A 70,366-nucleotide genomic window follows, 5' to 3' on the forward strand; every position below is an offset into this window, starting at 1 on the left:
AAAGAAAGAAAAGGAAGAAGAAGAAGAGGATGAGGTTGGAAGTAAATAGGACAGGAGACGAGGCGGGCCTATAATTTTTAGTCCCCCGCTCCTAGCCTCCGTTTGGCGACAGAAAAGGCCAACTGACAGAAAAGACGAAAACACGCCTCGCTTTTATGGGGGCCATAGTGCGGGCTGTCGCGGCTCCTCCCCCATTCGTTCGCGATTTGCATATTCGCGGTCCGGCCCCCTAAATGTCTCTGGTGCCAACGCGAATCGGGTGTTAGTCGATTCAAAAAAAAAAGAGGCGGAGAGAGGAAAGGTAGAGAGAAAAAGGAACAGAAAAAAAAAACGAACAAAGATGGTGTTATTGGGGGCAGGTAACTTCTCAAATGTGTCTGTTCAAAAAAATCGTACAGCTACAGTATCCTTCGGTTTGTCAGGATAGGTACATGTGGGTGGAGGAGGAATTCTCCTTTTCTTGGAGAATGGGGTGATTCGAAATGGACTGTTGCCGAGAAGGTGATACGGTAAGTTTACTTTTTTTGTTAGCATCATGAAAAAACTGGTTTCTTCTGAAAATAGGGCTGTCAAGATGGACACGGAAAGTTTGAGGAATTCGAAAAGAAAATTTGAAGTGAAGGAAAAAGAAGGTATACGGTAGTGAAGATTTGATGATAGGGAACGAAAGAAGTCATCACTTTTTTTCCTTTTTCTGATGAAAATTATTAGTTTTTCTATTGATTTTTCTGGTACACGTTCCACTCACATTCGATATCAGAGTTCTTTTTGAAAGCACATTGATATGCTCACTGTTATCAATTAATCTTGCCTAGACTATTTGGAAAGTTTTGAAAAAAACTCTGAAAAAAAACATGCATGAGAAATTTAACACTCTCACAAGTAATTAAGTCAAGTGCGCCTTTTGATTTTTGGTTCTTTGGTCAAATTGATCAGCCATCCTGGAAAAAATTTCGATTCGATACCCCTGCCGGAAAAAAAAAACCAATTCCCTCACAAAGAACATTAGTTCGATTCCAATTTTAGTCAACTAGTTTTTTTTTGTTGATGGACTCGTTTTTTCTCTCGTCGCCCTTCTCATTTTCCATTGTCGGGAGGTCTTTTCATCTTCTCTCCTTTTCCGGGTATTGAACACCCTTTGTGGAGAGTGCGGTGGTTTCGAAAGTTTTAGTTATACATCCACGAATTGTTCTTCTTCCCTTTTGCAATAGCTATAAAACACGGAAAAGGGCTTCGGCCGCAGCAGCGTTGTCTTCCGTACGGGGTGGTGGAGAGGAACCGAGAAAAAGCACTTGAAGGAATAATTCATGGGTTTTATATAAGAAAATGGGAGAGAAATGGAGTGAAAAAAGAATGTTCGCCATTCCAAGCTTCTTCTTCTTCACGTTTTTTTCTCCACAATTGGTGTCATTTTAAAATGAGGAAAGATGGGTGGTGACGAATGAATTGCTCAGAAACAAACGGTTCACATAGTCAAGATCCGATGTTCCATGTCTACAGTATCCACCACTCTTCTTGATTCTTTTCGTGAACTATGTTCCCTTTGTATCTAACCGAAGCATTCAAATTCAAAATTCCGTGCGCTCCTGTTCCAGTCACAAGGTTACACCGGATTATACAAAGTGCAATTTTTTATACTAAAAATCGTGAAGTCAAAGGGTGCGGCACGCGTCGCTCAAGATACCAGGCACCAAATACAAAATGTTCGAAAAAACCTCAAAAGATCACAGATTGGAAAAGAGCAAAATCGCTGAAAAATCAGAAAACACTAATGCTCAACAAGATTGTCGCAATTTTCAAAAATTCGAAAAATCATACTTTCGAAATTCGAAAGACCATCAAAAAACACTTGGTGCGTGTCGGAGTGCATTTCAAACATTTTGAAAATTGGAAACCCATCTGTCTCCCACACATCAGGAAAATTTGGGTGCCCACCCCGGAAAAATTTGAATGTGCGTCCCCTTCCGATGTTTTTTGATTCTTCTCTTTTTTTGCGACAGACAGATTTGGCCACCTGGTGTGCCCATGGGGGTCTTTTCCCGATTTTTCCACAGAACTGTCATTTTGCCCTTCTAGGGGAAAATATATCTATACCCCATTCGCACGTTACGCCATACACCTCGTTCCGTCCCCGGTCCGTCCGGCCTTTCACAGGTTGACAAGGCTAATGTTCTTTGTGTGCGGCCCCCGGAGAGAAACGGTGTCTGGCGCGAGGCACATGGAGGTCTTTTTGAAGGGTACTACACTTCAGTCGGTTCATCGCAGAAAAAGGAGAAACGCATCACACACTAATTTGGTCGTTCGCTTTTTTGTTCTTCTCTTTTTCTCTGTTGTCCATTCATCTCTAGGTTTAATTGCTCGCCAAGGTAACAGATCCCCATTATTTTTTTTGAAAGCATCTTCGGTCGTCTGGCCTTTAAAATGGACTAAGGAAGAAAAATAGTGCAGCAAATGTCAGAAAACGTTGAAGGATCGATACTGGATGAAATTTCAAAGCGGATTCACAAAATTCTGAATCTTTCTTTTCATCCTGGAACGCCGTAACCAGCATGAAACTTGATGTTGTGTATTAGATAACTCATCACTTTTGGCAAATTTCTCAAATTTTTCATTATTTGAAATCAACATTCTTCCAATATTCTAGAAATATTGAATTTAGAAAATCCATACGCAGGAAAACGAAAATTGCTCACACCCACAAAAATTATTGAAATCAACGTTTATTTGATAATCAGAAAAATTTGAAATTCTCGATGTCATGCATAATTGAATTTGGGGTAACTGAAAAATATCGAAACTGAAAAATACAAAAACTATTTCATGCTTCTGAGGATATATATTTAACAATTCTAACAATGCTAGAATTCGAAATTAACAATTTTAAAATAATAGGACCTGAAAAACTATCAACCAAAAACGTGAAATATATAAGTATCTAAGACTGTCAAACTAGACTACCACAAATGTTCCAGCAGAAGCCCACCGTACTACTTTGAAATCAATAATGTTGACTCATTCAACAGACACCAAAAATTTACCAACTAATAAATTATTCATCCCAATATTACCAATATTTCATCACTTGGCAAATTTTTTATCTTTCATAGGAACTGACAAGGGAACCACAACACCTCGTCAATTCAGATTTTGATGAAAACTTCAGGATAGGTTAAGAATAGCCTATTTAGACACCCCTTAAATTTTTAGAACACGCTCGCCAGTTTCAGCCGAGTTATTTCAGTTCAAAGTTTTAGTACCGAATTCGTTGATTTGCGTGCTTTACCACACGTTCCCTCTCCAAATTCCCTACGAAGTTAGTCCAGATATCGCCTAACATCTAAACGCATTTTAAACATAGTGAAAATGTCGGCGGGGTGGTGTCGGGGATGTGTGCTGGCGCCAGTGGGCACGGTGCGCAAGTTCGTTCCCTCTTGTGGTTTTTTCTTTTGTTTTTCTTTTTTCCTGATTTTGCGACGTTATTGGATCCTTTTGGTGCAAGTTCTAAGTTTTTATTGATTCTAGAGAGTAGTGAAAGAATTTAGAAAATGTTTCTTGTAAAGTTTCGAAAAATTTTTTTAAGTCCTCAATCACTGGAATTCAGCAGTTTTGAAGCGTTGTTTTGGGGTCTATACGGACCATGATCGCTAAATGGAAAGTATGCAATCAAGAGAAAGGTTATATATTTGTTGTATCATGAAAAAAAGTTTGTAAAAATATCCCACCCAAAAATGAGAAAAAATATCAAATTTTTTCAAAATTTTTTTTTGAAAAATTGCCTGAAATATGGAATTTCATTGAATTCTAAGTTTTACACAGCAAACTTCATATTCTGAAACCTCCTGGGAACAGAGAAAATTGACTTTGAAAATTGCTATTTTTGCACTGGAAATGCGATTTTTGGTACTGAAACTGGTGTAACTCAACTGAAACTGGCGAGCGTTTTAAAAAAATTTCAGAGGTGTCTAGATAGGCTATCCTTTACCTATCCTGAATTTTTCATCAAAATCTGAATTTGCGAGGTGTTGTGGTTCCCTTGTGAGATAAATGAGCTCGAAGTGCACATATAGAGCGAGATTTTATTAAGGAGATTTTGGACATCTTCACTGAAACGAGGCGAAGTGGGTATATGTTGACAGTCGTTAGTTTCTTCAGATTACGGGATTTGCGGTTTTCGAATATTTTGAAATAATCCTAAAAGCTGAACCACGTGGAACAGTTTTGGAAGTGTAGTAGATAAAGATTATATTCAACTTTCAGAAACTTCTGGATAAATTTTAAGCACACCGAGATGAATATTGCCATATTTGTATCATCGGGAAAGTAGAATAAATCAAAAAACCAAAGTTTGGGCTGATATTCAGATTTCCGAACATGGAAAAAACTTAACTTTCCCAGAAAGGCTTCTCTAGGTACCGTAATAAAAATTGCTCCGAAATTCCAATAGAAACCATCGCCGTATGATCAAAAACCAATTCTCGACTAGCCGACAATTACACCCATAATTTCTTACTGTAAATTTTATCAAGTTCATACATCTAACCCATTCTGCTGTGACCGTCGGTTTGGAATTGAAAAAAAACCAAACTGGTCCAAGTTTTATCGCATCATCTAACGGCAAAAACTAATTACTTTTTGGTATATGTCACAAGAAACAGCCCGAAATTTTTCTCTCTTCCTTCTCTCTCCAAATAAAAAGTATATATTCGATTTGTGATTTATTAGTTCACATAAAAAGCTGTAATTTATAGTCCTTCATGACTTTTCTGACGTGCTGGGTGTGTTTCCATACAAACACTACACAAACGAATCAGCAAGATGAAAAACGGGCAAGCGGCTAAGATGATGCCCTTTTCGCTTTATCAACTTCTCGGAAAACAATGGATTATATTCATAGAATGATGGTCACAGAGGGAATACTTGATGGCGGCGGGAAAACGAAAGGCAGCGGGTCTTGAAATGATATGAAGGGATTTAGGAAGAGAGTGGCGCGTATGGATCCCGCTTTCACTCATTCTCCTGGACGAGAAAAGCAACTTTCGTTTTGCCTCTTCCCGGTTTTTCACATTCATTTAGGTCACCTTATCTCTCGAATTAGTCGTCTATTTCATTAGCCGATAGGTGATTATTCGGTGTCCCCCCATTGGTCCATGCTGCTTAATAAAACGAATTTCATATTGGCACTAGCCATTCTTGGCAGCAGCTATGCCAAGGAAGAAGAGAAAACACCCGGAGAAGAGAGTAAGTTTTATAATCCACATTTCGAATTTCATCCCCACCATTTGCCAATCAAGCACATCTGCTCATCCAATTTCAGTGATTGATCGTTTAGCAGTGAACATGGCAGGTGCATTCGTCAAGAGTATGTTCCCGGAGATGGATCGTAAACCGACCGAAGCCCCAACGCCAGCTCCAGCTGCGCCGTCTCCATCTTCGGAAATTCGAAGGGCTCCTATCAATCCATTGATCTCTTCACTCGAAGGCTATTCACGTACGTTCTTCTCCACATTTTCAAGGACGCACTTGTTCTTCAGAACGGCCCGAAAAAAACTAAGAAGATGAATGAGACCACCCCTAAGAAAACCACCTAGTCGGGCAACTAGTCGGGGGAGTGAATGATTCAAAAAATAGATAGTAGTAATTGATGGTGTAATTTTGAACAAAAAGTCTATAACGAATTGTATTCTTTTAGGAATTTTTGGGGGTCTGAAAAATGTGAATCAAAAAAAATTCCAGCTCAATTCGCTGCATCTGAATACAATGCCATGCCACAACTTTCCCAAGCATCTGATACTCCAAGAAACCCATTCAGCTATCAAGCCAACCAACCATCAACCTACTCGGTTATGCCAGAGATGTCTCAAAATAAAATCGGTCAATCCACGGCTTCAGGCATGGAGAGTTTGGGAGCTCTTGCATTAAGCGGAATGAGAAATCCAGATATCTCTGGAATGCTGTCCGGAGGTGGTGGCACACCAGAAGCTATTAATGCAGTTAGAAACCAAGCGTATCTAGCAGAACTTTCCAAACATCAATCTGAACTTAATGCCTATAGTGCTAAGCAAATGGAATACCTGGACCAACAAAGAAGATACCAACAGGCTATGATTGACCATCAAGCTGGAGCAGCGGTATCTAAGAATTATTCGAAAATTTGGGTATTTTACATTTTTCCAGCTTCTTATGCAAAAACAACAACAGGAAATTATTGCCAAGCAAATGCAGAACATGAAGCAATCCTATGGAGTTGGAGAAAACGCTCCAGGAGAATCCAAGGATTTTGAGGAAAATGATAATACTGTAGGAGGCAGGGTAAACATCTCATCCTCTTATTTCTCCCGATTTACGATTATTACAGTATCTCACCGCGCGGGCCAGAGGAGCGAAAACGATGAAAGTGCCGACAAACAGAAGTTTGTCTTAGGCTTACGACCAGTAGCATAAAACTGACCATTTGCAGAGTTGGAGGACGACGATGTGATTGCCAATGACGAATATTTGAAGGAATATTTCAAGCAAAAGTACAATATTGATATTCCAGATGATGTCAGTCAACTTACAGCAGATGAGAAAGCCACGCTGAGGTTTTGTAGTACTTAATCTTATGATGATGATTCATTAAAAAAATTATAGAGCTTTGAAACGCGAATTGTCCCGTCAACAGGACAAAGTGAAAGAGAATGGAGTTTTCAAAACTATGGATAGTTTGAAGGGGTAAGCTAAACTTTCAACAATTACTCTGAAAAATTTCGGATTCGTTTTTTTTTTCAGAAAAATGATCAATGAGAGAGCATCTCCATCAAAAAGCACAACTCCATCTGAGGCTTGCGATCAGTGCATGCCAATGAACCTGAAAATGGTCAGAGGCGCTTGGACCCAGGTATGAAGACATGCTGGACCTCCATGTAAACATTGATTCTAGATCTATGGAAATCCAAAAGTCGTCAACAAAGTCTTTGGAACAGTCATGAGCCTGGAAAACATGAAATCGTCAACTGGCAGTATCAAAATGACCAACAAGAAAACCGCATGCGTTGGAATGGAAGTGGGAGCAGCCAGTAGTCATCGAAAATCGTCTAAGATGAACTTGTTCTTCCGCGATTCTGACGAAGGAAACGAGCTTCATGAGGTACAGGTGTAGCTTAGACATGTATAAAAACTCGATATTCTAGATGCGAGGAACAGTCACTGTCAAGGATAATATCATGAGTGTGGAAACCAATCTCTACCGTACCCATAGTAAGTTGGTCAGGTGGAAAATGTGTATCTCTATGAAAAACTACATTTTTCTTAATCTGAGCTACTTACAGTGTGTCTTGTCAAAGCCGGTCCATCGGAATCTGATAAGTTTGAATATGTGATTCTATCGGAAACAACTGGCAAATACGCTTGCAAGTGAGTATTTTCGGATCATGCAAAAAAGTTTATGTGTCCTTTCAGATCGTATCATGTATTCGTCAGGAATACGGACGAGTTCAATCGTCGACATTTTGACGATGTGTCCGAGTTTATGAGATCGGTAAGAAGACACACATAGATCAACATCAAAAATAAATTTTTTAGCAAGCTGACGCCATGCCTTTGGGTGCTCTCCCAAAATCATCTCTCTGTGAATTGGACAGCCCATAAATCAAATACTTCCCCTTAAAAAGCAAATCTCATGGACCAATAGAAAAGTGTTGAAGTCATTTATATGTATCAAATAATAATTGCTGTTTAATAAAATAAATGTGAAGAAAATATATAGAAACAAATAAATTATGAAGTTGGTATTTTTAATGATACACACGTCGTAACATACACGTCAAAATGTGACCTACTGGTAAGTCAGTTTCAGGAATTCAGAAGTCTTGTGAATAAATTTTGGTTTTGGTTAGTCACAATGAAGAGAATTGATCCTCGATGGGTGGAGGTGCGAGTCGCATATCACTATTCCGTCTAGCAATTACTCGATCCGTTGAGAGGTGTCCATCATCTATTGTTACCTGAAATGAATATTTTTGAGTGTGCATTCGCAGAAAATTAATTTTTAAAGTCAAGTGTAACAGTTAATACTGAACATGTGCGAAGATTCTTTTCCATGTCACTTGCTACAATGAACAAATTTAAATTTTTCGTTTATCTAATCAATTTTTGTATTGCCAAAAATGTGTTTGAACACATTTAGTTTTTTCATCAAAGTTTTTGTTCAAAAAAAACGAGAACTTTTTAGAAGTTTGCAGAAATTGATGAGAACTGAGATTTTGCCTTTGAAGCAATTTTTTAAAATTTCGCACACTATTTCGGATTTTTGTCAATGAGGATTCATATAATATTTTAATAAGTTAACAGCAATAAAAACTTTCAGTTAAAACCCCTCTGCATAAAATGGAGAAATTCCGTTTTCCAAGTTGAACACAATACCTTTGGAATGGTGGTTAAATTTTCTGTTGGATTTGTTTCAAAACAATCCGGACGACCCATATCTCCCGAAGCGTGATCCTCGCTTATTATGGAACTGCAAAAATTAATAATCTTCAAATACTTTCTCAATTACTTACCTGGCATCGGCTGTACATTCACTGTGTTCACTCATTGGTTGATGACTATTTTCAGAGTCAATACTTGGTCTTCTATTCGTAATGATTCCCCCTTCTAGTCGATAATTTTCATTTCCATTGCTGTCATGTTTGATCACATTGAAACTGAAATCTTCAATTTTTGATTTTCACGGCTTTTTAGATTACTTACATTGGCCCCCCTGACTTTTGACTCGTTTCTATTGGATAGATTTGAGCTGATTTGGAACGGCTTCTTAGATATTTGATAATGAAGAAAACGAAGAAAATCACAATCATAGCAGTGACGATGACACATACAGTGATTATCACATACATCCATCTGGAAGAAATGAATTAAAAACAAAATGTGCTTTAGAAGATTCTCACGATGGAATAACAGTTTCAGTTTGATTGGATGGGCTTGAAGTATCTGAATTAGTGGTTGCATCTTCTGTGGAAACTTCTGGAGCTGCTGTAGTGGACAAATCTCTGTTAGGATCCATAATCAAGGAACTGATTTCGCCGACAATTTTGTTCAATCCTTCCATATAGTTTTTCTCAGAAAACATGTTCTTGTATTGTGCTAATGCGTTATCAAGAGTTTCTTTTGAAATGGGGAGGTCTGTTCCAGTCTGAAATTTTTCGTTAAGCCTCCTTTTCCAATAGATCCCTAAAACTTACCCAGATAAAAGTATCTTTTGCCAATTCTACTCCAACAATCAACACATAATTTTTGCAAGACATACTATCCAGATTGAATGCTTCTCTGATGCCATGTCCAAATTGAGTCTGAAAAAAGTCATTAACCAATCGATATCCTATTTAAAAATTTACCAAGTCATTAGTAGTGATACTCTGATTGCTTGCAGAATGTATCCGTTTAGCGAGAAGCATGAAAATTTGAACAGGTCCCGTGCTATTAGAGCTGCATTCGGGGCTTGCGTTTTCCGTGTACTGGATTTTGGCGTCTTCCAGTTCTGAAAAAAAACAAAAAAAAAAAACAACTGAAGACGGGCGGATTTCTTTTAACTCACTAGCCATGTGCTGCTCAATATTGTCTAATATGGTTTGTCGCCACGTGTCAGTTAAAATATGATCCGGATCACAGAGAGTTCCATCATGTGGAACGTTGCATTCAGTGGAATTGGTTCTTGGATCAGGATATGTAAGAGGTTCCCAAAGCTGAAAATTTTAAATTTTCATAAACGAGTGGAGACCGAAGATTTTCATAGTTTTTTGGAATCAGGGTATGCATTTTGGCATGACGGTGTACAGTGATTAGTGCATTTATCATTCGATTTTTGGTCATTTTCAGGAGTATGTAGTTGGGAGGTTAAGGTTTCGCTTACCTTGAGAGCTGGACAATGTGTATCAGAGCTGAAGCCATATTTATAAAAATTTTTCTTAGAAAACCATTTTCCTTTCAAAAATCGATTGGATTATGTTTCAAAACGAAAATGGAAATGTACTGAATACTATTCAAATGATTTTCCGACTTGCAAGGTCGGAAAATGACTTTTGAACTAAATTTTCTCAAAAACTATGGACTGAAAATTTCTCATATTTGGTCACAGTATTTAAAATTCCTAGCTCTATCCATTCATGTGATTTGTGTCAAAAAACATAGTTTTTAAGTTGAAGAGCGGCAATTTTTGGGTTCAAAATTATATAATAATGCACTTGATATATTCTATCAACACACAACTTTTTTAGAATCCAAAATTCATAAAATGGACTGTAAACATAAATCGAGATTAGTATACCTATTTCATGAAATATATAATGATTTTCCAAAAAAAATGATTTTCCAAAAAGAAAACGACTTTCCTTCAATTTTCTCGCCTTTTCAGTAGATTTTGGGAAAGAAAACGATTTTCCAAGGAAAATGTTCATGAATACGGCCTCTGGATTGAAAACTTTGCCTCCACACGATTTATAAATTCTTAGTTTTGCTATTTGCCAATTTCTGAGAGACACCCATTTTTGGCATCTTTTTGTACCAAATGGGTGAAGTCAGGCAATATAATCGGAAAATAAATGAAAACTAAGAATTTTCAAAAACCCTGCGATATCATTGTATTTAATCTAGTTTAGTTTGACATTCTCCAAAGTTTTCAAAGCGATCGAAACCTTGACAGCCAAGCTCCAGACTCCTGAAAATGATAAAAATGGACTAAAAAATATTTTTTTGTTTATCTTCTTGACCGGTACTGTACATCACGTGACGGTAGCCACAACATGAAATACCTTAGTACCACAAGTTAAACTTCCCGAGAAGCTTTTAGAAGATTCAAAGTCCCCCCCCCCCAGCTTCATAACCAGAAATTGGAATGATATCATAACTTCTCCTATTTTGAAAGTATACATACACGAACTCTCAAATGTTGCATTAGTCTCTCTTACCGTTCATCTCAATCTGAGAACTCGCCACTTCATAACCGATCCCTTTCTCTATCTCTTCATTTGTTTTCGAATTATCATCGAAGAGACCTAGAGCATTGACTACTTCCTTTTTGTACAAACAATTCAGAGCTAGTAATCTTTAGAAATGTGATAGCCTCCTGTTTGTACAAGTTAGATGTCTGACAACTCTTTTTTTTTCTAATCAGATTGGCAAATAGAATTTTCGAAATAATTTTCATAGCGACAGGGCTCTCAAGTGGACGATGTTTCGCTGATCGCAAGAAAACAAGTACAGCGGACGGAATGACGTGAGATATAAGAATTTGTTGGAATGAAGCTTGAGGAAAAAAAAGAATGACCAGAAAAATATCAGTTTTGGAAATTCTGAGTAGGGAATGATTTATATTTTTCTAGGGAGAAAAGTAAAAAAGCGTTACCTCTGTATCAGCTCTGAGAACTGTCCCTGACGCGATGATCAGGGAAAGTAACGATAGCATTTTCAGAGATGAGTCTGAAACAAGGATTAATAATTTCAGAGATGACGAAAATTACAATAAGAAAAACTCAAGTAAAAGCTTTAAATAAGAAACATTATCAAAGTCAAGAACTGATTAGTATATCAAAATTTGAAAAAACTTGAAAAAAGTTATGAAAGATATCGATACAAAGGGAAAGAGCAACAACTTTGTTATCATTGGAAAATAAGTCTTGGATATGGGTGAGCACGAGCCAGGCAAAATGGTAGAGTGGTCAGTGCTGTTGACCGTTTCGACCCACTTGATATTTGACTCACTTATTCCTACCTCGCTCCCTTTCGTTCTCCCTATCTTGCACCAGAGGCTTGCTGCTCCCTCCTACCTCATTTTCTCCTATCTTTAGATTGTTCCTCAATTTACGGCTCCGCCCTTCTGGCGCCCTAATATTCCCTTCCACAATCCGACAAGCCGGCGTTCGTTTTGTCTCCATGTTCTATAACAAAACTCCTCCCGCCCACCCAGAAAAAATTCTTGCTCAATTTGTAACTTTGTCTTTTGATGCAAGTGACATAAAAAGAGTGGAGGAAGCCGGTATCCGTGTATTCGCCATTTTGCCGTATACACACAGTCTCAAACGCCTTAGGCAATAAAAAAAGAGAACAGTCGCTTTTGTGCCATCCGCGGATATGCTCATGTTGCGAGCGGACAGCGGAAAGGCGAGTCTAAGTGTAACTCGAGATGTTTCATTCAAGACCGTTTCTGACTGAAACACACATACACACAGGTGGCGCGGCTCGCGTCAAACATGACCAGACTTTCATTTGCAAGCGATGAAGAGAGAATGTGTTTGGCAGGTTGAATAAGTGCTACAGTCTTCGAGCAAAGTTCAGAAAGTTGCATATTGACATGACAGAGGGGATTTTGGGCGGGGGTATGGAGGAGACAAGTGTCATTGTTGAAACAACATTGCGGATGAGTCCAGTGATTTGAATAGATAATGTATTCCAAACATAACAAAAGATAACATTAGATATTTCACAGATTAAGTTTTTTTAAAGAACAGTTCGTTTTTGCTTAAAAACTGTAATAGCTGAAACCATCAGGAAACCTCGCAAGAAGTGTGCCCTTTACATCGATCAATTTTATCTGGGTTTCTGTGAAAGATATGAAAAATGTTAAACTGACAAATGTTTTTAATATTACGATGAAGGTTTTGCCAGGTGATCACTTTTCAAAATCATTCAAATGAAACGAGAACAATTGGTTCAGTTAGAGACACTTCTCAGAGAATTTACGGTTCTCATATTGAAAAGAAAAAATTGTTTACGTGATTGAAAATTATCACTTACCACACAACACGTGATATGAGGGCTTCGCGGGTCTTCGGAATGGCGTTTTTGGAAATTCTCGGCACTTCAAAGTTTTGGAATATTTTGATTTCGAAAATTTCGGAATGTTTTGATTTAGAAAGTTTCGGAATATTCTGATTTTATGAATTGGAGTTTGGGGATTTTGGAGTCCCACTTTCTTATCACAAAAACGAGAAAAATGACTAAAATTTATTCCGAAAAACTTTTCTTCACTTCTGAAATAATGAAAAAAGATTATCTTTTAGAAACATTGACTGGCTCAAAGTGTAAAGTTACAAATACTTGTCTCACGGTAGCTACAGAAGAAACGAACTCCGAAACACGATTGCAAGTTGAGCACAAAATTCAATGGGATTAAACTATTTCAGTCAAAAAATAATTTCCTACAGGTCAGTTTCTAAAAGCTCGTAATTTTCATTCTATATCTACTTTTTTTCACTATTCATCAAGTGATTCGCTCAAGAATTACACCGTGTTTTTGATAGGAGGATATTAAGTTTCAGTTTTTCATTTGCTGCCTTTTGAACGTTGATATTTCTCCTCAAACTTCTAACACATTTTCTTTTAGGTCCATCGGTTTTTATCTGTAGTATGTGTCTTTTGAGAGAATGCTCTTAGTATAAAAATCAAATCTTCTATTCAGTAGCTATACTCAAATATATGTTTGTTAATTGGTCGGAAATTTAATTTTGAAAAAGTGCATCGAATTTTGAACGGTACATAAAATGAAGGCAGCCGTAACTGGAAAACCTTGTGACCAAACTAGTTTTTAATGATCCGATTCAATTGTTGTATCAAAACTGCCGTTTCTGGATTTTACCGAATTCAGTCCGGAATTGGCAAATCTGCGTAACATTACACTGCAATTCGAGAACAATGCAATGGCTTCTACTTCCGGATTCTTGTTCAGCTATTCAATATTACAATTGAGCTCTTTTCAGTATCCATGGTATTTAATTTAAAAGGTTGCTTGAGTTCAATTTCCAATTTTGCTCTAATCTGTAAATCATTCTTTAAAAAAAAATAGAACTAGTTAGTTTGAAAAAAAATTTAAATAGCTTTCGCATCTTCAAACACATTAATTTGTGTTTCGTACACTCGTCATAGCTCGAAAATGTTTATTTTCCCGCGTGCTTTGAGCTAACAGCTGACTAAAAACTACTCATAAGCATACTTGTAACGGGCCAGGCCGGGCTTTTTCCGGAATTTCGGGGGCCAGGCCCGGCGGGCCCGTCATTTCACTAGTTTCGAAATTTTCAAAAACACATAAGGTGATTTTTTTCGACCAAAAAATTTTTTCCGAGTTTTTCCGATCTTTTTTGATCAGACAGACAAACAATCCGAAATACGAAAAAAATGGAAAAAAATTATATTGAGAGCTCAAAATTTGGCTCAAAAATACAGAATTTTTGACACCGGGCCTTCCGGGCCGGGCCCGGGTCTTGAAAATTTCCTCAGGCCCGGCCTGGAATTTTACAAGTATGCCCATTAGAAGAAAATGCTTCTGCTTGTTTTTCAGGTTCTTACCTATTTTTCAGCTATTTTTAATTTTGAGTTCGTATAGCGATCAGCAATCTTTCGTTTTTGTTCATTCTTCATGAATCATTTTTTATTAATTGTTATTGTCTTCCTTTAAGTTTTTCATTTTGCCGTGTTGTCGTCCAGGTTTCTGCTGCTCCAAAGACAATAGCGCACAAATTTCATTGGAAAATGATTCATTCCTTTGCTGACGTCAAGATTTTTTTTTCTTCGGTTATTTCTTTTTAATTTCTCTATTTTTACCTGCCTACTGTTCAAAATTGTTTCGAAAACTACGCTTCACAAGAACAACTGGAGATCAATTACAAAAGATAGCGGCCGAGCAGGATTACAAGATTTGTAAGAGATCTCAAACATTCAAAGCCCACCACTTGATTTTTTAGAACGGGTATTTTTTTGTTGCTCTGTTTCTCTGTTCTTTTTGTACTGACTTTTTACCATTCATTTTAAAAGATAAGAGAGAAAAATTGAATGATGTGAATGATGGAATTAGTGGAGTAGGAAGAAGGAAACTGAATTTTCCGATTTAGCGAACAAACTTAACGATTACTCACGTGCACTTAAAAACAAATTTTTATAAAGTTGACTTTTGTAAACATAGTTTTTTTTGTATTTTGATTACTCCTGGATATAATAAGCTGAAAATTTTGAATACGGTTATTTTACAGTATTTTCAATTTCAAATTGTACACTTTGACCGACTGTCAGCTACACTCTGATATTTTCTCAATAACTCAAACTCATTTCCGACCACCGACAAATTTTACACCTTCAACGAAACAAACCAGTGTGGACGACTTGAAACCCAATGGTTTTATCAGAGTTCATGGCAAGTACTCAGAGAAGTTAGGCTTAACATGCATCACTTCTTTTCCTCCGAACGTTATCAGTTTCTTTTCCTGACCAGACCCTTGCCGCCGTCAACGTCACCGCGTTTTGAAAATACTCAAAGAAGAAATAGAGGCAATTTTTTATTACTTAAAAATAATAAAACGGCTGTTGCAGTGGAGGTTTCGATGTGAATTACCTCACAACACACGATGAGATTGTCTTTTGAATGTTTTGTATGACGGTGAACATGTGATGGTAGAAATAAGAAATAACTTTTGAAACATCCAAATAAACATTTTTTTCAAACGAGTTTTCAAGTTTACCCCAAATTCTGGAAGAATTCGTGCTTTGTAATGTGGCGAAATTCTAGCTGTAATCCTTTTTTAGAAAATGAAATACATAGTGTTTAGGAAAAACAATAGATAATGATAACAGCTGTGAGGGTATTCCTTGAACAGGAAATCTTATTTGCCAAACAAGAAAATTTATGATAATATACAGAAAAAAGACAAAAAAAATGGTAATCAGGCCATTAGCTTATTATAGCAAAAAATCTAAAAACAGTCCGTTTGAGATGGATTTTTGAATATTGTTTTGAATTACCAATTATATACTTTTCATTATGTACTGTATTAGCCTGTACTTGCACCTCGATTTCAATTTTTCCAGATTCTCTATAATATATCAAAAATCAACAAACTGTCCAAGTGTTGGTGATATTATGTCAAACATTTTATCAGTAGAGGGATTTTTTGTATTTTTTATAGGAACAGAGACAATTACGGTCAGACTGTAGGTATAGCTTGAAGTTTTTGGTGTTTAAGGATGTTGGGAACGGGATTCGGAATTCTGAAAATTCCGACCATTTTCGGAGTTGAAGTCAAATCAAACAGTTTCCGAATTTTTTTCCGGAAATTTTGATAATTTCATTAGGAAATCCAAGTTTCGAAATTTTGAAAATTGGAATATTCCGAAAGTCGGGAATTCATGAATGTTGAAAATCGGAATATACCGAAGTTCCGAAATTGTCATACTCGGAATTTTCGATATTCCGAAAAATTCCAAAAGTACCATTCCAAACATCACGGGGTTCACTCCATGTATTCAACTTTTATTGAGTTTCTGAAACTTAAATTTTTCGTAAATCTTATTTTAAAAAACCTGTTCTTTATTGAGTACTGTACGAACTCAATCATTTCTATAAAACAAAGAATTTCTAGAATTTCACCAAAGAACAAAGTGCTCTTTTTCTCTCTCGCACCTTTTCGCAAGTAGGTCATGATTTTCAGGGTTAGTCGGTAAAAAATTTGTTATCTACAATAGTGTCATAGAATTTGACTTTGAGCTGAATGTAAAATTTTTACATTTCTCTCTTTCCCCTTATTTTCTTACGACTGTCCTAAACATTTTATGTACGTCTCTAGTGACGTGAAGCGCGGTTTTGATCTGCTTGGATGCAGGTCAGAACTAAAGATAACGCGTTTCTTTTTTCTCTATTCAGTGCTCGTGACCGTACTTTTCTCTTTCATGCTTTTCTCGCCTTTTCATACCTGACGTAATGCAGCTCCACGTTTTTATATTTCCGTATATGTTTTGCTTTTTTCTGGAACTGGGCAACACATATGATTCATTCGTATAAGTTGCAAGCCACTTTGCCAGAGAACAGTGTATTTTTTTTCTCACTCAGCTTCTTCCAAACATGAACCTCTTGATTCATGTTTCTTTTTTCTTACATGACTCTATGTTTGGTTGATTCAAGTTTTGAAAAATAGCAAATGAAACTTCCAAAAACCGGTAGTTTAGTTTCACCCTAATTAAAGATTAAAGAATCTTCTGAAAATTATCACCATGTACCCAAGAGAAAGAGAGAAGCAGAGCGATTTAATTTCTTTTATCTAATAAGAGTTTCTGTGCAACCGAAATTATTATCATGCACATTCACAATCACACACTCACAAATTCTCTGGTCGGCTTAACTCCAGAACTCGTGTGTCTTCCTTTTTTCAATTCGACCATATTTTCAGTTCAACCTTGGCACACATTGACTCATTTTCTCTCCTCCATTTTGATACCTTTGTTCTTTCAGAGGAAGTGGAAGTTTGCGACTATTCCTTTTTTGAGTCATATCATAATTGTTTGAAAATGACTGAAACTTTAACCTCTGATTTTTTTTCCCGAAAAACTTCAAATTAATTCAAGAAGCTACCTATCAACTTCTAATATTCAGATATCAATCCCACGGATTGTAAATAACATCATAAACTGCGACAACGTCACTCCTAGGAATACTGCACAAAAGGAGGCGCAAAATTTCTGTATGTGTGTGTTATCAATTTTTCGCATACTTATTTTATTGATCTTATGTAAACCCGAAACATACCGATTAGAATGTCTCCAAACCGTTTTCCCTCCTCCACTTCGTGTAGATATTAAGAAAATAGAGGTGTTAGAAGAGCATTATGTTTCTTAGGATTAGCAAGAAACGTGACCTTTTTTATGTTAAATATTTTTTAAGAAGGGTTTCTCTTTTTCAGATCATTCTGAAAACCAGACTCAGGGTAAAAATGACATAGACTCTTGACTATTCAGAATTATTCTTCGTGGGTTGGGCTTTGCATAATTTCAATTTATTCCAATCGGATTTCCGTACCACCTGTCAGGTACAAAACGAACGTGTTCCGTTAGAATTTTCATTATTTTGTGTTGCCGCCTGTCTGCAAACATTTCGATTGTAGTGTTGCGTATTGCGGGTCACTTTCAATTCATTATCAATCATTGGAAATTCGATTGAAGTCGTCTTTCTTCCACTCACTTTCCATCTACATCAATTCCAGTTCCGAAGATGGTGAAAGTGATGTTTTGAAGTGTTTCACTTACATAGATTTTATTGGTTGGAAGGAAAACGATAGATTCAGAAAGAAGTTTGTCGTATTCTTCGTGAATCATTAGTTTGTTATTTCGTTTTTAAGAAAAAGTAAGAAGCAATGTCCTATTTGTATTTTCTATGATTTCCCGCTTTTTTTATCATCAAATGTCTCATATTCCTATCCTTAAACTCATTATTTTGAAATTCTGGATTTCGATTCTCTTGAATTCATTAGGACTATCCATTGCAAAACCAACGACCCCTTTATTGTCTTTTTCTCTAGAAATGAAAACTTCAAAACGGTCTTCGTTTCGGTTTCGAAGCTTTTGTGACGTGGTAAATATTTTTTCCATACATAAAAGCTTGCCACAGATCCATGTTGAATAGAAACTTTTCTGAAAAGTTCTCAAAAAATATGATACAATAACTTGTGCGACCCATTCTCAAAAGTATCGTATTCAACTTTTTCAACTTTCTTTATATTCGTTTTGTCACAAACGGAACAACACTCCTCCTGCCGAGAACTCTCTTGAAGCTGAATCTGGGCAAGCTAAATGTAAGTATTTCATTTCGAATTTCCAACATACTTAGACGACTGAGCAACCTGAAATAGAAAGGCATCCCTTTTACCGTATTATCAATCTCGAATAGAGCTCCACCCAAACCGTTAACTTTGAGCTCAATTATCTCGATTACAAGTTTTATCCTTCGCAGGAATGAAGATAATTGAGCTTAAAGTAGACGGTTTGGGTGGGTTTCTATTGAAGGAAATACGGTAGTCGACATTCCCTATGAAAAATAACATTAACATATATCAAATGAGGGTTATTAACAAAATATCAACCATATTACCAAAAAATAGAAATGTGGAGCCTCTTCTATTATATACATAAAAATTTAGGTTATAATAACAAAAAGTTGAAAAAGCATTTTGGATGAAATCCTCGAATTAAATTTCCGAGGAGAGAATCGAGCCAATTTTGATTCGCAAGTTTGGTGTGCCTCAAATTTTGACTGATCCAACTTTTTTTTTTTAAATTTTGTGGATTTTTATTTTCTAGCTTATCGGTTGCCAATAACTTCTTCAAACAGTTGAATTTAAGAAATTTTTCGAAACAACTAGCCGTGTGAGTTGTTTTTATACTTTAATATACTTTTCACAGCCATTCTTTTGCATTAAAAAATTGAATTCTAAGTTTCAAATTTTCAAATAATAGAATATTATAAAAAATGACTCCAAGAAACTTTGATTTTTGCGTTTTGTTGTAGAAAATACGTGTAGTTTCGATAATGAAAATAAATTAATTCTCAATTTTCAGCTTATCAAAAAATCGAGTTAAATTCAATTTTTCACTTTTGCTTGATCTTTGAAATCAGAGTTTTTCTGACTTCAATAGCTATGAAAACTGCAACGATTTCCATTTTGAAAAAAGAAGTTTGTAAAAAAGTTGCAAAGAATATATCACAATAACTCGTAAGACCCATCTTTACCTTTTGAAACTTTTTATTACCCGGGTTTTAGTTTTTCTAGCTGATACAAAAACAGATTTCTTAAAATCGTCCCGGTAAACCGAAGAACTGCTAAAATCATCGCTTAGATCGTCAAATTTTTCACAATTCACTGAAAATTTCAACGTGTGTTGACAATATCTCTTTTCTCACTCGGATCCTCGCGCTCTTGTGCTCTCAAATCCTCCCTTACACCAATTGAGTTCTCTCTTTTGACGGGATTGCTTCTTCGTCGTTTTGATGCGTGCTTCTCGTTCCGAAATCCCTCCATGTGTTGTCCTTGAATCTCTTCGCACACATATTTCAGCGGATCTTTGTTTCCTCTTCCGTAGGTTTCAACTCGGTTTTCTCGACTCGTTTAGCTTGTCTGAATGACATGAAAATCGTCGGACGTGTGTGTATGTAAGAGAGCTTCTACTGAAGAATAAATAAACCAGACGTGAATCCCGTCTGACATTGTAACGAATTCCGATTTACATTCAATTTTCTTTTCTCCTCCCTTTTTCTATGTCTACCCGTTTCTTTTCTTGACTACCTTCTCTAATTATCCGCTCCTTTGAAGAATCTTCCTTTTTTGTTGTATTTCGTGACGTGACCTTCTTCTCACATCATGACCAAGAAGATGTCTGTCAAAACGTTGGAAGCACCTAACCATTGATAATCATGTTTTATTCTAGAGGAGTTGATCTCGATAATCATTAATTTTTTGATTTAAAACTAGATCATGCGGGTAGGTTGGTGTTCTTCTTTTTTTTTCATTTTCTCAACTTTGAAACATGAAACAAGACATTTTATTAAACTTTCTGAATCAAATATAATTTATTCGTTAAATTTAAAGGCAACTAAACATTTAAAATAAAATTTTTATTTTTGAGAACTTTATGCTCCAAAAATCTAGCATTTTCACATTCTCATAGAGGCTAGTCGAACAGAACCCATAATCTGAATAGATGAGAATCACAAGCCACAAAACGACTTCCTGTTTCCCCGTTATTCTTCTTTTTGCTCCTCTTCTATTTTTGACTTATTCTTTTTTTTTGGAAAATAGACAAAAAAGAAATGAGAAACCCATTTTGTATGGTTATCCCATGAGAAAAATGAACTCATCAGTCCGTTTTTTCAGCAGAATCATACTTATATCCTATGATGTTTTTCTAGGGAAGCTCGAGATTATCAAATTGCTAGCAAAATTCTGTCAACTTTGTCAGCGGCTCGAAAAAGAGGAGAATGGCAAACTCAATATTTGCCATTTCGCGCTGAGACTGTTTCTCAGTTTCTCTTGTCAAACACATGGTTTTTTTAAATACAAAAGGTCAATTCAAAGTGTCTACTTAAACTGTGTTCCACTTAAGTGTCAAAACTGATTTCAGTGAAAATTCATTGAAATTTGAGAAATTCCATCTGGCGAGGATTCTCTTTTAGTATTGTTGTTCTTTCTTCTTACGCGGAGCCAGTTCGTTGAATATTTTTGAGCTGGAGAGAAGAGACAACTCTCTATCTCTATATCTCTCATTCCCGACAACTATTTTCCTATTTTTGGAGCCTCTCGCTCATGCATAATTTTCTTGTGTGGCCGTTTTTCATCGTTTCTCGTAGACAACTTCCTTGAAAACGAGGAGTACAATTCTCATAGAGTGCAATGAGGATCAACATTTAAATTACTGAAATGGAACGAAATTTCTAATTGGATTTTGAAAATCAGAAAAAGAAAAACTAAACTTGGAAGTAAATTGAATTTTGTTGGTTTAGTTCGAAATATCGAAAATTCTTTAGAAAACTTGAGACGGGAAAAAAACATTATTTACATTGAGGAGGATGAGATTTTTTGACCTGGGTCCGCCTCCTCACCCCAAAAAAGAACCCAAAACCCGTTTTCGTCACCTGAATGTCGCCTAGATCGTTTTACATTAACCTTGAACACAGAATGCATCACTCGTTGTGTCTGAGTTTTTAGACGTCTTTTACCTTATTTGAGAAAAATTCATTAGTAAAACATTAAAGCTTTTTTGCACAAGGAAGCCTAGGAGAAGAACCTCGCAACATTCCTCTTGGACCTCTTTTTTCTCGTGTCACTCATTTATTTTTTCGCTTCTCTTGCCCCTTTTTCTCCTTCCAGTTGGCTGACAAGTTGCTCAACTTGAAAAGTCACAAGGTTGTTCTGAAACAGGAAATTAGCTTTCTAAGTTTTCATGAAAAAAAAAACCTGAAAACAATGTCAGTTTTCATTAGCATTCTCTTCTCCCACTAGTTCTGATTCAGAATCCAACCCCCGCATCTATGTCCTTCTATTTTCAACAGAAGCACCCTACACAATAATCCTAACATTATTGCATCCAGAACCAGACAACATTGGTATGTATGTATTATATTTCTTTTTTTTCTCCCCCAGTAAAACGACTCTCAGTTTTTTTTTCAATTGTGCCACGCTTCAAGCTCATCCTCTTTGTCCATAACTTTCTTTCTCGTTCTGATTCTCTCCATTTCTCTATTAATGTTTCAATTTTTCAGATTGATGGTTCAATATTTGCTAATAACGGCGAACGTCGGATCACTGTTTGAGCCGGACGCTCGCCTGCACAACTCTTGGGTCAAAACTGTTGCTGATGTAGGTTTCAAATTTTCATTCTATTCTATTTCGGTTTTTTCAGCAAGTGAATGGAGTTGATCCATCATTCTTTGTAATTCATCTCCAGGAAACAGGAGGAAAAAAGTTCACGGAATGCTCAAAACAAGTTCCAATCATTATCAACCATCTCGCAAATGCACTTCCCAAATTCGATCTCTTAAGAGCATATGTGGACATTGACTACGAAGCAGTTGAATATACGGTATAATTGTTTGAAAATTTTTGATTTTTCTTTAAATTAATAGTTTCAGGCTCTCGGAGCATTATGCTTTATCAAAAGATCTCTATGGTCCAGTGTCTCACAATTCAATTTCCACACCAAGAAATACGAACAACTCATCAGCCCAACCGAAGTGGTTACTGAAGGCTTAGAGAACTATCCATACGTAATCAAGCACAAATTTCCAAAAGACTTCTGGCCTTCTATCAAATGGGGTCGCAAAGGATACATGCAAACTAGATGGAAAATTGCTAACAAGTGAGTCTTATTCAAATCCTCCATGTTACTGAATTTATTATTCTAGAGTATTCGACTTTGTGAACGCCCATCTCTTCCATGACGAATCCAACTTGGCTCCTATTCATGATGTACGTTTAGAATTTTGATTCAGTGTTTTCAATATTCAGTTTCTCAGAATCCAACACTCTACAGCGAAAACCGGAAACGAGCACTCGACTTTGTGCTCTCTGAATTGTCTGCGATGGAAAATGGCTGCACACCAATGCTTTTCGTATTTGGGGACCTCAATTTCAGACTCGACTCGCGCTCCTTCTTGAATGTAATGAGTGTCTTTTTTCTAAGAAAAAGCGAAGACGAGATGATTGTTATTTTCAGCGTCTCACCGAAAGCACCAATCCTCATTCAGTAGAACAAGAGCAGATGGGTTCTTTGGCCGATGGTCTCCAGGCCCAAAATGGCAATCTTCAAGTCGCCGCCCACCCATCTGAGAATCTTCGGAGGACAGTTTCCGCAATTGAGTTCCGCAGAGATTCAGACAGTGATGATAGTCAAAAGTAGGGAAACATGAAAGGGATTTCAAAAACAAAAATGGTATTTCAGCAGCTGTGTGCTCCGGATTGAAAAGAAGAAGTTCGATTATTTCAATCACAAAAAGCTTCTCGACGACTGGAAGTCCTACAGAGATGATGATAAGGAAGCAGAGAGTTTCAAGAGCATGTTCGAAATGAATATCAATTTTCCACCAACCTACCCATGGAGCGAGGACCCAGAAAACTCGGAAACGCTTATGAAAACCAGAGCTCCCGCATGGTGCGATCGTGTTTTAATGAACAAAGCTGCATTCAGTTTTGTGAAGGATGGAGAGCCAGCGTACAAATCTTTCGGAATGGAGACTTGCACTGGGGATCACAAGGTGAGAGTCATTCCAGAAATTAGGAAAAAACTAATCTTGAGTAATTCCAGCCTGTCATGTTGGCCTTCAACATCTAATACACCTCATTCATTGTTATTACCATCAGCCAGTCTTCCATACCATCTCGAAGCTACGGATATTCAATTACAAAAACTTGGCTCGCGTGGAAAAAATATATTCTCGTCATCCGGTTTAAATTCACGCCAGTCACCCGCCAAAATCAACTCATCTTTAAAATTCCATTTTCCATTTATTTCGCTTTTTCTCAATTTCTAATCTGCTAGTTTTAGATTAAGACTAGCTTTCTTTTTTGGTTCCATTTTTCATATATTGCACGGGAAACAGTTTGAATTCTGCACTTCTTTTTTTTCTAATTACAAAAACAACAACCTCATCATAATCGAAATTATTGTCCTTTTTTCAAATTTCTATTTTTCGGATTTCTCCTTTTTTTGCTTTCTTGTCTCTAGTCCTATTTTGCTTTGCTAATGATAATCTTGAGAAACAGTATCAAATTCAGAATAAAACAAATGGTTTTGATGAAAAAAGACATTTTACTCCAAAGTTAGATGAACAACCAAGATGGAAAAAGGATAAAAAAAAGCATTGCGAAGAGAAAAAAAATCGGATTATGGATTTTAAAAGTCTACAAGTTTCAGGTTTAATTTTACGCTACCAAAAAAGGTGATTTAATAGAGAAAAAAGAAGATTGCGATGTGGGACGGGGATCGGTGGAAAGTGTGTTCATCAGTCAGTTGTTCATTGTTGAATAGCCAATTGTGGAAGTGGGGCCTCGACGGTGAGAACTCCGTCAGTGGAGAGAGTCGACGAGATTTGCTCTGGGTTGGTGCCTCGTGGAAGAAGGAATTCCTGGAAATGAGAAAAATATTTAATAAAAAAACGTTAATACCAGAGTGAATACAAAAATTTTACTTAGGCCCGAATTCTCTCGGTTACTGGGATAGCTAGCAAAAAACTTTTAGCAAAGAATTTGCTTTTGATATTGTGTAAAATTATTTATCAGGGATATTTGTGATTTATTAGCATTTGATAGCCCTTACAGATACCGAGAAAACCGAGGTTGATTAAATCAAAATGGACTGCCAGATACATTCTAGTTCTAAATTTTGAAGTTTAAACAACTTTCAGCATAGCTTCAATTTTTAATATGTAAATACAGCAATTGAAGATAATTCACATAAATTGTGCTATTTCTGTTTTCAGTATTTGAAATTTTTCGCTCCGACCAAGGCTCATCCCTATGAAATAATAATATTCCAATTTACCTGGTTGTACTCTCTGAAGACGGTTCTCTGTGGAGTCTTCTCCTCGTGCTTAGCGTGGACGAGAAGACGATTGTCGATGGTTTTGACAGTCACCTCCTCTGGCTTGTAGTTGGCCACGTCGAATCTGCAAAAAATTAGGATAAATCAGAAATTCTTCTTTTATTTTTTTTGTTTAATCACTGGGAAAAAAAATCAATACCTGAGACGAAGAGTCTTTCCATCGCTCTCATCCTTGATGAGTGGACTCTTCAAGTTGTCCAAATATGGATCGTAGGTTGGACGATGAGCCATCAAGTCACTTGGTCCTGCAAAAAGAAGAATATAAAATAAAAGAATGAATGAAAAGCGCGAGGTAGGAGCACAAAAGAGGCTCGTCTCCGAGGTTTCGGCCCGAAATGTTGCCAAGCTGCCGGGGGCACCAAGGTTATCCGTCGGAGCATAGTGACGAGCAAGATGTGAATAAAACCATAGTGTAATAAATTCCGCTGTTCAAATTGCCAGTGTGAAAAGAAAATTGAGAGGGCCCTCTTTTCGAAAATTGGGAGAAGAGCAATAACAATGCAACAAAAAACAATGGACAAAGTTTTTTGTTCTGAAATTTGATAGGTCATATGCCCATATAGCCTTTGCTCTTTAGCATTCGAAAAAAAATGAGGAAATATTTTAAAAGAATAAAAACAAATAATTCGAGCATTTTTTGGAGAGGAAAAAATCCTGAAAAAACGGACAATTTTCGGAATTGTGCAATTGGGAATTTCCAACGTCACATTACTCTATACTTTAGGACCTTGACCCTTTTTTCTTCCTCCTTTCAAATGCTAGAAAATGCAACCAAAGTTAGAAGGACGGGAAAAGTTGAGCCTCTTCTTCAACTATCATGCTCACTTTGAGTATTGCTCTGATTGATGAGTTGGGGCGAGTTTAGGTTCAAAATGAGGATGAAATGATGTTTATGGGCATGGAATAGAGGGTAAAGATGAAACGGGCGTGAAAAAAGTTTTTGATGCCCTTCGCAGATAATTTCCGACGCTCACTATGATGCCTCTATTCCAATTTTCCATTCCATTTCACTCTCCGTCAAAATTCGGAAATTCTTCGAGATGCATTATCTTCAAAATGCGATAGAAATTTTATTCGTGTTCTCGAAACCAAATCAAAAATCCAGTTTGAAAAATATTTTCAAGAGAAAGCGTTAGGATAAGGGGTCGTCTCTGAGAAAACATGTTTTGCATGGCTAGTTATTCGGAACACGACAACAAAAAAAAGAGATGAAAAAAGGCGAAGGATGAAGAAGTGCCTAAGCATACATGCAGCCAAAAGAAGCACATTTTTTTTCTCATTTTGCTTCTTTTTGCTTGGTAACATTTTTGCAAAGTTTGTTTCGAATGTGCTGTTCCCAATCAGACGAAACTTTTATTTAAATATAAGAACTATTTTTGTAAAAACAAAAAACAATCTGCTCACCGTGGAATGGCTGAAGTGGAGCTCCAAATCCTCCGGTACGGTTCGATGACTCGTGGTGAGAAGAAGTCGTCGAGTAGGCGTTGTACGGTTGATTGGAAATGGCAGCCGGTGGTGGTGCGCCTCCGTTTGGACGATAACCTGCAATCATGAACCGTCGAACCTCTTTCTTCCCGACTTTTCACTTCTCCGCGCAAAATTGACCTTGTCTTCAGTGTTTCACTAATTGACGCATATAGTATGCCTTTTCGCGATTTTAGTACACTTCAATTGAAGGATTGGGAAAATATTGAAAATTGGAAAAAAGCGCCAATTTCTCAGAGAATGAAAAAGCGGTAAACGTGGATTCGTCAACAGAATTGGCGCAGTTCCAGTGCATTAGGCGCCGCGAAAATGAAATTTGGTCATCGAGGGTCCGGAAAATGACGTTGTTCTCGTTTTTTTCCTTCTTTTGTGTTCTGGCTCCGTCTTCTGGACGTTTTGCTTTTTTCCCATAACATCGTCAAAAGGCTTTCAGTCAAAATAAGTGGCCAGAATTGAGAGGGAAAGAAAAGTCATTTCTGCAGGCGACAACAACATTGGATAAACATTTATCCCCATTTTTTTCTGTTTTTTTGAGATGTTTACTAATGGATTTCTGATTTTTTTATTCTTATTACGAAAAACTAAAACATTTTCTGGACTAGAGAATATTGAATATTGGAGCTGAAATACAATACTGGTCAATAAGTTAGGAATTTTTACCATTTTAAGTGTGTGGGCACAACGGTTAAGTGTCCAATTTTCTTGAAATGTATAGAGGGGGGTAAAATAGGTTTACATTGAAAATTTTGCATTCACATAATTTTTTTGAAAACCCCCAGTTTTTCATCTTTTCACGAGTACAAAAACGTATGTCTTTCAGAAATCGGCAAATAGCTGGTAAACTAGGAATTCTCAGAAAATTCTGACAATGCATAGCTTTCAATCTAGATCTGTTTTACATCCTCTAATTTTTTCCAAGTGGTCTGAAATTTGACAGCCAAGCTCCAGACTCCTGAAAAATAACTGAAAATTGAATGAGAAATACAATTTTATATGTGTTATTGATTGGTACTGTATGAACTTTCTAATTTTAATATTTTTGCAAGCAACTGATACTCCATAAACCGTTCTCACCTTCAAACTCGCTGCGAAGGCGCTTCATCTCCTCTTCAACACGACGCATCTCCTGCTCGAAGCGATCGCGCATGTTTCCGAACTCATTGTCGATGACCGAGTAGTTGGAACGGTTGACGTCGATGCGGCGTTCCGACATTTCTCTGCAAAACTTGACAAAATTCCAGTATTTAAACGTTTTTCGATAGAGATAAAAACTCATATCAAATGATGACACCGTATAGGGTCGTTAAAGAACGTGCAAAGCTTCGCAAACAAAACCGTAAAACTTGAAACTTTTGAAATTGAAACGTCACGGGATGAAAAGAAATCGGAAAGAAAAAAGGACCGGAAACATTTTTGCATACCTGCGAGAATAGGAATAAGTACGAGAGGAGTGTGTTGATGGCATTATGTGAGATAGAGAATGAAAAAGTTTTTTATTGTGGCGGCGATGTATGAAGCTCTGTATAGAGCGGGACGCTTTCTTTTTCACTTTTGTACGGCTTGTGAAAGCATTTGGCAGAAAAAATATCGGTAGAGAGGAAAAGGAGAAAAAAGCATTTCCATCATCATCATCGTCGTCGTCAAAGCACATTCCAAAGTTCTGAATTATTGGAAAAAAAACGCTTTCTCCCGATTCCAGGAAGTGTGAATGTATTCTTTCCTATTCTTTCCTACCGTAGAAGCGAGTTATTTTCGCCGAAGCCAAAAATTTAGGTGAGTGGGTCGCACGGAGTTTTTCTAGAAGCTTTGAAAAATTATTTTTCCAATATTCAAAAGTGCGGTCATACGAAAGATTTTTAGATTAAGCTGGATGAGATGAGATTGTCTTTTTTTTGAGAATTTTCAGTAAACAATCACTCGAAAAATTCGAATATCACAGAGCATCAAGATCGGGAATTTAGAAACTTAGAAACTTAGAAACTAAAAGTGTTTTGAATATTCTGAATTCTACTGAGAAAAAAATATAGACCTTGCGTATTTCGGAAAATGACGCTATGAAATAATTTTCGGATAAAAATGAATTAGCTCCAAAGGGTATTAATGTCAGGAGGAATGAAATTGAGAACAAGATACTGAACAAACGGAAAAATATGAGCTCCCAATTAAATAGTGGACAAAGACTAGAGTGAGACGACTGAAACAGCAGCACATAAGAATATAAGAAGAGAGACGCATATGTGTTTGTATGTTGTGTAAGCTAACATCTTTGCACTCCATCCATCCCAATGTAAGAAATGAGTAAGGGGGGTTCACTGTCTTGAACTCAATATTTGTTGTTTAGTTTATGTGGGTGTTGTTAGGAGGGCCCGAGGGGGTGTAGATGAGCACCGAAATACTGCTGAGGGGTAAGAGGATATCAGGGAGCCAGCTGACAAAAAATTAGAGGTGCCCCGATGGCAAGACGAGAGGGAGGAGATGGGATTTGTCAAAGGACCCCATTTTGTTGTGTCCGAAAGAAAGCGCCAGGTCGACGCGCCGTGCTGTAATATCACAGCTGTATTCGATCAATTTTTGTTGATTTCTTCTTCTTCTTGTGAACGCAGAAGTGTTGAGAAGAAATCGGGATTGAATGAAGATGTATAAAACTGGGTTGAATGATAACAACATGCGCGCGTATTCAGCGTTCTACTTTGATTTACTGGCCAGACAGATACATTATGATGATAAACATGTAAACAATAAAATATGTAGCGTAGAATGCTAGTTGCATGATTCTAGAAACATCTCCGCTACTACCACTAAACGTATCTATGCAACTGTTCAAGGTGAGAATAGAGAGAAAGAGAGAAAGACAGTACAAGTACATCGGACGCCCCTTTTCATGGCCAATTCAAAATTCCTCCTCTTTCATCGAATCGTTCATCATACTTGATCCTCTCGTTGCTTACTTGTGCCCGTTTATCCGTAGAAAAAGACAAAAAGCAACGAAAAGACAAGTAAACATCACACGCGGGAATGCAGAATGTCCTGGCGGGAGAAGAGAGAAAAATTTGCGAAAAGAGTGTAGAAATTAGCAGAGAACTTTGAAAAAAGAGGGTGAAAAAGAAAAAAGGAATGAAAAATAGGACGGCGCACAGGTAATGATGCAAGAAGGGTATAGACAGAGTGAAATGGTGATGGGACTGACGATTGGATGATGATGCGTGTGTTTGGTTGGCGGGTTGCCCTCTACTGGTAATCTCCTTGCTACTGCTTACCTAGAAAAAAACGTTTCGGGAACTTTCTAGAAGCGAGGACACGGAACTGTACTTTAGAAAAAAATAGTGAGAATAAAACCTTTGGTCGCTTAATCGACCTAATTTGATATGAAAGAGAAAAGAGAGATGTGATAAGAAGAAGAAGTATATTTTTAAACGTATTGAGCGTTCTTCCTCACACGACTGTTTCGAAATTATTTCAAAAAATTTCACAGCAAAGCAGCAGAATGTTCTAGGCGCCTTCTAAAAAAATCTACCAAAAAAAGAGGATCAGGAAAACAATGACACTAAAACTGCTTCACAGCTTCTTTTATACAAGTATTATCACGTGTGGGTTTGATGCAATTATAATAGAAAACTACTAGAATAACACCCCCACCACACCCAAAAATTTGATGAGCCACACCTAGTTTTTAGCGATGAGCAAGAAAATTTTTATCATTTTTGAAGAAAGAGCCACAGGCTTCCGGTACTATTGTTTACTAAAAATGAAATCGGCATCTGGCAACTGTACTGGGTGCGATGGATTCCAGAGAAATCGAAATAGCACTATCAGGTCAGCAAAATAGGTTAGTTTGCAAAATAATAGCCCTCCTCAAACACAACAATACCATTCGAAAATTCGGCGGGCATATTCAAATTCAAAAAATGCGGCTCTCACTTTTGTGATGGTGACGAACAAACAATGAAATAAATAGAAGAGAATGAGAGTGTATTTGCATGATCGTGAATTTTTAATGTTGTCCATACACAACAAAATCCATCCGTTTTGGGGTCAATGATGACTAGGCGTCAGCATGATGGCACCAGTGATTGTGTTGACACTGACAACGCTCTTATTGAGTTAGCACAAAAAAGTTTCTGAGTTGCAGGGAGAGAGAGAGGAAGGAAGCACAGCGGATGAGGGGGGGGGGGGGGGCGAAATAAAAAATAGCACAGTGAAAAGACAAACAGTTTTGCTCTCTCTCTCTCTCTCTCTCTCTCTCTCTCTCTCTCTCTCTCTCTCTCCCTCTCTCTCTCTCTCTCTCTCTCTCCCTCTCTTCCTGTTTCCGATTTTACCGTTACCAAAGCATTTGGAATTAACTCGAAATGCAAACAGAAGACAAAAGAGAAGAGGTTGTGTTGATTCATATGCTTCTTTTTTCTGCTAATCAGAACGAAAAATGAAAGTTTTGGAGCTAAAAAGAAGAATTTAGACAATCTTCATTTTCTCAATTTTCTAAGGCATGTCTGTGCAAGTTGTTTAAAACGGAATTTGGAATAAAGAAAATTTTGAAATTCCGAATATTTTTTTGGAATATTTCAGATTTTTTCAAATGAAGCAGAGCCCTTTGAACTACAGTTATTCAAAAACTCACGCGGAAAATTTTCTTTGCGAGTCTCCAGCGGAACTACTTCGGAATTACAATTTTCTTTTTGATTTTTTTGAAATTGTTTGTCAATTTTATACCAATCAATTTTTGCTTTTGTGATGAGAAAATGGGATTATGAATTTCTAAAATTGTTCAAAATCGGATTATTTTAAAATTAGGAACTTTTCTACATCGGAATTATCCGAAATTCAAAAATTTTCTTTTATAAAACTTAATATTCCGAAATGCTTGAACTCAAGGAATTTTTGACACTGGAAAATTCCCAAAAAGCCATTCCGAACATCACGGAGACTGTGCAAGTCATAAATTGTTGGAATGGAAAACATCATGGTTTCTAAGAATATACAAAAAAGGTCCCAAAATACTTTTTTGTCTTCAATATAAACTTTTGAGTAGTTCCAACTTCAGAGCCAGTAAATTCAGAAATTCTAGAAAGTCCAATACAACAAAATCACTAAGATGTATTCAATCAATTATGTTTCACTCTACCAGTTTTGGATACCATTTTAAACATTCATTCAGTAGATTATTACAATTAAAAAATCGTTTATACTAGTCAAGGATCTAGTCAAATCACTGTGACCATTTTGAACGAATTAAAACTGAAACAATTCAATTATCAGTCAAAATTACTGGATGGGAGAGGTTGATGGGGGAAGAGCGGGGAATAGGAAATTTTCGGCAACTTGAAAAAAAATGGAAAAAAAGAGTTTGGATTTCCGTTTCGACGACACAATTGCATGAAACCGAATGAAATGAACACAAGAAAGTGAAAAACACAAAAAATGAACAGAATTTAGAAAACTGTAGAAGAACACTACATAAATAATTAAAGTGTGCATTGTGAGGAGAAGTTTTAGGGAGACAGAGAGGGTGGAAGAAGGAGGAAGGAAATGAAAAATGACTCCCAAAAAGTGTAGCAATAGGTATACTGTGATAATTTTAGTTTGTGTTAAAAATTGTGAATTGGTATTAAGGATTTTTCCCGATGAAATTACTGAAAAATGGTTTCTTTTCTATTACTCGTGATCTATTTCAGAATAAAAATTACGCAAAGTTTTCTAGATGTGTGACATTTTGTCTTGAAGGGATTCAAAATTGATAATCGAAGAAAAAATGTTGAGATGGGAGACTGAAGTAGCATTAAGTACCAACTTTTGAGATTTTTCAGAGAAAAAAAGATTTTCAACAAATTTGAATTACACGTAGGTGGACAAATCATAAATACAATTATGCGTTGTTCGCCTCATTGATGCTTTTCTTGGCGGCGACGATCAGATAGTACAGCGATGCTAGTGGTTTGGCACAACGGAGGAACTGATGAGTGAGTAGTTGACTGGCCGACCAACGTTTCTCCACTAACACTTCCAGTGCGGAATCGACAAAGTCCTGAAAAAAGATGATAAAGGGATACTTTAGAATGCTGTGGCAGTTGACTCATGTTCCTCATAACTGTACAAGTGTGAATCACACAAAAACCGGAAATCATACCTTGAACACTGGACTCATTGTGTCTCTTCCCGGGAAATCTGGCTTTCCATTGGTTGCAATCAAGTAGATGGCCTTAAATGAAATTGTTTGTTGAGTTTTTTATTTTATTATTGCTCTATGTCAGCCAAGACTGTCGGAAACAGCCTCGATTTTTTTGTTTGAAATAACTCTGGGATAAGTAGGATTCGGCGGCCTAGCCGCTCTTGAAATTTTTGTTTCGGAAAAATGGACGATTTCGTCCACAGCAATCTGCTTGAAATCCGGGCCACGGGCTCTGTGTTCGACAGTTTTGGTGTCACTACGACAATTATCACATAAGCCTCTTACCCTCAATGGGTTCTCATTCAAGTATGGTGGTTCCCCTTCGACCATCTCGATAGCCATGATACCCAGAGACCACACATCGACTTTTGGTCCGTATTGTTTGCGGGTCACCACTTCCGGGGCCATCTGGAAAATATTCAAACATTAATTTCCTTCGCTGCCAGTTTTTCAATTTCCTTTCCCCGTCTGTCTATTTCTGATCACTTACCCAGTATGGAGTTCCGACCATCGTCGTGCGTTTTCTTTGTTCCGGTGACAGTTGAGCACAGAAACCAAAGTCAGCTGGAAAATTAATTTCGTCTAGTTGATAGTTGGAAAACATCGGTACCATTTTTGATCATTTCAAGAAAACAACTCACTCAATTTGACAGAACCATCCATTCCAAGTAGAATGTTGTCCGACTTGATATCTCTGTGAATCACATGACGACTGTGCAGGAACTCAAGAGCTTGCAGCACTTCTCTGCACACTGCAGCAATAATTCCATCCTCCATTTGACACTCCGTGACAACATCCGTGAGTGATCCTCCGGCTAGATACTCCATCACAACCCACAACTCCTCGCAAACCAAATACGAATCCAAGTAGTTGACAATGTTGGCGTGCTTGTTCTCACGCATCACCAGGATTTCGTTGATGATCAACTCCTTCTTCGGCTGATCTTTCAGGTTCATCTGCTTGATAGCGACTTCTGCTTCTGTGCTGATTTCAATAGCAGTGTACACTGATCCTGAAGCTCCCGACCCGATTTTGTCAACTTTTCTGTATTTTCTATCTGGGTTTCCAATAGAGACAATTGTTCGAAGCTTAGCGAGAACTTCAGCGTCCGTCATCTTCTTCTTCCCTTTTGGACCACGAGCCTGAACTCCGAATTGACCATTCTGGAGGGAAAGATCCGGAATCTTTTCTTCCTCCTCCTTGGGTTTTGTGTACTGAAAACGAGATACTTTATGTTTGAAAGCAATTTTTATTAAACTTACGATGCTCAGCGTCCGTGCCGGTCTGTCTGGAATTGCTGGTGGAATGATGTCCGCTGGTGATTCTCCGTGTGGGACTGGAGGTGGTGCATAATTTTGGAACAATATTGGTCTATGCGTATTCCAAGAATTACGTAGGCAAACCGAAAAAAATGTTAGTAAAACACCCCCTTTCCGGAGGCATACTGGATCGATTTTCATTGACATTGAATACATTTGGAGGGATTTCTGGCTTGCTGTGGTATCCCAAGTTATTGATACTCGTTGTCATAGAGTTCATCGTTCGTGGATCGTGAATTTTATTGCCATGATATGGGAGAGAAGATGTTCTATTCGGTTGTGGGTTCAATCCATACGACGGTGTCCGTTGTGGGGCATCATTTATAAACCCTGTAGAAGAAAGAGCTCGTTTAACAAGTTTTGCCCCCCCCCCCCCGTGGTAAACTCACTCATATCGTACTGCAACCATTTCTGACCGCTGCTTTCTCCTTGTGTGTAGTATTTGAGAGCGTCAAGAACGGCTTGTGGATTTTGTTGTTGTTCTTGCTTTGAGATCTGCGAATCTGTGAGAAGACGAGCCCATGCTTCTGGCATTCCCTGTAATAACAAGTTAGTTTCAATGGGTTAGTAGTAAATAACGTATTTGCGACTAATATGACGTAACAAGAAAGCCAAGTTCTAAGAGAGAAAGTGTTGGCAGTCGCAATCTGTTTGCATCCACTGAAATTGATTTCAGCTATCTTAACATACCAACTTTCTACATACGTTCACTTACTCGAGCCATAATTATTAGGGAAAGTTAGTTTTACGAGAAACAACTCAAAAACTCTATTGTCACCAAAAACAACTGGGTATAAAAAGTAAAAGTAAGTAGTAGTTTTCAGTTTTTAAGCTCACTATTAGCATTCACTCTACTAACGATAATCTGGTATGATTAGCGATACTACGGCGTGGTGCCCGGCGACAACGCCTCTCGTCCATCATCATCACAAAAATTTGAATGCTTCTCAGTGAGTTTGGGAAACTAGAACTGGGTTGGAAGACTTACAGTGAATTCTCCGGTTTTGGGATCGTAGCCGACATGAATTGTGTGCTCGAAATTACTGGGTCTTGAGATCACTGGCTTCTCTGCTGCCTCCTTCTTATCCTTGTTCTCTGAAAATGGTACAAGAGGTTGGAAAAGGTTGACTATTCGAGACTATAGATTACTTTTCATAAACGGGTTAGGCATCGTCTTCTTCTTTTTCGTTACTTCTGGCTCTTTGGGCAATGGCTTCAATCCGACGACCTGAAAAATTGAGTTAGTCAAACACATCAGAGGAGGAGGGGAGATGGAAAAAAGAGAGATTGGGGGTGGCTGGGAGGAGCAACACGTGCATCATCTGATTTGGAAGAAGACTCTACGAAAGTTGTTGGCGAGGGAGCGATACCCTCTTCTGCCTCTTTTCCTAATGGGGCGGAGGAGGGTCAACTTCTCCATCTCCTCCAAACTCCCATTGAAAATAATTAATTACCTGATTTTCCCGTGTTGCTGAGCTGCTGAAACGAATCGGTGGTGCTGGTGGTTTCTCATCGTAAGATGAGAACGCTTTCATATCGGACAGTCTGAAAATAAGACGATGATACGTGAGGAAGTATTACAAATAAGAAAAAAAGGCAAATTGAGGAATACAGTAAGCGACAGAGTCACAAATTAGGAATAATTGTCTAGCTATCGAAAACTGTTTATGTTTCCTCATGAATAGAGTCATCAAATGGGAGCTAATATGAAGTTATAGAGCCAAAACATGTGGATTCTTAAAAATGGAGAAAAGGCAGATTGCTAGTCGCCCCACACTTTCACTCAAAAAAATGTTGGATGACTAACAAAAGAGGGAAATTGATAGCGGAAATGATGTAAAAGGGACATGAGTAACCTTATGAAAACGGGACTTGCTTTTTTATTCCAATATGGCTATGGGAAAGGAAATGAGAAAGAGATCTAGAAGGGAGTCGATGGATGAAAAACGGGTAAAAATTCTATATGAAAAGCAAATGTTTCTCTTTTTTTTTTCGCCACTTCTCATTTGCATTATTGCTTCCAAAGAGTCGCGTATTTCTTTCTTTGTTGCCAATGTTTGACGTGAGTTTGACCGGCAAAAGATGGATGGCTTTTTGGTTTTTGTTGGAAAGAGAGATTTCGAAGTTTAAAACAGATGATGAATGATGAATAAACTGGGCTTACAGAAAGGAACAACAGTTTTTGGTGGTTTAGAGGAAATAAAGCACTAAAAGTGAGAAAGTGATATGAGTCATGCATGTTTCACTTCATTTTTTATCAGACGTTCACTTTCACATTTTCCGCATGCGTCAAAATGATTTTTGCGTGTGTGGGTGGTTTTTCACACTCTAAAACCAAAAAATAAAACAACATCAGTAGTAAGAGTAACACAAACTATGCAATTGAGAACGAACGAAACGACGCGTGTATGCGTTCGAAATTCTTTTCTAGTAAGTTACGAGGTGCAATGATGTTGGAAAACTAGTTTTAGGGAGAAGAGAAATAAAATTGTTGGACGCATACAGGTGAGTGGAAACGTATTACTTTTCACTTTAGTAGTGTGGCTGGAAGTGGTTTGAAACGGCAAGCAAATTGGGTATGAAGCCGTTCAAATGTAAAATAAAAAAAATGACCTGGTGGTAGGATAGAATAGAATAAGAGCTGAAAGTAATAGAAAATGACTGAGTACTTCATTTTGCGAAATCTAATTCAGATCTACCGTTAACGCTTCAATAGAAGTCCACCACTGTTGAATGAATTGATTCGTTTCTTTCCTAAAATATCAATTAACTGTCATCTGATGAAATATTGGGGGTACGACGAATTCGAACGTTTTCAAAATCGAACAGACCTAAAATCGAACAGATTCAATTCAGAGACTTTTCGATATCTTTTAAAGGAACAAAGTTAATTGATCTCAAAGCTGACCGTTTGGGTAAGCTTGTATTAGAAAAATACGAAAACAGAGGAAATACGAAAACAAACTATGTTTAATATAATTTTGACCGTTTTTTTGATTGACTTTTTGAAATGTCTTAGACAAACTTAAGCAAATGGGTTCAAATTTGAAGGGTCCAGTGCAATTCTATGTAGTATTTTTTCTTACGAATCCGGACGTTAGTAAACAATGTATAGTTCTGGCATAGATATATGATGAACACGTGCTTTTCAGTTGATTTTGACTATTTTGAGGCGTCTGGAGCTCTGCCGTTAATTGTCCGGAAAATCCTAGTTTCCAGCTATTCGACGATTTCTGAAGGACACCCATTTTTCCTATTTTTGTACTGAAATGTTAGAAAAAAGTGTCTTTCGGAAATCGGCAAACAACTGATAAACTAGGAACTTTCGAAAATTCTATGAATGCAAAGTTTTTAATCTAGGTCTGTTTTACAACCTTCACAATTTTCAGTGATCCGACAATTGACAGCCGAGTACCAGACTCCCAAAATCAACAAAAAAAGATTTTCCATACATTCATGGCCAGCACTGAAACAGCAATGATGTTTGTTTCCAACCAGGATTAATTGCGAAAATTTCAAATTTCAAAATTTTTAGATTTTTCTTCCAAGCAAAAACCAAAAACAATCATTTCGAAATCGAATAAAACTGATTTCAACGATTTTTTGTTCCTAAAAAGGTTCTGACTCATAACTGAATTGATTTCTAGAAGCTTAGAAATTTGAAAACGATCCATTCAAAGTTCAAAAAATGGTTTGAAACCTTGATATTTGCCAGAAATGCAAAACGGCATTTGTGTTTGTTCTGAACGCACCTTGTCCGAGTGTTATCAGTTTAGGGGAATCAAGAAAAAAGGGGAAGATAGAAGAAGAGACTGTGAGATAACTAGTACTGCCCCGGAGGTTGCCGGGATTGCGGGAAAAAGACCGGGAATTGATAAAGAGCCTACAAGTACGGAAGGTTAGAGCGAGAGGGCTGGAGGATGTCTCTGGAGATAAAATCAATCGATAGCGGTCAAATGAAGGAGAACACACACACACACAGACAAAGACATACGCACACACGTTTACACGGGAAGAACCTATGGAGGGGATTGAAAGGAGGGAGTAAGAGATTGGAGTAAAAGAGATAGCGAGAACTTGGACAACGAACCTAACATCTCGACCCCGACACTTATCATTTGAACAGAAAGCTGAGCACATTGGTGTATCCCAAGTTTTTTGCTCATTTCCCTGATAGATGAGCAATACAGTAACAAAACGTTTTGACAAGCAAAAGTTTCTAAGTATTCGAAATATATTTCCTGGCCGCTCCCGACACAACCGAATGAGCGAATCCAGTTTCTTGATTTTTGTTTGACATTTGTCTGATATATCTTGCCGAGAAAAGTTGCGCAGTGTGGGTTAGGGGCACCAGGCGCGATCGACAAGAATAATTTTTATAAAAGAACAGAGTGAGATCGTTAGAGGACTTTGATTAATCTAATTATAAGAATATATCATCAGTTTTGAGGACGATGGAAACAAGAGTCAAATTGCGGGAATAGGAAGACCCGGGAGTAAAGGGAAAGATCCTATCACCGTGTCATCTCAATCCTCGCCTTGCCCTCGGGGGGTTTCACTTTCATTTTGGATACATGAAACCTTCCTGTGTTTGTGTATGTTATCAATATATCTATATATCAAGCACATTCGTACACAGGACGATCACTCACTTATTCATTGAAATGTAGCGAGAATTCCCCCCTAAACACTTCCTTTCAAAAAACTAGTTTTGACCTCCCCTGTCGTTTCAAATTTGGATCAATCTTATATCAATTATTGTTTTCTACTTGATAACAACGGTATTCTTTAACAATTAATAAGAAAAAGAATTTCCTGGAAATGCGGACAAGAAGATCGAAATGTTTGTTCAAAGTTCAAGAAAGTAATGGAATTGCTGGGAGGACGGAAATATGAGAGTTCTTGTGCCAAACTATTGAAATTGCAAAAAAAAACTTGGGTAGGCAAACAAAATGTTTGTGTATTATTTAAGAAACACAAGGATACTTTTACAAGATAAAATAATCGTGAAGGGTCAAACAACCTTTATCTCTGATAGGGAAATTAAGAAAAATGATTTTTCTCAGTTACAATAAGATATTAAACGTAAAAAACAGAATTTCAGCAAAACTATGGGATGTTTTTAAAGCTCTTAGGATGGATCCCCAACATCAGTTACATTACGGGCCACCAAGATATATAAAAACATACTGTCACATTACTTTTAGTCATTTTGACCATTTTCAATGATCTGGAGCTGGGCTGACAAGTTTCCGGTCATTTAAAACATTTTGGAGGGTGTAAAACAGACCGAGATTGGGAACATTGCATTTTCTTTGGATTTTTCGAACATACTTGGTTTTCAAGCTAATTGCCGATTTCTTTTTTTACGTTTCCAGTACAAAAATTTGCACAATACTGAGTTTTTTCAGAAATAAGTTCAACATTTTCAAACTAAGGTTGTTTCACATCCTCTGAAATTTTAAAAGTGATTGGTAACTTGACAGCGGAGCTACAGAATCCTGAAATGAGTCAAATTGGCCAAAAACCAACTGAAAATAATGTTTTTGTATCTTTTTGACTCAAAATTTCCAAAGATCGAATTGATTAAAAAAGATCTAACTGATTAAAAAATAAAATTTCACGGAATTGTCATTTGAAAAAAATCAACATTGAGGCTAACTCAAATTATCAAGCCGGCAGAAATTTTCAAAAAATTGATTCATGTCGCACGATTCAAAAGTTTAAAATAAAATGTTATGTCAGTTTCTAGAAATGTTCTCACATTTTTTTGAAAACTGAGCACGTTTCAAGTATAAGCCGCTTCAAAAATTTTGTGCAACGATCAGAACCAATAGATAAGAATTCTTATACTGCTCACAAAAAAACGTTTTTAGGTTACCAAATACGCCTGACTATGCAAAAGAAACAGAAATAAGATTCTCGGACAACTTCTTCTATGAATGGGTTATGTAAACAGATGATGATTGGGGGTGGGTAGTGGTGTGCACAGCCAGTCCGCAGAGAAAGGGCCCTTTCAACTTCCACCATCGTCTTGTGTCTCTATGAAAAGGTCACTTGCGACGGATTGGTGGATTTGTCTAATGTCTCTCTCATCTCTTGTATCATCATCATCCTCCCCATCAGTGGGAAAGACAGGGGACCATGTTTATGAGACAAGAGCGTGTGAGTAATGAGTGTTTTGGAGCATACTTTCAAAGATTACACACATACACACAGACAAACACAGATTTCTCCTTGAAACGAGAGAAAAGAACAGAACGGATACGAGAATTGTTATACATTCCAGGCATTGTTCTGACAAGGTTCCAGAGACCATTGTGAACTTGAAGGATGAAAAAAGTCTCAAGGATAACTTGCGGCAATTGAACAGAAAACCCCCTCGAGAGATAGCATGCATTCGAAATTACGCTGTTCCGAAAGGTCACAAAAGAGGCACATTTAATGAGAGTTTTAAAACTATAAAACGGAGGACAATCGGCACTTTTTTTTGATTTCATCTTGTATCCTTTATGAATAGGGACGAATGCTTCATACACAAACACAGCCAATTTCCAAACTAAACAAACTATTTGAAAATTTTACCCGCGAAATCTGGTGTAATACGGAATGGATTGAGTGGGTCTATGTGTGTGTGTGTGTGTGGTGGTAGTGGGGGACTAAGTGGAAAGTGCACCGGCAGAGTAAATGGTTTGAGAACGAGCGATTCGGAGAAAATAAAAAACCGGATTTGTTTTAGAGGGTTGGTAACCTTTTATATCACTTAAGCGCGTATGGGATTGGGATTTGTGGTTGAACTCATGATCTGGGAAGGAAAATGTTTTGACAAGAAAAAGAAAAAGATGAGACAAAAAGGAGAAATTGGGATTCGAACAATTTTCATTTATTTTTCAAGGGTCAACAGCTGGCATCTCAGAAAAACTCAGAAAAAGCTTTAGACTGACCTTGGACATGAAACAAGTGGACAGATGTATGTATAAATCAATACACAAGATGTGTAAAGACAAGGAAAGAAAGAGGGAGGGGTAGTTGGTCCCTATATAATTAAAAACAATGAATTTATACTCTACAGAAAATTCACTTACTGATTATCACAGGTCCTACTTCTTCGAGAAACGCAACAAAAAATCCGTTCGATTGGTCGCATATGTTCCGGAAATGTGAAGGAACACCACAGGAAATTGGGAACCTTTTATTTGAAGTGCCCAATGTGTGTATACACAACGCACAGTGTACTTGCGGACTGTGCATCACATCTGACGACATCTTGCTGGTTTTATTATTTCTTGCTTATTTCATGTTCATTCTGTCGCATAGTTTGCTATTTATTGCTCAATCAAAATTCGCATTTTTTCAGATGGATTTTTTCATGAAATTTGCAAAAAGTGATGTCGGACAAATGGCGATGAACACCGTCAGACAGAACGTTGAGGAAAGAATCAGAGAATACGCCGACGCACAGCAAAAAGCAGCCGGTTCAACGTCTCAACCACATAATCCACAAGCTCAGTCGATGGTGAGGTTTGGAATCTGAAAATTTTATGGATAAAAACTCTGATATAGTTGTTATGCAACATTTTGTCGACGCCACGCAAAAACCAATCACAGCCAATATCTCACCATTTTTTACGAAAATGATTGTCTTGAAAGCTGTCAATCCCATAAAATCAAAAAAAAAATCATGTTTTTAGTGGCCAGGACCAGTCGATAAAACTCTGTACTTCGCTGTCGACAAGAAACTCTCGCCCAGTTTCGCGATTGCCAAATATGGAGACGGTTTTGCACTGGTGTACATTCCAACTAACTACGTGAGACTTTTAACAACAAACTCCCAGCGAAAATCTATGTTTCAGATTGTCTATTTCCACAAAAACGTATCCTACATTGACGATCTTGAATATTTATGGAAGGAATACGACGATTGTCTTCAGGAACTGACTAATCCGATGAACGTTGTCAATGACATTGTGCCCATGATGCTGAGAGAGAAGGAGATACAATCGGAGTGTGCCCCGGTGTTTTTCGCTATCATCGCTGGCTTCACCAAGTATATCAAAGATCAGAAAGAGAAAGCTGGAATGGGGTAAGCTCTCATAGCTATCAAATCGGAAAAAAATCGATAATTTTAGATTCTCAATGTCAAAAGTGAACCGTCGAGGCGATACGCCAGTGCATGTCGCTGCTCAATATGGATCTGCTGGTCTTGTCCAATTGCTGTGGGATGAGTGTTTCGATCCACTAGTCAGAAATAACGATGGACACACTATTCTGCAAGCGGCGAGGTCTCGCCCGGATATTGTAAAGGTTGTTAGCATTAGTTTTATTCTGTGTGGCAAACAATAATTCACTTTCAGTACATCAACAGCCATGTCAAAAGTGAAGTATGCGATCAGATGATTTTGTTGGCTCAAAATCAACCAAAACCGGATGAGCCAACGTATCCCAAGTCTTTTGAGACTATCCTAGGTAAGAGGACTCGTAGGAAGCTTAACAGATAGGAGAAAATATTGGCACGATTCAATTTAATTGACTTTAATTTAAATTTGAGTCTTGAAACGACGCCCAAAACCACAGTGGAATGAAAATTGGTATTCCGAAGCTTATCATAACAAAACAGTTTAATTCTGAAAATCCGCTCTTGTAAATAACCATTCGATTTTCATTTCAGAGTATACCATTAAGAACAACCTCCCTCATTGTCTCTTCACCCCAGCCGATATTCTCAACAAAGCTCAATTTTCATTCCGTGACTTGGAGACGTGAGTTGGTTTTCAAATTCTTAGTTTTCACTTGCTTAACTTTTTTCAGAGTGCTCCGCATCCTTTACGTTCAAGACTCTAAATTCCTTGGACGCCTTCACAATTCCAAAAACGTTTTCCACAGCTTTGACACTTTCCCTGTACAAGTAATTTCAACAAATGTTTTATGTATCCAGTTAATTATTGTTCTTACAGCACCAGAAACTGCTACTGAGCTACGCCACGGAAGAAATGATAAACACTCGAGATTCTGAAGGACAGTCTCCGATGCACTATATCGGTACAACTCCTGACTCCTTATTTTCTAGTCATTGATTCCGCATATTTTCAGCAAAGAAAGGAAACCTCGCCAGCTTCATTCTTCTCTGGTCTCACGGTGCCGACGTCAACATTCAGGATAAGAAAACTTTATATCCAATGGACTACGCTCTTCAACGTGATGATGTGGATATTGTCAAGGCGTTTCTTGCATTTGACGGAAAAGCCAATGAACTAGTGTTGAATAGTGTCATGAAGAGCAGGAAGAAATCCGCAGAAACTCTCCAGAAGCATTTTAAAGCACTCGAAGAGGGAAAGGGGCAGAGTCTCAAACATGATAATAGTAAGTAACTTTTTCAGCTGTAATCAAATTCAAAATTTTGTTTTTCAGAGAATCCAACTCATCGTCGTTGCCAAAAATTCCCAGACCTCTCCAAAAATGACGGTATTGTACTTTCTATTGATGGAGGAGGAATGAAAGGAATTCTGGCGCTTCAGTTGTTGAAGGAGATCGAGAAAGTGGTCGGAAACAAGTTTTTGGGATGGTTCAATCATATCGGAGGTACATCCACTGGATCAATGATTACTCTCGGACTCGTCAAATACGGAAATATTGATCATGTGATCAGACAGTACTTCCGAATGAAAGTGAGTCATGGTTAAATACTGGAAATGCACTTGAGTTTTTTAAATTAACGAACTCATTTTTTCCCGCCGAACAAAATTTTGAGAATAACGCAAGACCGGAAAACACGATGTTATTTAAATTGGAATTGAAAATTAATACTGCGAGAATTATTCAGAGAACAAGCGTAGAAAATCAAAAAAATGCCAACAATTGTGGCAAATAATTCGGAGGGTACAAAAATTTGGGGCTCATTGGGGTACAAAGCAATTTAGGGGTACAAAACCTTCAATTCGGGTGTACAACACCTGAAAAAGGCTTAGTTTTGTACCCCCTGAATTGTGAATTATGTGCCCCTAAATCATTTTGTACCCCGTTGTGCCCCCGAATTGTTGTACCCTCCGAATTATGTGCCAAAAATTGATTTGAAGGAGAGGAGACAGGATCGTTTAGAGTTTTTTTGCTGGATTCGAATAAAAAGAAAACATAATTTTCAGTACTCATGTTTAGTTTTCATGGAAAATAATCAACACTGCCCTCAAATGTATATTTTTCAGGATGACATCTTTATTGGATCTCGCCCGTACTCTGGAGAAGGTCTCGAAAATGCTCTCCTCAACGAATTTGGACGTGACACTTTAAAACAACTGGGCGAGAAGAAAAACATCCGAATCTCGATCCCAGTGGCTCGTGTCGACATTAGTCCACCGCAATTGTACATGTTCCGTAGTTACGACGTCAACGATACCACATTTGATCAATCGTCTCTGAAACCAGCATGGGGTGCTGCGAAAGTGGTCCGAGCATCATCGTAAGTTTTCGTTCTCTAAGTTTGAGCATTGCTCAAATTTGAGTATCTTTTCAGTGCAGCTCCGTCGTTCTTCCCGCCGGTGGACGGCAAATTTATGGATGGTGGACTTATCGCTAACAATCCAGCCGTCGACATTTTGACCGATTGTCAGAGATTGGAATTTGAGAGAAATGAGCGGAACTCGACGAAGATTATTGTTTCGATTGGAACTGGTGCGATGGAGAAGAAAATCGAGAATATTGATTTGATGAAACCAACAACGATGGGAGGTATTGTGAACACGTTCAATCAGATCATGCACCTCAAGGATGTTTTCATCGAACAGGTAACTAGATTTTGGATTTTGCACCCCCTAAAATTCTGCATACTCCAAATTGTTTGCCTTATTAAGTTTATTTTCGACGTTTCAATAATTTTCTAACGGCGAAATATATCAGGGAATTGTCTTTCAGGCTTTTTTTGAAAAGTGAAAAATGATTCGTCTCATCTCAAACATTTCCCAGTCCAATACCATCCTCTCTTTCAGCTAACCGCCGCCGACGGTGTCACAGTAGAGCGTGCCCGCTGGATGGCTGAAGCCATGGGAATGGCTTTCTTCCGTTTTACACCAAGCCTCGAACTACCGGTTGCTATCGACGAGAAGGATGACTGCGCGTTGCTAGACGCTATGCTTGCTGTCAAGGTAACGTTCGCCCTCTTTTTATTTTTCAATTTCTTCTTTTGCAGTACGAATCGATGACAATGCGCAACGACATGCTCATGTTGGCTTCAATCCTCAAGTAGATGTCCTTGATAGACATTCTCCAGAAAAATGTATATTCCATATTTTAGTTGAATTTTTTTGTGTAATATTTCTCACATTTTTTTTCAACTGCTAGTCATTTTTAGCACCCGTTGTGCTCTTCGACATTCCCGGTCATAATGGAATCCCAATTTACTAGTCTCCTGAAAAACTTTTGTCATAATAAAATGAAGCTTACTTTGATATGCACACACTCACATTCTTTGCTTTTTTCTCTTTATTTAGTCGGTGTGTATATCCAACTAAAAGTTTTTTCTTCTTCTTCTTATAAGAAGCTCTATGAGCATGCACATGAGCATGCGGAGTGCATTGAATATGAGCTAACAAAAATTGTTTCGTAGTTTGAACTTTTAGCTAATCGCATCAGAACTCCGCCCATGTTGCCAAGACTACAAAATGAAAGATGGCGGTTTGGTTACACTTTTAATTCTCTCTTACTGATCTGCTGACTATTTTCTGTGATTTGTTACCTTGAATTATCACATTGATCTTATGGAATATCAAAGACAAAAAACACCAAACGGTTGTGTTCCGTACGCCGAAGAATAATTGATAACACAGAGACGGAGGAGGTAGAGTGTTTTTCCATTTTTTTGACATTTGAAGTTGTATTCTTTTGATCTATGATTTCTTGACAGTATGGCAACCATCATCAACCATTTCTCGATTTGCCCCTAACTCACTCTCTCTGTCTCTCTTCATTCTTTGATTGTTATCTACCTTTCTCTTCTTTCTCTTTCTATCTTCCCCCCATATACTCTCGACCCCCGTCCGAGTACATTTTCGTTTCATTTACCACATGAGGTAACAACTCGGAAAAAGAGTGCAAATGTCAAATCAGAGAAAAGGAAAAAAAGAAGACTGTCTCCAGTCTCGGAACGGTGATTTACCGTTCTCTCACTCTCTCGAAACTGTTTCCCTTTTACCTGCCGACTGTGTTTTCTCGAACTGGTTTGCCTCCTTCCATACACATATTCCTTTTGTTCGTTCTCTCTATATGAACTATATTTCGGGTTGACCTTTCTGCGTCTTCTCCCATTTTTCTAAACCTCATGAATGTCTGCATCAACTTGCAGATGTACTCTCTCGCGCGTATCCCTTCTTTCACACACTCAAAATTTTTGAAATGAACGAAAAAATTGAAACGAACCAGTCCCCTTTCATTTCTGTTCTTCTTTTTTTCTGTATCACTGTTTTTTTCCTTTTTGAATTCCGCTGTATAAAATTCAGAAATTACAGGTCACCTCAACTTATTCACCATGTCGTATGGTAGGTCTCACAAACGGGCTAGAACCGATAGTAAGTTGGAAAAATCTATAATATTTTCAATACATAGTCTTTTTTGAGACATCTCGGAGCTCAATGCAAAATATATGGCTCTGGACCAACAGAATAACTTTCAAGTCATGTATATCTGGATCGACGCCACTCAAGAAAACTTGAGAGGGAAGACTAAGACGTTTGACTTCGAACCAAAGGTTGCATCTGGTTAGTTTATCCACGGAAAAGGTTTTAAAACGAAATAGAGGATTACAGATCTTCCTATTTGGAATTTCGACGGAACTTCGACCGGTCAATCGCTTGGCGAAGGATCAGATGTTTACATCCGACCGGTGGCATTGTATCGAGACCCATTTAGGCCGGGACCAAACAAAATTGCACTTTGTGAGACGTTGACTCATGACGAGAAACCACATCGTGAGTTTTTTTTTCATTTTCAGTCAAGAAGTCCATTGATGCAAAGAATCCAAAACATTTTTAGCAACAAACACTCGCCAGCAATGTCTGGACGTTATGGAGAAAGCAAAAGATCAGGAGCCATGGTTTGGCATGGAGCAGGAGTTCACTTTGCTTGGAGCAGACAAGCATCCCTACAACTGGCCAGTCAACGGATTTCCAGCACCACAAGGACCATATTATTGTGGTGTGGGTGCTGATCGAGTTTTCGGTCGCCATATACTGGAAGCACATTATAGAGCATGCATGTATGCTGGAATAAAGATCAGTGGTTCAAACGTAGAGAGCATGCCATCGCAGGTGATTATTTCCAAAAACCAGCTGTTATACTAATTTTCGTATTTCAGTTTGAGTATCAAGTAGGACCTTGTGAGGGAATCGAGATGGGAGACTCACTCTGGGTATCTCGATACATCCTCCATCGCATTTGTGAAGACTACGGTGTTGTGTGTAGTTTAGACCCAAAGCCAGTGCTCGGCGAGTGGAGCGGTGCAGGCTGCCATCTAAACTTCTCCACCAACGTCATGAGGACGCCAAGTGAGGATGGCGCCGGATGGCGGTGAGTGCGAAAATCAACACGTCCAAAAATCAAACGTCCAATTTAATGCATTTCCAGTGCTATCGAGGAGGCTGTCCACAAATTGAGCAAAGTGCACATGCACCACATTGCTTATTATGATCCACACGGAGGACGTGATAACGAGCGTCGACTGATCGGGGCTAACCAAACTGAAACAGTTGACGCCTTCTCTTCTGGAGTAGCCGATCGGGAAGCCAGTGTTCGAATCCCACGTCAAGTTTTCGCCGACAAATGCGTAAGTGATTGTACTGAAAAATAATCAGAAACTGATAAGATAACCAACGCACAATTCTTAAGAGCAAAGTACGTACATGTGTATGCGTGTGTATCACGTGTGTATTGAACTGTAATCGGCGTAGCGAATTAGACCCTATGATATACGGGGCTAATGTACAGAGTGGATTTTGGTTTTCAGGGAATGTTGGGAGATTTTGTTTGACAATTCAGTTTATCGAAAAATTTCAAATTTTAACTAGTCATCATTCAGATTTGCAAAATTATTCAAATGAGGGTGCAATTGAATTATGTTTTTACCGTTTTGTTGACATTCTTGATTTTCAAAGAAGCATCTCTTGGAAAAGTGTCAATTAAGCATAAAACATTTCTGAGAGCCTAGTTCCTTTTTTCAAATCTAAGACAATAATTTTAAACAGGGCTGCCGAACGGCCGGCTGGCAGCGCTGAAAAACTTTTTTAACACGGCCCTGGCCCCGCGGCCGCGAAAATTTTTTTTTTTGAAAATTTTTTTAAAATCGTCAAATAACCGAAAAAGCAAATAGCTAAAAAATTGAAATTGTCAGAAAAATCTGTGAATGCAAAGTTTTTATCTAGGTCTGTTTCAAACCCTCCACAGTTTAAGAATTGCGCGGAAATTATGAACGAATTGTAGTTTCTTTTTTTTTTTTTTGAAAAAAACCAGTTACTTTTTGTTAACTACAACGTTTTTTTGACCCGTCGAACTTGTGCGCCGGTAGTTGAAAGATGATCTGTAATGTTTGTATCTATCCTTGCCCCGACATTACCCTGAATTCTACAACGGAAACAAATTAGAACAAGTGTCTTAATGTTTGATTCCACTTCAATCTGCCTTATCATATCAAGACAAAAATTGTTACAGGGATACTTCGAAGATCGCCGGCCCGCCTCCAACTGCGACCCGTACATGGTGACCTCAGCAATGGTTAAAACTTGCTGTTTTGAGGGAGATGACTCAAAACTCACTCTTCGTTATGTTCCAAAATTCTAATCTCTCTGAAAAAGAAATCTTAGCTCTCTTGAAATTAGAATACAATTTCTAAGTCAACTTCCTAATTGAACTATTAAAAATTCCATGAATCTCGTCGAAATATTTTTTGTATATTCACCTGCTGGCTTGGTACCTACACCCAACTATTTTTACTTTTCAAGCTTTGTCAATCATACTTCTCAATAAATGGTCTATATCAATATGTAACACATAGTCATCTTGCACAAAATTGGACCCAGTTTGTGAACTTTTGAAAGATAAAAAAAAAATTTATCATTTTTTATTATTCTTTTCTGATTTTGGTGATCAATAAAGCTGTCAAACCACATAATTTTTGACAGAGTAGATAAGCACACAGATAATGAAAACAATAAGTTATTAGAGGAGTTCACAATAAGTTAATTTTTCAAAAAAATAAAGAAACCACGTGGAAAACACAGAGGATTGAAGGCACTGAAAATTTGACTATCAGGCATGAGAAATTTTAATGAAGAGTATGTGGGATCTGTTTCGAGATTACATGACGCTCTCTGAGTGGAACGCGCTCGACCGGGTCGAGAGCGGAGATGAGCTGAGGGAGCCAGATAAGGGCGTGGAATAGACCTGGAAATTTTGCTGATTTTAAAAAATTGAAATTTTGAAGGGTCATACCAATAATGTTCACAAGATATACAGTTTGGAAGAATACGCGGACCAAGTAAGCCGGAACCAAAATAGTGATAGCCAGTCCGACAAGAGTGGAAGACACAGCTTGAGTGATTGGCCATCCAACTGATGCGAGGGTGTCAGCAACCTTCTCTTGTGCGGTGCTGTACTCAGATCTGTGATATCTATAGCAAATGTGGACGGAATAATCGACAGCCAATCCGATAGCCATCACAATGCATCCCATACTGACAGAGTCCAAATCAGAGCCGAGAAGAGCAAGACCACCGCAAACACCCATGGAAATCGAGAGTAGTGACCATGTCATCCAGAACACCGAGAGCTGAAATCCAACATTGAATAGTTATCATATGAAAATGCATACCGCATCAGGAAGGAAAAAGAAGGAGATCAAAGCCATCATAGCCAATGCAGATCCAATGGTTTGCATAGAAGATGGGGCGATTGTGTGACGTTGATCAATTAAGAAAGGACTGAAAATTCCAGAAAGGAACATGTCAAAATCTGGATACTCCTTGAGGATATCACGCCATAAGAACAGCTCAGACTGTCTCTTATCCCAACTGTCGAGTCCATAAAAAGAGGTTTGGAAAGAGAATGCGGAAATGCATGGCTCTCCATTTGTGACGTTGTCCAGAATCTTTACCTTATCTGAAACATAATAACTGGCTACTGGCGGTGAGTCTAAAATAAATTACCTCTGTACTGTGAGTAATCGAGTTGCGAGAAGAAGTCTCTCATGTTCTTTCTATCATAGAAATCAGTGGTGTAGTTTATATTTGGAAAATCGTTCAAATACTGTTGGTACTGCCAAATCCACAAGTTTGTCGAGACTCTTCCAATAGAATAACTAGTGTGCTCTAATCGGAATACAAGTTCATTCAGCCTGGCACGTGCTCCAGCATCACGAAGGTCTGGTGGATTCATGATGTGGAATGTTGGCATGACGTTATCGGCCCAGATGTACTTATCTGAAGATTTGGTAATTAAGATTATCAGTAGATGAGTGAACTCACCAGCAAGGGCTACAAAAGTCTGGATTGGGGAGTTGTCACGAATGTACTTGACAGGAGAGATGTCTACGCGAAGAATGGAGCATCCATAGAGAGCAAAGGCTGTGTAAATTGGGAACAGAGCAAGGGAACCAATACGAACCCATTTATTCATAATGAATGGTGCAAAATAGTCGCGGAAAAGTCTGTGCATGAGGGGGACTGAAATAAGTTCGATCAGTTTTTTCTCGAAATTCATTCTGAAATTGACTCACGATCTTTAGTTTTCTCGTGGTGCTGGAAATCAATATGCTCTTCCTTCTCCTTAGCGGCTTCATTTTTAGCACGATTTCTTTCAACATCGTCATCGTCTTCGTCGATTTTCGTGTAACAACCAGTACAACACGCCAGTCCTCCTTTATCTTCACGATCTCCGGAATACTTGAGGACAGCAGCATAAAAGGTGATCTGGAATTCAACAGGTAAGATATATTCTATAAATTGTCCCTCTAACCTGCATCAAGTAATCGAAGAACACTCCGACGGCAGTGATGATACAGAAATCAGCAACAGCTGGTGTCGAGCACATCAACCATCCGAGGAAGAAGCAGAAGAAGTTGGTGAAGGAGGTGACAGTGATTGAAGCTCCAGCGTCACCCATCACTAAAGCTATTCGCGTCGCAGGCGACAGTTTCCGGTCACATTCTCTCCAAGCAGCAACCATAAGGAAGTCATCGTCGACCCCTACAGCTAAAACCAAGAAAGGCATTGTAGACGTGACTGGATTGAATTTAGCTCCACAGAAGAAGAATACTCCAAAGGTGATGATGAGGGCGAAGATGACGCACCATACTCCAAGGCACATTTCTACTGGTTTGGACTTCGTTCTATCCCAACTGAAATTTGCAACAAGCACATAAATGGTAAGCAAGATAGTAGCTGGGAATGCGTATGGAACGGTTGTCTTGATGATTTCGAGCATTTCGTCGTCCATTGCCTTGTCACTGAAACATCATAATTACAAATTTCTGGTTCGAGATTCCAAAAAATTACTTGTGAGGAATAAATTGAAGATCACTGTTTTCTGCGATGCTCTCCCAGTATTTATTGAGCTTTTGACGGAACGCGTAGTAGGCGGCATTGTTTTCTGGTGTCGCTGGATAGTTGACAAACCAATGGATAGTCAAAACTCTGGCTCCTTGAATTTCATTCTTTTCTCCCTTCACGTCTACTCCGTAGATAACGTTTCCAATATCTTTTGGGCGATTGAAAAGGTACAGAACTGGGTAAGAGAGCTGAAGATTAGGGTTGGCTTTGATTTTTCCATCCTTGAAAAGAACATCAGCGTGTTTGATCCATAAATTGAGATTGTTGTTGCAAGTGCTGGCTCCCGGATCTTTGGTACAAAAATCTTCTAGACCCCAGGTCTCTCCTTCATAATCATTTGTGACTTTCATCATCTGAAATTCCATTATTTTTCTTAATTCACTTTTTATTCAATTCTCACATCTTGTGTGTATTGGAATAAAGCTCCAAGATATTTGGATTGCAGCAAGTTGTCATACTTCCGATGGACAACGTAGAACCGAAGGATATCATTTTTGGCGGGAACTGGAAAAAAGTAATCGAATACAATTTTTTTTTCGAAATCAATAGCCGCTTCCGCTTGATACACAACCAATTTGACTGCCATAAAGTGTCATAAAATGTTGTACTCTCAATAAGGGCGATTTGCGTACGACTTTTCTGTACTTTCCCTTTTTCTCGGTGTGTTCCATCACAAAAAGTCTAAGCGAAATCCAGAAACGAATGGAATGGAACGACGGTATTCATCATTCGTCACTCTCAAAAACGTCTTTTCTCTCTTTTTCTCTCGATTTCCCTCGTTTTCCTTCACGGCTAATCGTGCACAAATCGCAATCAGATTGTGTGTGTGTGTGTGTGTGTAAATGAAAAATAGAGAAAAGGGGATGAAAATGACGTCTCAGTGTAACAAAACCTCCCGAAAAGGGGTCTCTCTACAGAATAAGAAAAATGACGCGATTTGACCCGGTTCCGTGAAAAAAGAGAAATCAAGATAGTATGTCAGGTTCGGCAAGTATGACTGATAACTAAGATAAATATTTCTAGACTATAAAAACAATTTTAGTGGTTTGGACCATGATTTTTCTGATGAAACGCATTCTTTTTTTGAAAAAAATTGAAATTGGAGTTTTTCAAATTTCAGAATCTGTTCCATTAGAGAAAACATATTCGAAAACACTGAACGTGTTCTTGTAGTCAGAAAGTTCATATGCCTGTACTATTAAGTTGGCGAAATGTTTCGGTGGCTAAATGTCGCGGAATCGCAAATCTGGAATATTTGAACAAATAAACGTATTGATTCATATTAAATATTTGCTCAAACACACCATTTCTGAAACTCTGCTTACCTAGCTTTCTCTCTCGATCCTTCTTCTCCTTATCCTTATTGGTATCTCTTCTATATCTAGCTAAGCTAGTAACATTTCCGAACGGAACATCATGTCTAGCCTCATCTTCCATAGCTTCCAGATCCCTCCGTAACCTATCCATCTCTACATCTGGAAAATAGCACGACGCATCAGAGCAATCGAATTCTCGTCGATTCCTCTTCGGAATCAAATTTAGGTCACCAAGAGGCAAACGGTTGAAATCTTTTGTTCTTTCGAATTCGTATCGAACCTAAACATATGTATTTTCATGAAAGGATAGCAGAGCAAGGAAACATACTGGTGCATCTGTTGGGACGAATAATCTGTAGAGATCAAGATTGATTTGTAAGAAGAAAAGTCCTGGTATGGATAGAACTGTACAAATAAGAGGACCGACGAGGAACCAAAATTGATGTTTCGCAAGGAAGAGTCCATAGTTGTAAAAAACCTGAAAGTGACAAAAATTTAAACTTCCAGATGGAATAAGACAGAAACTCACTTTTACCATCCAATCTTCAAATCGTTTACCATAGTCGCTGAGACGCATGGTTAGGTTTTGGGAACCCAACTGCTGGAAAACACAAAAAGATGAAAAGGTTTCAGGAAGAAGACTACAGAAAAGGTGTGACCAGATAAGATGAGTCAGATCAAGAAAACAAGAAAAAAGATACAAACTGATGGCTAGAAAACAAGGATGATGTGATGTGGAGAATCCAGGCAAAGCATTCAAGATATCTGGCAGAAGAAGCTAATGAAACGACACAGACATTGGACTGATGGCGGACCGAACAGGTTCTGATGAGAATTGCAATGAAAAAAGTGTGAGAATGAAAAAGAAAAAATGGACGCAAGACGGGGCATGGATGCGTTCGTTTTAGGCAGGATAGCCAGACAATGAAAGCGAAGATTCACGGATTTGATTTCACTTTAATGAATAAAAAAGTTATTTTCTTTTATTGTGTAATGAGGTGTAACAGACAAATGAGATAACACAGTTATGCTTATGTTCCAAGCATACAGTGAGGACAGAAGGATTATTATACAGCATACCTAGCGGTATGTTTGAAGAAACAAGAAAAAACAATTAAAGTGGAGGAGAAAGCACTTGTAACGTTGCGAAATGACTCCGAATGACTTTACAGGACTTCTTGACGCAATTGACCAGAAGCACGCCGTTTCCTCCCGAGACACACCGCCCGGCGTAGTCTCCTCGTATTCGTCGAGGGTTGAACCGGCGATTTGATAGGCCTTAGCCGGTCGAGAGGACAATCGGTGACCCATATATGGAAGAGAGAGAGAAACGATGAAGAACATTTTGTCTCTTCTTGGCGGTTTCTCCTCATCACGTCGTCTTCCGTAGTACTGCGGCGCCTACTGTCTTTGACCGATTTGCATGTGCTATCACACATCCAGACATACGTATCGAGATTATTCGGAAAATGAAAAAGAAGAAGAAGAAGAAGAAACCAACTTTATTGAGATTCCGGTGGTGACCTGTCAACAAATGTTGTATCAGATTTTTGGATCATACCCCCGGATTGTATTTAATGCAGATACCACAATGATGATTATGATCGGTACCCGGGCGAGAATTGAGTAGTTTTACTGTAGAAAACAAAGTCATTAGGAGTTGTTTTGTAATTGAAAATAGGGCCAAGAAAAACGTTTCTACAATTCTCGAGATAAATGTCTTTTTTAGAAATTTCTCTAGAATCGAGAATGTTCAAAAACGGTGGAAAAACTCATGCTACGAAAAATTGGAGCACATATTTGTTGTCAGAAGTGATGTTCAAAAATTTAAAATGTTTTATTTTAGAATCGAAACTTGACCTACCATATTCTCTATGGGAAGCCCACCCGATCCATAAACTTTGTGATCTTCTATCAGAGAAGACAGTAAGTAATAACACTTTTAAAGAAGGTTGGTCTACTTCTGATATTTTTTATCAGAATCAAATTGATCGGGTTGATCTAAAAGTTTAAAAACTTTACATTAGCTTCAATAGCGAAACTCAAATAAATTCATTATTTCAAACAATTTTAGTTGTGGAAATTAATTATTGTATGAATTCTCTAGAAATCGGTAAAAACCCAGACAAAAATTCAATCAGAAGTTTCAGAGAGCAGAGTAAGACAGTTTAAGAACATGTTCAGAAAACTAACAAAGATAGGAAATTCTAAACCCCCCCCCCCCCAATTCATATTTCTCAGAACTTTTGAAAATTCATAGTTTCTATCATTTTTTTTTCAAGCTCCAGTAATTCATTTTCTTACTTCAAAACTTTGGAAATTTTGGAAAAACTCCAGCACCTACAATATGCTCTGAACATTGGTTTCTTACTCTCACCTTGCATTCCAACAAATAGGATAATTTGTTGCTAACTTGCTTCAATCATCACACTACTACAATGCATACCTTTTTATGAATGGGATCACCACACAAGGAAATTCGTCAAAAATACAAGATCTCAAGCATCAAAAAATATGAAATTCGCTATATAAAAAGAGTCATTAATGCATATTTTGCAAGTGTTGCAAGTATCAATATGAAGTTTTTTGTTCCTTCTTTTTTCGTCGAGATGCCCCCCTCTTTGTTCTTGTCCTTCGGCTCTTTTCACCCACTTTATGTCTGTTTGAATGGGTACTTGTGTGTGTTTTTCTTTTGTTTTTTTTTTTCATTTTTTGTTCAAAACTTTTAAATGTGTTCCAATTATCATTAGTTGGGAGTGCCCAAGCTTTAGCTTTAAACTCACCTGCGAATTCTCACGCGCTTTTCGAAAAATATTACTGAAAATCGAGTCTCTCAAGTTTCACTAAAAGATTCTTTGCTCTTTTTATCTGGGGTGGAGAAGCTCATCCCTCACTGTATTCCTTCAACTCGGCTTATGCAAATCAATTTGTCTGTTTCTGTCTTGCGTCTTCCTTTGAACCAGACGGAATTTCTTTTTTGAAAAAAAAAGCTGTTAATTCTTTCAGTCACCTTTGCACTCTTTCTTTTCTATTTTCCGACAATCAGACTCGGACCAGAATGACGTATTCATCAGAAGCAAATTAGTTTGAATCATTACGTGTTTTCTTTTATTTTCTATTTTCTGTTTTCCCCGCTATCTTACGACATTTGGTCCCAAATTAGAAAATAGTTCTAACATTAGCCCCTCTTGGCCTCTATTAGCTAATCAAATTTTTCCGTAGATCCCTCTTTGGGTAAAAAGACCGAATATCATTTATTTTTTACTTTCACTTTATTCTGTTTGCTCCATTCATCATTCAGAAATTGACACCTCTCTCTTTTTGATGCAGGTATTGTGTGACTATTTTTACCTTGAAATCTTGTTTTTTTCTCAAGAGGTCAATCATATACTTTTACTCTATTTTTTGTCATACTCATTCTCTTCTATCGCTTTCTACTCTTCAACTGCCGTCGTCTAGCACCCCATCGAGTTTCTGACACTTTATAAAACAAAACTCTGGAAAAAAAAACACACATACACATGCAAGTGGCGAGCAGTCAAAAAACGAACAAAAGCAAAAGTTATGGAGTAGATGGGGGATACGAATAAAAAAAAACACACAGACACTCACATAAATTCACATGGTCCACAATATTGAAACGAAATTCGATTCGAATATTTCGTCCTTCTCGGTAGGTCTTCAATTCCAGAGGTTATGAAAACTGATTTCCAATACAAAAATTACTAATGTGATTTTTATTTCAAAATTTCGTGTACCATGAACACTATGATAAAATGACCATTCTAACTTTCAAACGAATTCGTCTAGCTTACTGTGAAAAACATGCGAAAGTAGCTGACAAAAAAGTTCGATTTTATAAGAAAAATTTTGTAAGTTGAGCACTTTTTGATAGCTTTCACAGAAAATAAGATATATTGGCTTAAAATTAAGGCGGTATGTTAATTTTACCGCCTTCCATCTGATAGAATGTTGCGTTGGAATCTTTTTTTAAACACGAATATGCTTATTTTTTCCAACTTTTCATTTTTAACCCACGTCAACTTGTTTTCTGCAAAAGGTCTTAGTAGTTTTAAACTTCAAACTTGTCGAAATTGAAGTGAAACACACAGAACATATCATTATTTTTATAACTTCGGAAAATTCAGAATATCATGACAAATTAAAAAAATATTGTCCGTGCTTCAAATCACTTTCTCATTCTGCTCTTTTATTTTATTTCAATTCTGCTATCTGATTTAAGATTTTTTTTCTGGTGGACGGTAGACGCTGTTCGCGTAGGAATTCTGCATGATATTTATGTCCAATTATCTTCTAAAATTATTTTCATAATTGGTTTATTTTCTAGTACCGAATACTAAAAAGATTTTTACTTGTTCAAGGTGGATATTGGTTACATCTTCATCTTTTCAATATGAATTAGGTGTTCATCGTTTCAAACATGATATTTTTTGATTTATCTAATGATACTACAAAATCGTACCTATTTCAAACTTTTTTGTCCATTTTCCTCACCTATTTGGTTTCTTCTCTTTAATATTTTCACCCTGTCTCTATTTTTCTAATAGAACGCAGTTTTTTCCATTTTTTACTCAATTATTTTTCATTTTTCAAGACATATCAGAAACATTTCAGCTTATCGTCATATTTTCAAAGAAATAAATTTTATTATTTAGCAACTTTGATAATCAAAGTCAAACTACAAGTTTAAAAAGGCAGCACAGTAGAGGACATAAAAAAAAAGAAAAAAGTTTTTGAAACTTTCAAATTGAAAAATATACACTATGTATAACACTTCTCTTATCCCAAGTACCGAGATATTTCATGAAGAATTTTCCTTCCTTGCTTCTCTCTTTTCTTGTTCTGAACGTGCACCTTTTCCAGATTTGAGCAAAAACCCCATTATTATTTCTAGAAATCTTCGTTTTTCTTTTTGTTATGCCTTCTTTACCTTTTTTCATATATTCTTCCTGCTTTACCTATTCAGAAACAAACACAAAAATGAAGTGAACTCTGCTCATTTCGAGTCTGCCCTTTTGTTTTCCTTTTCCACTTTTATACTAATTTTAGCCTCTAGCTTAGAAAAGTGTGAATTTTTATGTGTAAAACTTTCCTTGGGAACAAAAGCAAAGTTACCGGAAGCACCAGGTGTTGAAAGAAGGAAAAAGAAAAGGAAAGGAAAAAATGTTGAAAAAGAAATGAAAGGTCAGAATAGGCAAGGACAATCATTTCCGATGCTCTTCTCTTGCCTTAGTGCCTCTAACCCCTTTTTTGAGCCGTACCCAGTGGAGGATTAGGCAACTGATGCCTTATTATTGACCATTTTTTAGGGTGTCGGTCATTTTCTGCGAGAAGAACATTTTGCATAACGTCAGTAGATTTTGATTAAAATTTTGAATTATCTTATTATTTCCTCTTTTTTTCAAAATTTATTGTAGTACTTGCAACGAGGAATATTTCAAATACTTGCATTTTCCATATTTTCAACGAATTTTGCCATGTATTTATTGAAGTGGTTTCCAAAGACAATACTAAAAGTAAATACAATATAATACTGGAAAATTTCTAAAATTTTTGAAGTTAACAACCGGGAACAATAAAAACGGGTCGAGCTCAATTTGGATACTTCAGAATTTTATTAATACGATATACCGTGAAATCTGTTATAGAAAAGGACACGCTTAACTTTGAGATAACTTTGGGACTTTGGGATACTTTGAGATACTTTGAGATCCTATACGAGATATAAAACATGTGTCAATTGACAAAACATTTCTGATATTATGAAAAACAATTTAGCAGTTGACAACTTTTTGATACCTTTGACAGGAACCAAGAAAATTGGCTCAAAATTACAAGCTAGGATGCTCTTCTTTTACAGTTTTTACGGTATTTCTTAACTGTTTCCTTGTTGTATTTATCAGTGCACATCTTTTTCGCTAAAAGTTTTCTCCGTTTTCCCCATAATAAAACCGATTTCTGATTCACTACTTCTTCACCAACATACTAATTGATCTCTACGAACTGACCACATTTACATAGTAGAAGAATATTTTGTCCACTTCCTTTCCTCAAAATCTTCTTTTTTGCTTTTTTTCAATTTTACAATTAATTATTAATAATGAATCAATCTTTCATCCATTTCAAAAACAGATATGTGTCCTTGATGAGATCAAATATTCGGCTCTAAATTAGAGGAAAACCCTCTCCCGTCTACTCCGGCTATTTCTGAAAAAGTTATTTCTATCTTCATGTAAACTTTTTTGTCCTTCTTCCCTGTCTGCCAACTTAAATTTTCGGTTTATCACGGAGCGGAGGCTAAGCACGAAGTATAGCATCTGGTAAACAAAACATTAATTTTGTTTGATATTCTTTGGGTTTTCTTGGATCCTTCCCGCTCATACACTCATCATCTTCCGACAGATGGAAGCTTTTTTCATTGCTTTCCGTTTTACATTGGTACAATAATTTGAGCTTCATTAAGATTAATGGACTTGGATAGATCCTTAGATTAAGATCAATCTGATTTAATATCCGTTTACTACCGTATACCCAAAGTGGGTCAAATTAAAAGGAAATTCACTATGCTCTTTTTGAAATAAAAACCATTACATTTCAATCAATCCATCCGCAAACATATGAGAGCAGCACTATAAAAAAGGAAAAGAGGAGTCTGGAGGATAGGAAAGAAGAAGCGGGGCTCGTTCGTTCGCAGAAAACCCAACTGAGCACATTCTTCATCCGTTCCGCTCGATGTGCTCGTGCCTTTTGGCAGTGTGTCGGTGGTGGACCATCGGTGTCGCCTTCTATTTTAAACTATTGCCACTGCATTTTTCCAACATAATCCTCGACCACTTCCGGACAATGACGAGTAGACATTTGGGTTACAATGCGTCAGAAGAAACTCGAAGTTGCACGCGGCACCCATTTTTCTCTGCTTTATTGTCAAAACTCTATGAGCTGTAGTTGCTCAGGTTTTTCTGGCGCGAACAACATTACCTGAACTTTTGAATTCTTGAGTTTGAAAACGTGAGGTTTCAACTTTTGTCCGAATTTCAAAAAAAATTTCTCGTAGTCTCTGCCGTCTGGGGGATTCAGCGATTAGACCAACCGGCATTATCATTCAAAAAAAAAGAGTCGGAAACAGTAATTTTGGAATAATACCCTGAGCTTTTATTTTCTTAACTGGGCTGTCACATGCTTATGATTATGTTGTGTGATAATTAAGCATTGAAGCGAATTCGCAGCTCGTTGTTTCGTGATTTTATCCATATTTCTCTCCCATATTTTAAAATCAACGTATTTCGAAAAGGCCCTTGTAAGCTCCCCCAAAATCCTAATTTCCATTTTAGGCCCTCTTCTTTCTATTTTTCCCCCACTTGATATCCTGATCCTTCGTAAAAAACCTTGGACTATAAAAACTAGCCTACTTAGCTAAATCTCATCGGTCAATCATCATAAAAACAAGGTTCGAAAAGTGAAGTGCTTCTGAAGTATTGTTCTACTTCGTTTCTCTGTGTCTTTCCTTCTCTATCCAGTTATCATTACTCCATAATCCCGAAATTTGAGCGTTATATGGAATATTATTCATGTGATGAGTAAACAAATAAAGAAAAAATATAGAACCCTCGTACTCCTTCAAAATGAAAATTTCGAAATTCATATTCGTCGTGTCACGCTTTTTTTTGCTCAGATTTTTGAGTCCTTAAGAGATTGATCCTTTTTTAGAGAGGGAGATAGATTCTTCTTTGTTTTGTATCCCCCAATTTCATCTTAAAATTGGATGTAGCACTCATTAATCTTCTTGCTTCGACGCCTGGATTGACCTTCAGACATCTTCCATCGAGCAGATGCCATATAAAACTCCATATATATTATTTTAAATTTTGGGTTTGAATGTGTTTAGTTTCCTCATTCAAAGTCGGAATGTTGTACCCGTTCTAAACGCAACATTCTCAACAAAAAAGGTCCCCCGATTGAGAAAAGCTTTCGTCGCCCGGCTCCACCGCTCCTCTGTCAACGCCGAAAAGGAGGAGAGAAGAAGGGGACGGACGGCTTTGGACCGCCCACTTTTCTCCCTTTCGTTTTCTACAAAGCTCGCTCTCCTATCTCACTTTAATGTTTTGCCAGACTGTGAATTGAATTCTTCAGACAAGAGGCAGTCACGACGTCTCGACTCTACAGAACAATGTTATTTATATCCACAATATTCTTGTTACTCTACAGGTAGTTTTTTTAAAATCTAAAAAATAGAAAGATAGAATCATATTTAAATTCCAGAGGTGGGAATACAAGTCGAAGTGAGCCGGTGCCAATATACTTAGATAATCTTCTCAATGCTGGTCGAGAAGTCTACGATAATCAATCTCCGCCAGTGCAGCATGATAAAGGTGAGCCTTTGTTTCTGTTTTTCAATTTTGAAATTTCCTAGAAGTCCAATCTAGATCCTTCTAAATAGATTCAACGGGAAATCTCTGTTGATTCTCTTTCTCAAAAGAACATAGCTATTTTAATTGAATTTTTAAGAAAACTACCGCTATCTAATTCAGAAAGTTCTTGCTCTTTTTCCCCTTTCTCTTCTCTCCTTTTTTGTTTCTAAAATTCACAGATTTCAAATTTCGTCATCGGGGTCAATGATTTCTGATGCTTCAATTGTATAGTTTCAATTTTCCAATTCAAAGATTCTGAAGGAAAAAGCGATAAATATTTTAGAATCTCTGCAATGTAACAATAAAAATTGAAATTTGGAACTTATGACGTTTCAAAAGGTTCTTTGGTTTATCGGCGCTTCTCACCGACGAGCATTTCATTACTCTGCATTTTTTTTTCAATTTTCCTCAATTTCACTTTTTTTTGGTCCTTATAGAAGCGCCGAGGGACACTTATGCAAATATACACGCAGATATATCCTCACGGCTCTTTGAGCCTGTTCGATGAGCAACACCACCATAAAGCGTAAATTGTGCTTGCTTCCGATCCGTGTCGCCTCGGGTCTTTTTCGGTGGTTTTTGAGGAAGTAGTTGATAGGATTCTAAGACTGGTATGCCCACTTTTTGAGAACGAACTGCAACTCGGAGCGCAAGAGTTCTTTGTATATTCATCCCCGGATTGAAAATTGAAAAGCGAACTTGCCTTGAGAGTCGAGTATGAGACGTGCGGTTCGGATGAACCTAAACCCCCCACCCTCCGAACCAATCCAATTTTGAGACTTATTACGGAGTAGTCTAGAAATATAAAGACAAGGTTTCGTGTGCATTTTTGACGTTCTCGAAACTTTGGTTTATGAAATTCCTTCCTTCGAATTCCAACATATCATGAAAAACCAACAAGCCATAATTACACTCCAGCACGTTTCCTTTTTTCTACATTTCTAGGAAGTTTTTTTTCCAGAGGAAGTGACCGTCGTTGAATTGGCCATGTACATCGAGGGAATGTCATCATTTCGGACGCAGACCATGGACTTCCAGCTTGACGTCTACTTTCAGCAGTTTTGGAGGGACCCACGTCTGGCGCATAATGAGACACGACGTGTTTTAGTCAAAGACAAGGCAGTTCTACACAAAATGTGGCATCCTGATGTATATTTTGCCAATGCCAGAATTGCCGAGTTCCATGAGGTACAGAGAGAAAGGGACCAACAAGACCTCCTATGCTATTTTTTGTCGCGCCCTAAAAAGAATCCGAAATAGATTGAAAATTACCACTCTTCTGTTTTTTCTAGGTCACCCAACCGAACTTCCTGGTATGGATACAGCCGGATGGATCGATTCTCTATGATACACGTATCTCGATGGTTGTGGTGTGTACTTTGAACCTGGAGAAATGGCCTCTGGATTCGCAACGGTGTCACTTGCGGATTCTGAGCTGTGAGCTGGAGCATAACGCATAATCAGTTTGACGTCACCCTCTCATTTCAGATGCCTACACAACAGAACAACTGGTGATCAAGTGGAAGGAAGAGGAACCGATCACTAGGAATCCTAACATTGCCATGTCAGATATGCACATAGTCGATTTGTATCCAGGCCTTTGTGACGGAAACTATTCGACGGGTTGGTTGTAAACACTGGGAGAGGACTTTAATAGAAATAGGCGTCTTTTGAAAAAATAACAATTCAAAAATTTACAAATCTCCACTCGGCGGGCCAGTGTGTGAATAGGTAATAGTGCGTGACTAACCACGTTTTGAATAGAGCGGGTGCTCTTGACCAGAGACTTATGACGACTTCTCGAAAAGACTGACTTTTTTCTACAAAATAAGTCGAAAATTTCCTTTTTTTTTCTTTCGAAAGGAAGGAAGTTACTAGGAGAATGAAGCAGGAAAAAGCTTGTGAGTACCAATTTTGAAGAAAGTCGGAAGCTGGGCATCAAAAGGAATCAAAAAAGCGAGTGGAGTCAATTATAAAGAGCAGAGAGTAGCACACGTCTATTCTAAATACAACTATATATTTTCAGGTACATGGAGCTGTGTGACAGCCGAGTTTTTTGTGAAACGAGAAATTACTCATCATGTAATGCAGTCTTACGTACCGACCACATTGATAGTAGTGATATCCTGGTAATCAGAGACTTCTGAAGAAAATAACCCCAATTTCAGAAATTTTCAGGTTCAGTTTCTGGCTCGACGTAGAAGCAGTACCAGCAAGAGTATCACTCGCTATCACCACTCTTCTCACATTATCAACACAAGCCAACGCGGCTAGAATGGCACTTCCAGAAGTCAGTTACATGAAAGCAATTGATGTATGGATGGGAGCTTGCATGATGTAAGTACCACATATAACATTTTGTGAACCACCCACGTGTACGTGTCAAAAGATCAGCGAGTGTCAAAACACATACTCACTTGAGACAAAAGAGGGAAGTGTGGTGACATAGAATGGGGAAGAAAGGATAACCTGATTTTCTAGAAAAAAAAACGAGAATGTCGAAAGGTTTTGTAATAGTGAGGGGGGGGGGGAGCTGAAAAGAGACTGGAACACAAGGGGCCGGGGTACAAGAGTCAAAAACTTTTAAGGATTTCTAGCAGTGCTGAAATTTTCAGGTTCGTATTCGGTGTCATGATCGAATTCACAATTGTGAACTACGCTCAGCGACAAGGTAAGTGAAAAAAATGAACATGCATCCTGAAACTCAATGTAATCTCAAAACTCGCACAACTTGTGGTAGTTTCTCTCACACAAGTCAAACTGCTAGATCATCATCCTCACACCAACACATCTATAATTTTGAATGAACTCTCGAACTGATTTCATATATGTAAAACTGGCGATATGTTCAAAAGAAAATGATAACGAAAGGTTACGGAGAGTTATTTTGTACTAATAATTTTTGAAATAGTGATATCTAGGAAGGAAATGGCACCGCACTGATGCAGAAATTGGTAGGTGTTCTCCCTCATAACCTGGCACTGTCATGGAAAGCAAGAAACATCGTTGTAGCGTTATCTTCTACTATACACTAGTTTATCTTGTCACCAAATTTAGTTTTTTGTAATTTTATTGTGCTGTTTCAATTTTATGTTCTATTGAACTAGGTTAGACCACTTCTCAGTTCAAACATGCTCGCAAAACCATGCTCCTAATTCTAGATATGCATGTGTTACTTCATATTCTAAATTTTTGTCCGTCCCAATATTGTATTCAGCATCACAGGTAACCTGCGAACTGTCCGTTTCACAATTTGCATGTGGATGTAAAAAAGGCATGCAGTCCGGACCTTTTCCATATCGGACCGGAACCAGGAAGCTAGTACCGTAATCACTCTAGTAAACGCCCTCTTTTAGCAAATTAATCTCGGTCCCTGCTTGCCATATCAAAAAATGGCCAACTGAAAAAGTACAATATTATGATTATTTTGTCGGTTGGCCATATTTTGATATGCTTCACAGGAACTGATATAATTTGACTTAAATCTGGCAGACATTCTATAAGAGTATTTGCGGTATTCGAAGAAACAGATTAGCACGCAAATTTAGATTTGCAAAAACACCCTTAGTACCCATGGAAATACTGAAAACGGACCAGTTTGCACTTTGCCTGTGATTCCTATGTTACTAACAGTTTCATATTTTTCTTGCTTTTTTTCTTTTTTGCGGAAACAAAGCTTCTGAATGAGTAAACTTCTCAGTTAGAAATTCTAAATATGTATTTTAATATGTTTCAATTGATTTCTTTAGTAATGGCATCCTCCATGGAATTCGTAAAAAATGGAAATGGAACTGAGAAGAAGCCTTCACGAGGAGATTTAGGAGCTCAAACTAAGCAGATTTTCCGCAAGTTTCGAAACAATGATCGTCAGCATTTGGTGGAGGTGAGCATCCAGTTATTTTCAATTTGTTTGTATTTTCTTTGTTATACTACGTTTCAAAACACTTTTGTCCTCAATGTGCTTTAGTGTTTGCGATTGAAACTGAAAATCAGATAAAACACACAAATCACTAGAAATCACTACAGATTACACAACAATAATGTTTAGTTTTCACGATCACACACAGTTTTTTGTAGGATCCACCTGAGCAGATAGCAATGAATGACACCGCATATGATACGGTCAGTCAAGCGTACAGTAACAGCTTCTCTGACGAAGAGGTACGCTTCCGTGCAACTCTTCACCAAACCCAAAAATTTTGTGACGTGCCCTTTTCTTTGAAACCGTACTATCCAAAAGTCTTTTCCTCTATGTGCCTTCTGCATGTCCTATCGTTTTGACACTGATGTTTCCCCCAACCTTTCTTCATTTTTCTTCACGAAAAATTGAGAACCAGTTTGAAGTGGTTTGATTGGTTTTTCGCATGAACCAGAAACTCAAAATCAGAACAGATTCGGAGGAGTATCTATCTTCTTTTTCACCAATTCCATCCCTTATCAGCATGGAGAGCCCCTACTTCAAGCCAAAACAAACAAAAAATCAATCGAAATCTCTTCAGGCGGCTCCTATAACACAACAACGAAATGGGGACGCTGAGGCGCAGGAGGAAGTGTGGGCAGAACAAAAAGAAACGAATTCGAGTGAAGTGTGGAAAGAGAGAGACGGCACCGGCGGCGTCGATCGAGGAGCTGAACGTCTTGCGCACTGGAATGAAAAAGAGAATGATGCGAGCTCGCCGTTAATGGGAAATGGAAGGGCTCATGGTAAATGTGAACACATGAAAAAATGGGTGGGGGGAGGAATTCGGGAAAGGAATTAAATTTTTTGAAAGTGGGCAAGAGGACCAAAGAAATCTAGATTTATTTTGGCTGCAAAATAACTAGGTTGAATGTAGCATTTTCCGATTTTAGAGAGAAGGGACCATAGAGTTGATAAACTTATCTATAACTGTTTTGATGACGATTCCAAAACACTGATTACCTTTTTCTCTGATATAAGCCCATCTTACACATTATCTTCGAACTCAATTATCTCGGTTCCAATGAGAAACTTTTTATCAAATGATGAAATATTGGTGATATTATGATGAATAATTTATCAGTGAAAATTTTTATTGATATATTATGAAGAAACCGAGATAATGGAGCTCAAAGTGCAAGTATAAGCTTCTATTAGATCAAACCCTTCCATATCACTCTCATCTTGCACTTTGGAAAAAGACTTTCAGCTAAAATATCATGTTTTCAAAATTGGTTTTTCAGTGAGATATGGTGCCGCTGAATCGCTCCGCAGCCGAAAAACCAACGAGAGCAGCCGAAAAAAAGATAAATGGAGTTCGGCGATCAAGCAGATCCAGAAGCACAAGTTTGTTGATTATTTGCCTTTCCCCTTGTTGTTGAAACTCATCTGATTCAATTAACCTATTATCATAACCCATTTCAGGAGACACGGTTCTATATTTGGGTAACTAACAACTGACTGTTTTGATATTTATTGTTTTTTTTCTAACCAACGTCCATATCCTTTTCATATTCGATTTTGATTTTTTCTTCTAAAACCTCATTTTATTTCATTCTAACCTGATTGCAGTTTTTCAACTCCATTGCTTTTTAAGTTTAAATTAATTTTTTTTTCGACAGGCTGTTTACCCCCTACAGACTTCTTGCATGGTGCAATGAATAAAAATCATGTTTTCAGGGAAATCGCCGGTCGGAATCGAGCCAAGAAAATCGATCAATCGAGCCGATGGATCTTCCCACTCACATTTATCATTTTCAATCTTACCTACTGGATTTATTATCTCTACTGGAAAGAATAGAGGTGATCAATCCAAACTCACAAAACCCTCTATTCAATTTGTATGTAATAATCGCTTGTCTTTTTCTTTTCGAAAAAATCAAAAAGTTTTCCTTGTCTGAAAACATTTAATGTACAATATCTCATTTTTCCACGAGTCCTCTTTCCTTTTTTTTCTGATGTAACTTTTGATATCAAAATTCTAATTCAAATTCTGTCATTTCCTTTTTTCCTATCCTGTCTTCACATTTTCTGATAAACAATTTTATCTTCTCAATTTTCGTGAGAAACTGTGACCGATCCTCAAGCAGGAAGAAAAGTTCTCCTTGAAAAAACTTTGACAAAGCGAAAAAGAAGACATAGAAGATCTTATCAATGGTTGGAACTGATCTTTCCCAGTGCCACTCTGTCTTTGTTTCTTCTGTTTTCTTTTTCTTTTTTTTCATTTAGAGAGAACTGATAAGTTCAGAGAAGAAGAAGAAAGATAACAGCGAAGATCACAGAAGTGAGTGAACTTTGAATAGGAATCGTGATTTTTTGGTACAGTACAAACGGAAGAAGGAAAGTGTCACAGACGCTGTGAGATGTGATATACGAAAAGTTGAAATTGCATCAGAAGGTCAACATAGATCAGTTTCAAAAACAATTTTTCTTGGGAATCAAAAATTGAATGAGGTCGCGGAGATGGAATTCTGGAAAATCTAGGAAAGCTCAGATGTGATGTCAGGGTGAAATTGAAGGAAATAGAATAAAGGGAATATACGTTTCCAGAAAATAGTTTTATTTTCAGAACACGCCAATTCTTGGAAAAGCAAAAAACTTCTAACTGAATTCTCTGAAAAACATGAGGAATGTTGCTCGCAACGTGCTCCTGTTTGATTCCGGTTGTTGGGTTTTATGCAAAAAAGCAACTCTGCTCCCTTGGCCACCAATTGAAGTTTGGTTACAAGACAGAAAATAAGATACGGTAGGTATTCCGTGACTTGAACTTTCATCCCTTCCATTTCCCAAATCAATGACTTTCTGATACTTCGTGATTGAAAGATCACTTTCAAAAAAAAAAAACCAAAGTGACTATGCAAAAGATCGCTTCCAACAAGAAGAAAACATGATTCGTCTAACGTTTTCTTACTGTAGGGTGGGTCATAAAGAGAGTATAAAAGGCTCTAAGAAAACCACAACAACCATCATCAAACGATCATCATGAACGCTTTCGGTCTTCTTTTGGCTCTCGCCGTCCTCTTCGCTTCTGCCGAGGCTGCCAACCGCTACGGATGGCCAGACTCTTATGAGAGATTCCTTGAGAGAGTGAGTTTCCCATCCCATTCAACTTTTCATAACTGATTTCCCGTTTTCAGCAAGGAGTCTGGGACTTCAAGAAGCACGAGGTGACTACTACCTACAAGCGTCGTGGAAGCTACGAGAAGGACCTTCGTGATCTCTTCGACGACTGGAAAAAACAAACCCGTTGGGGACAAAAGGACTACCGCTCCAACAAGTACCAAGCTCCAAAGGGAGGATTTGGACGTTACGGATTCCCAGGAAAGTAAATAATTTCACTTGTATGAATTGAATTGTTTCTTTTGTGTTTTTTTTTGTTTAATTTTCTTGAAGTAATAAACGTGTATAATGATAATTTTTGAATGCCATAATGAAACTGTATAATGAAAACATATCAATAAGAGGAAACAGTTATCCCAGAGTTGCATGTTGATTATCCTGACCTGTTAATAATAATAGGAGTCATTCAAAATCTTCTTGAATTGCACAATTCTCAATCTTGTTAATTTTTGTGTTATTTTGATTGGTAACCGATTTCTGAATTAAGAAGTAATCGGAACCGGTTTGAAAAAATCAATTAACCAACCGTTTTTTATTGAAAACAATTTTTTGCAGGAAAGTTTGTTCGATTGAAGGACTGTAACCTACGAACTTTTCGAATTTGGAAAAAAGAGAGCATATTCAAACATAACATTGAAAAATGAAAATTCCAAGCTTTTTAGTGTTTCTAGGAGAATTCGAAAAAAAAATTAAACAAATGTTTGATTCATGTTACTTTACTCTGAAAACTTTAAACAACTCAATAACTTAGTGATTTCTACCGCGATTGGACAAAATTTGAATTCCGTAATGCTATAACCCCTATGCTTGTACTGTAAAATAATTCTTCTCGGTCCCTATAAAAGAAAACTAGCTTGATTAAGTTTTTAAATAAAATATTTGCAACATTTTTGTAGTTCAGATTTTCTCGATATCTTCCAAAGAGATCAAGATCTTTGAGGTCAACATGGAAGTACATTGTTGATTTATTTCATAGCATTTACAGTATCTGAATTGTTTAGTAACTACTGATTCAAACCACGTTTACCGGAAACGGAGTTACCGAAACTAGCTTCTAATAGTTCGAGCTGATATCACTTCCTCAATGCTTCAAAAAATTTCATCAATGCCTCATGTCTGCATGATACCTAACAAAAACATGAGGTTATCACGAAATGTTGTGGCCACTTTGATGATAATACCTCCGACAAGAGAATAAGAAGACAGAAGAGGTCATTCCTTTTTCGTGCAAACTAGACCACACAGATAGAGGCGTAACTAGTCGAAAAAGGTAGTATAAAAAGAGGATTATCCGCCAAAAAAAAATCATCATTCGGCAACGATGAACTCCTTCGCTATTCTTTTGGCTTTTGCTATGCTCTTCTCTGTCGCTCTCGCTGGACCAGGAAACCGTTATGGATGGCCAAGCTCGTATGAGAGATTCCTCGAGAGAGTAAGTTGAAATACTTGCAAAATTATTAAACTATTCTGTTTTGTTTTCAGCAAGGAGTTTGGGACTTCAATAAGCACGAGCCACGCGCTGACTACAGACGTCGTGGAAACTACGAGAGAGATCTCCGTGACCTGTTCGATGACTGGAAGAGACAAACCCAGTGGGGAGGAAAGGGATACAGATCTAACAGATTCCAAACTCCAAAGGGAGGATTCAGCCGTTACGGATTCCCAGGAAAGTAAATTGTCGAATGTGCATCTACTCGCCATTACCTCATCATATCCACTTTTAGTAATAATTTTTTGTTATTACTGTCTATTGATGTAGAAATAAATTCTTTTTTAACAATTTTGTCTGAATGAAAAGATTTGCGGACATCATCGGAATAAAATTCGAAAAAGAATAACATCCGGTTTCAAATTGTAGTCCAAGTTTGGAGGCGACATTATACAGTTTCAGAAAACTTCCATTGATTAATACGTGAAACTTGTAATAGAAGGGCTCCTTAACTTCTAACTTTGAAACCTTTTTTTCTCGGTCCCTGAAAAATATACAAAAAAAGTTGTCAACTGATATATTCATAATATCAAAAGTGTTTTCTCGGTTGATACATTTTTGATATCTTGCATAGGAGCCAGGAAAAATTAGCTCACACTGTACAATGTAGGAGCTGTTTCTCCACAGG

The 70,366-nt window shown here is 37.6% G+C and overlaps 11 protein-coding genes across 11 annotated transcripts; 7 read left to right on the forward strand and 4 right to left on the reverse strand.

Moving 5' to 3' along the window:
- Positions 1–5,147: 5,147 nt before the first annotated feature.
- On the forward strand, positions 5,148–7,626 carry CBG14814 (the record flags this gene model as incomplete). The annotated part of the gene is made up of 13 exons (XM_045239788.1): positions 5,148–5,238; positions 5,315–5,488; positions 5,734–6,128; positions 6,175–6,309; positions 6,356–6,410; positions 6,458–6,581; positions 6,631–6,711; positions 6,769–6,877; positions 6,920–7,132; positions 7,170–7,236; positions 7,308–7,392; positions 7,438–7,516; positions 7,561–7,626. 13 exons carry the CDS (start codon positions 5,148–5,150, stop codon positions 7,624–7,626), a joined length of 1,674 nt encoding a protein of 557 aa, XP_045095526.1.
- A 248-nt stretch (positions 7,627–7,874) lies between these two features.
- Positions 7,875–11,437, reverse strand: CBG14815 (the record flags this gene model as incomplete). The annotated part of the gene is made up of 9 exons (XM_002644752.1): positions 7,875–7,982; positions 8,401–8,494; positions 8,538–8,681; positions 8,728–8,877; positions 8,925–9,169; positions 9,219–9,326; positions 9,372–9,514; positions 9,572–9,719; positions 11,378–11,437. The coding sequence occupies 9 exons, from the start codon at positions 11,435–11,437 to the stop codon at positions 7,875–7,877; spliced, it is 1,200 nt and encodes a 399-aa protein (XP_002644798.1).
- A 10,606-nt stretch (positions 11,438–22,043) lies between these two features.
- Positions 22,044–23,607, forward strand: Cbr-ipp-5 (the record flags this gene model as incomplete). Its single annotated transcript, XM_002644753.2, has 8 exons — positions 22,044–22,136; positions 22,180–22,359; positions 22,409–22,635; positions 22,682–22,745; positions 22,793–22,936; positions 22,993–23,171; positions 23,218–23,530; positions 23,581–23,607. 8 exons carry the CDS (start codon positions 22,044–22,046, stop codon positions 23,605–23,607), a joined length of 1,227 nt encoding a protein of 408 aa, XP_002644799.2.
- A 682-nt stretch (positions 23,608–24,289) lies between these two features.
- Cbr-hsp-25 lies at positions 24,290–27,574 on the reverse strand (the record flags this gene model as incomplete). Its single annotated transcript, XM_045239789.1, has 6 exons — positions 24,290–24,400; positions 24,817–24,940; positions 25,016–25,121; positions 26,281–26,440; positions 26,588–26,745; positions 27,436–27,574. 6 exons carry the CDS (start codon positions 27,572–27,574, stop codon positions 24,290–24,292), a joined length of 798 nt encoding a protein of 265 aa, XP_045095527.1.
- Positions 27,575–32,221: 4,647 nt separating this feature from the next.
- Cbr-pak-1 lies at positions 32,222–35,379 on the reverse strand (the record flags this gene model as incomplete). Its single annotated transcript, XM_045239790.1, is given in 12 exon segments — positions 32,222–32,380; positions 32,483–32,554; positions 32,810–32,932; positions 33,015–33,088; positions 33,166–33,739; positions 33,788–33,896; positions 33,952–34,174; positions 34,234–34,381; positions 34,833–34,939; positions 34,994–35,141; positions 35,153–35,215; positions 35,299–35,379. 12 exon segments carry the CDS (start codon positions 35,377–35,379, stop codon positions 32,222–32,224), a joined length of 1,881 nt encoding a protein of 626 aa, XP_045095528.1.
- Positions 35,380–40,991: 5,612 nt separating this feature from the next.
- Positions 40,992–45,080, forward strand: CBG14819 (the record flags this gene model as incomplete). Its single annotated transcript, XM_045239791.1, has 14 exons — positions 40,992–41,117; positions 41,202–41,360; positions 41,536–41,927; positions 41,974–42,151; positions 42,199–42,310; positions 42,513–42,603; positions 42,653–42,749; positions 42,799–42,883; positions 42,935–43,204; positions 43,253–43,509; positions 44,044–44,297; positions 44,352–44,622; positions 44,824–44,979; positions 45,024–45,080. The coding sequence occupies 14 exons, from the start codon at positions 40,992–40,994 to the stop codon at positions 45,078–45,080; spliced, it is 2,505 nt and encodes an 834-aa protein (XP_045095529.1).
- A 1,278-nt stretch (positions 45,081–46,358) lies between these two features.
- Cbr-gln-1 lies at positions 46,359–48,661 on the forward strand (the record flags this gene model as incomplete). Its single annotated transcript, XM_002644757.2, has 7 exons — positions 46,359–46,398; positions 46,447–46,587; positions 46,636–46,797; positions 46,862–47,136; positions 47,184–47,395; positions 47,453–47,651; positions 48,533–48,661. The coding sequence occupies 7 exons, from the start codon at positions 46,359–46,361 to the stop codon at positions 48,659–48,661; spliced, it is 1,158 nt and encodes a 385-aa protein (XP_002644803.2).
- A 484-nt stretch (positions 48,662–49,145) lies between these two features.
- On the reverse strand, positions 49,146–53,319 carry Cbr-ptr-4 (the record flags this gene model as incomplete). The annotated part of the gene is made up of 10 exons (XM_045239792.1): positions 49,146–49,649; positions 49,692–49,978; positions 50,026–50,541; positions 50,595–50,787; positions 50,834–51,323; positions 51,373–51,779; positions 51,827–51,930; positions 52,752–53,022; positions 53,071–53,220; positions 53,272–53,319. The coding sequence occupies 10 exons, from the start codon at positions 53,317–53,319 to the stop codon at positions 49,146–49,148; spliced, it is 2,970 nt and encodes a 989-aa protein (XP_045095530.1).
- A 7,611-nt stretch (positions 53,320–60,930) lies between these two features.
- On the forward strand, positions 60,931–66,930 carry Cbr-ggr-2 (the record flags this gene model as incomplete). Its single annotated transcript, XM_045239793.1, has 13 exons — positions 60,931–60,968; positions 61,023–61,132; positions 62,133–62,359; positions 62,464–62,608; positions 62,660–62,794; positions 63,198–63,300; positions 63,350–63,508; positions 63,787–63,842; positions 64,921–65,054; positions 65,249–65,332; positions 65,671–65,875; positions 66,374–66,476; positions 66,810–66,930. The coding sequence occupies 13 exons, from the start codon at positions 60,931–60,933 to the stop codon at positions 66,928–66,930; spliced, it is 1,620 nt and encodes a 539-aa protein (XP_045095531.1).
- A 1,181-nt stretch (positions 66,931–68,111) lies between these two features.
- Positions 68,112–68,458, forward strand: CBG14824 (the record flags this gene model as incomplete). The annotated part of the gene is made up of 2 exons (XM_002644760.1): positions 68,112–68,216; positions 68,267–68,458. The coding sequence occupies 2 exons, from the start codon at positions 68,112–68,114 to the stop codon at positions 68,456–68,458; spliced, it is 297 nt and encodes a 98-aa protein (XP_002644806.1).
- A 1,112-nt stretch (positions 68,459–69,570) lies between these two features.
- Positions 69,571–69,923, forward strand: CBG14825 (the record flags this gene model as incomplete). The annotated part of the gene is made up of 2 exons (XM_002644761.2): positions 69,571–69,681; positions 69,732–69,923. 2 exons carry the CDS (start codon positions 69,571–69,573, stop codon positions 69,921–69,923), a joined length of 303 nt encoding a protein of 100 aa, XP_002644807.2.
- Positions 69,924–70,366: the final 443 nt, after the last annotated feature.

Source organism: Caenorhabditis briggsae (assembly GCF_000004555.2).
Source record: "Caenorhabditis briggsae complete genome, chrX, whole genome shotgun sequence".
Taxonomy (NCBI): Eukaryota; Metazoa; Nematoda; class Chromadorea; order Rhabditida; family Rhabditidae; genus Caenorhabditis; species Caenorhabditis briggsae.